The sequence below is a fragment of the Chenopodium quinoa genome, unplaced genomic scaffold (assembly GCF_001683475.1).
Source record: "Chenopodium quinoa cultivar QQ74 unplaced genomic scaffold, ASM168347v1, whole genome shotgun sequence".
In the NCBI taxonomy this organism is placed as follows: domain Eukaryota; kingdom Viridiplantae; phylum Streptophyta; class Magnoliopsida; order Caryophyllales; family Amaranthaceae; genus Chenopodium; species Chenopodium quinoa.
In genome coordinates, this window is record NW_018744874.1 from 1,305,001 (window position 1) to 1,372,456 (window position 67,456).

General features: G+C 39.6%; 4 protein-coding genes and 1 long non-coding RNA gene across 5 annotated transcripts; 2 read left to right on the forward strand and 3 right to left on the reverse strand.

Moving 5' to 3' along the window:
- Positions 1 to 1,354: 1,354 nt before the first annotated feature.
- Positions 1,355 to 2,292, reverse strand: LOC110704908. Its single transcript, XR_002508019.1, has 2 exons — positions 1,904 to 2,292; positions 1,355 to 1,547 (listed from the first exon to the last, which is right to left on the reverse strand). It is a non-coding gene; the product is annotated as an uncharacterized LOC110704908 (long non-coding RNA).
- A 1,318-nt stretch (positions 2,293 to 3,610) lies between these two features.
- On the reverse strand, positions 3,611 to 24,595 carry LOC110705057 (phosphatidylinositol 4-kinase alpha 1-like). The gene is given in 28 exon segments (XM_021882886.1): positions 3,611 to 4,093; positions 4,166 to 4,327; positions 4,777 to 4,985; positions 5,232 to 5,372; positions 5,996 to 6,191; positions 6,271 to 6,443; positions 7,415 to 7,462; positions 7,580 to 7,657; positions 8,788 to 9,054; positions 10,492 to 10,642; positions 10,764 to 10,900; positions 11,062 to 11,242; positions 11,906 to 12,038; positions 12,041 to 12,119; positions 12,432 to 12,791; positions 12,886 to 13,413; positions 14,688 to 14,870; positions 14,971 to 15,129; positions 15,881 to 16,098; positions 16,509 to 16,677; positions 18,311 to 18,617; positions 18,873 to 19,000; positions 19,081 to 19,239; positions 19,341 to 19,511; positions 22,045 to 22,206; positions 22,280 to 22,621; positions 23,283 to 23,982; positions 23,984 to 24,595. Coding segments are annotated over 28 exon segments (6,153 nt in total). The 5' UTR covers positions 24,265 to 24,595; the 3' UTR covers positions 3,611 to 3,762.
- A 30,041-nt stretch (positions 24,596 to 54,636) lies between these two features.
- On the reverse strand, positions 54,637 to 55,849 carry LOC110705058 (BURP domain-containing protein BNM2A-like). The gene is made up of 2 exons (XM_021882887.1): positions 55,688 to 55,849; positions 54,637 to 55,594 (listed from the first exon to the last, which is right to left on the reverse strand). The coding sequence occupies exons 1-2, from the start codon at positions 55,742 to 55,744 to the stop codon at positions 54,761 to 54,763; spliced, it is 891 nt and encodes a 296-aa protein (XP_021738579.1). The 5' UTR covers positions 55,745 to 55,849; the 3' UTR covers positions 54,637 to 54,760.
- A 1,782-nt stretch (positions 55,850 to 57,631) lies between these two features.
- Positions 57,632 to 59,609, forward strand: LOC110705059 (organ-specific protein S2-like). The gene is made up of 2 exons (XM_021882888.1): positions 57,632 to 57,804; positions 59,026 to 59,609. The coding sequence occupies exons 1-2, from the start codon at positions 57,754 to 57,756 to the stop codon at positions 59,338 to 59,340; spliced, it is 366 nt and encodes a 121-aa protein (XP_021738580.1). The 5' UTR covers positions 57,632 to 57,753; the 3' UTR covers positions 59,341 to 59,609.
- Positions 59,610 to 60,911: 1,302 nt separating this feature from the next.
- LOC110705060 (organ-specific protein S2-like) lies at positions 60,912 to 62,492 on the forward strand. The gene is made up of 2 exons (XM_021882889.1): positions 60,912 to 61,053; positions 61,979 to 62,492. Exons 1-2 carry the CDS (start codon positions 61,003 to 61,005, stop codon positions 62,312 to 62,314), a joined length of 387 nt encoding a protein of 128 aa, XP_021738581.1. The 5' UTR covers positions 60,912 to 61,002; the 3' UTR covers positions 62,315 to 62,492.
- The last annotated feature ends 4,964 nt before the right edge of the window (positions 62,493 to 67,456 follow it).

The window sequence follows — 67,456 nt, forward strand, 5'->3', positions numbered from 1 at the left end:
AAATATATAATTATACAGAGATATTAATGATTGAAAATGGCGGGAGTATTATATAATATTCCAAGTTTTGACCGTTTACTCGTTGATTTGTTTTGGCAAGGAAGACTGAAATGAAGGATGATGGGTGTAGCCAGCTGTGAAGTCTGACTGCATGAGCCAAGAAGATTCACTGATGCAATAATGATAATGTGGTTAAATATATAGAATAATGGTAGTTGATAGATGACAAAAATAGGAGCAATTTTAAAGTAAACAACTCCAATAATTGAGGATGAAATTGGCATCATGAATTGACTCCATTTGCACATATCATCATCGGAGCGATGCGTTTTGGTTTAGCCATGTAGTAGTCGGTGTGTGCACATTGCACATTTGCTGATTTGCACATGGGGCTTCCCCCTCAATTATTTATTTTTATATTTCATTTCCAATTTTATTTATTTATTATTCAAATCATTTATTTATTTTTGGTCTCATACTAGGTCATCATTACTCATAAAGTCATATTATTATTATTATTATTATTATTATTATTATTATTGCTATTATTATTATAAAATTTCAAAAAACCTACAAAGTCAATCAATTTACAAGAAATCGGTGGAGAGTTGAGATACAATTTATTATTATTATTATTATTATTATAAAATTAGAGAAAATTATTATTATTATTATTATTATTATTATTATTATTATTATTAAAAACAATTAGAATCAAAAGATTTTAATTTAAGAGCCTACTAGGTATCTTCCAACTTGGATAGATGCATAAAAAATTATGTAATAGCGTGAGTTGTTCAACTTAATAAAAGCATTTGATCGATAAAATCATTTGATTAATGTACACCACCAGTCCACCACTATAAATGCTAATGAGCACGTTCATAAACTAAGCTCGAAGAAGCCAAAATTTTAACTAGCCAAACTCGAACAAAATTTATAAAAGTTTGTGATAGCTCGAACTATCAACCTTAACTCGACTCAGATTGTTTGTTCAAGTGGAACTTATTGCTAACCACTGACGAAACATTAGAATACATTTAGGGCTGGCAAACAGGTCGGGTCGGGTCGGGTTCAGGTCGACCTGTTTACATAAACAGGTCAGGACCCCCCAACCTGAACCCGACCTGTTTACTTAAACAGGTCAGAAAATTCAACCCGAACCCGACCTGGTTTTAAGCGGGTTGACCTGAACCCGACCCGTCTTAACATGTTTTTTTATTTTAAAAAATATTGATTAACCTTGTTATTTTTTTTTAACCTGTAATCTTTTTAACTAATCTTGTAATTTTTAAAAATAAAAATATAATTATTTTTCAAAAATTAACCTGAAATATTGAACAACATAAAAAAATGTAAAATGCAAATTCAAAGCCACTTGCTGCATAGTTTATAGTACAATTATACAACACTAAAAAGTTCCAAGAGTTCCAAAATACATATAACAGAAATTCAATATTTGCCAATTAGTAACTTCATCATCTGATTCTTCATAACCAGCAAGTTCAACGGGTAAAGGAGGAAGAGGACAATCAAGTATCAACCATCTATTAATTAAGAATAAATTAGTTAATTAGATAAATAATTAGGCTAACTTTATCAAAATACTAAATGCCAAATGCAGACTTAGCACAAAATCACTTATCTCACTCATAAACTCATAAAAAAACAGTTGTAAAAACAAGTAATCTCACTCATATTCAGATGGTGAAAAAACCGCATGCACAAAACGCACTCATAACAAACGAGCTTAAATCAGAAAAAAGTAAATCGAAGAAATTAAATCGCAAACAAGTAAACACATAAAAACAAACTAATGTTGAGATGAAATTGAAGAACTAAGATAAAATGCATAAAAAAACAGAACAATTAAGTAAAGAGAATTAATTAGCAAGCAAATTACCTTTGACAATGTTGAGATGAAGATTCACAAGCTTTAATAAACAATTTTCATGGAAAAAAATATGAAAACAAGAGAGAAGAGAGATGAAAGAGAGAGAGAGGAGAGAGAATGAGTGAAAGAGGGGAATTGGGGAAGCGGCGCGAATAAAGAACAAAGCTTAGGGTTTTTCATTTTTGTGGTTAGATATTTGGGCTTAGCCCATATTTAAAAGTTAGGGTGAAAATAACTAAAATTAGGGCTGGTAAACAGGTTTAGGTGGGTTAGGTTCGGGTTGACCCGACCTGAAACCAACCCAATTAATTAAATGGGTTTAGGCGGGTTGGTTTCGGGTTGGGATTTCCAACCTGCACCCGACCCATTTAACTTCAGGCCGGGTTCAGGTTGACCCAATTACATAAACGGGTTGAAAATCTCTTTCAAAACCCATTTATTTCGGGTTGGGTTCGGGTCGGGTTGTCGGGTTGGGTCAGCTTCTGCCAGCCCTAAATACATTGCTTTCAACCAACATTGTTTTGCAGTTCTACCATTTTAGTAACTTGTCGCAATTGTTCACCAACATTGTTTAAGAATTTTCATTTTTCATATGGCATCTAATGTGTCCTTTTGTACACCATCTGACGTGTTTTCTTTTAGATATCTCTGGATATACCATGAAATTTACGGAATTCCTCTTCCAAATCATGGTTCACAAAACAAAACACAACAATTCCTTTCCAATTCAATTCAAACCAACAATAGTGGTGGGATCAAAAAGTTCCATATAAGAAGGGACACATGAAAATAATAACAAGGTTACCGTTACACCACATGTATATAGGAGATCGCATTCGCATGCGTTGGAGTAATTTTCAATTGAGATTACAAATTTTAACACCAAAATAATTCACGTAACGTTATTCACAAGTAGTACTACATTTTCAATCACTATCAACCAACACACTTCACTTCACTATCTCGATAATATGGACCCACCACTAATTAGGGAAAGATATGGCAGGCCAAAGTTGAAGATAATAAGGACATCCCAATTTATTTGGGCTTTTAAAAAAGTTATTATTTTGATGACAAAAAACTTAAAAAAAGTCTTGCCACGAGGGAAGAACAAGAGAAAATAGACAAGTTCATAAAGAAAAAGTGTGAAAATTATGTGTATTTTTGAGTAGTCATTTTCTAAAGCATGTTATGTGGTTATAGTTGTGTTATTTGAATATGAAGTTAAGGGTTTAATGATTTAGGTTTATTTTGTGGTGCAAATGATGAGGGCCTCATCTTTAGTTGTGACGTTGTGTTACTGTGGTAACAGTGATCCTTGATTTGGTTGAATGCGGATAAACACAAACCGACGACGTAGTGTGTGTGAGCCAGAGTTCGGGGCGATGGGGCTTGCCTTTGACACGACCGTTATCAAGCTCGTAAGCATAATTTAAAACAAAACCGCGGAGAAGACATGAGATGGTGTTGTGTCAATGTGGTTTTAGGGGCAATAACATGAAGTCATGAAGTGTATCATTGTAACAACTCTACTAATGAGACCGAAACACGTTCCCATACCAAGGACGTCAATAGCAAAGTTAGAGGATCATATATGAGCTCAAAAAAAAAAAAAAAAAAAAAAACGGTAAAGACAAAACTAACAAAATTGTAAAGGAGCCAAAATCACAGCTCTTGTGACAAATTATTTGAAGTGAAGAAAATAGGAAAGTCATGTTACACAAAATAATGTGCATTTTCATTGATATTTGCAAAATTATGCTATTCCTTTACATACAACCACATGAACCTCACACTAAAAACTTCTATATTTGCTAATTAAACAAATCCCTATTCTCACATTACAATACCTCGAAAAAAAATTGCAGCTATGCCACATTAGGTGACAATGCCTCAAATAAATAATATACACCTTTTACCTTTAATATACAGTGGGAGAAATACTTTTCTATACCCTGCTGCAAATATTGTATCAGATCATAGCCTGCAGTTGTCCACTTGTTATACGCATCGGTACATACACGGATCATGAAATTGGCTGCTTCACGTTCACTCATCTCAGGATGAAATCTCTTCCGTAGATTTCCAATGGGCTCACCCCTGCTGAAACAAGGTAATCCACTGTCCGCCATCATAGCTACAGTGCTTATAATCCCATCCATATGGCGACGAGCAGCTAGATAGCCCTTAACACACAATCTGTAACAAAAACAATACAAGGTCGGTAATGTTCAGATGATAAATTCAATTAGGAAAATTCTGTTTTCTTACCCCACAAAAGTATGCCAAGTTTCACTTCTCATAGTCCCAGAAGGATCAAGCAGTTGAGTCATCTCATGACTAAGCTTAAAATGAGCACTCTCGAAGCGCATGTTCCCTCCAGGAGACGTTTCAAGGATGAAACCAAAATCAATGTGAACAAGCCTTCCAGCACTGTAAAAGCAAAAACGGAATTTAGCATTAATATTGCTTCTTATGATACACAATAGGCATATATCCGAGCAAATCTAGTCATCACAATAGTAGCATGATTTTGTAGAATACTTGCAAGATAAAATTAAACTAATCTCAACAGCAATCAATATCATTTTCCATAATGAATATACCCTATTTGAAAGAGTATGAGACTTCGGACAAGTTCTTAGTTCTCAAAACATAATTTACTTCATAATATTTAAGATGTCCAAATATCTGAAAAGTAGAATACTTTTAACCAGCTCAAGCCAACAAGGCAATAAATTTAAGGGAATTACCTTAAATGTAACCAGAAGGCCTCAGTCAAACAATAAACAATAAACTTCAGAACAAAGGTGATATAGGAATATGTAAAGACATGTTGGACAGTAAAAACAACTACTATTAATCAAGCCCAGTGAACTCACCTGTCAAAAAGTAGGTTCCCGTTATGCCTATCTTTGGGTTGAAGTAGAAGACTGGCTACAGCATAACCAACACTGCTAACAAGGAAGTTCTCCCGAGCAGCCTCAAAGCTGGGAGATCCAACTGGCCCATAATCTTGCTGAAATATCTCATACAAGCCACCATCATTGATTTCACCCATCTGGCTTCTACTCCGCGTATTAGGCACAACCTGCAAGGATTGCGAATTGCAATTATAGTTTTAACAAGCAAATCGATATAATAACTCAAGAAAGTCCTAGCAAAGTATAAGACTATGTATTGAAAGAACATATCAATACCAGTCAAATCTATATAAATTAAAATAAAAGATACTTAAGCCAACATTGTAACAGCAATATTTTTGCATCAAAATAAATGCCACCTACTATATGGGAATCCATATAGTAATGTAAAGCACCAGTGCTGACAAGTTTACCTCTATTATTCCTCTCTCAGGACCAGTTGGGAGAACTCCATAGGGGAAAAGATAAAGATTCAGTCCAGCTGCCAGGAAAATGTCTTTAAGAAGAGCAATTACTTGTAAAGCAAGAACATCTTGCCGGCAATCATCCCCAACCTAAAACAAAATGCCCATTTTACAAATTTATCACAAAAGTCCAATCTACATACAGGCAGAACAAAATAGCTACAGCAATCATAATCAAGAATGACTGAATTGCAAATGTCTGGGCACATTAACAGTCTGACTTTACTTTTATACCAAACTACTGCCAAAAAAAAAAAAAAAATCAGTAGTATAGTAAATTTTGATGTTGTACAGCTAAAAATGTAAACTAGCAAATGAACATTTGAACTATTTTATTGGGAAACTTTATATTTACTAATTCAGATAATCAGACCAGCTGGAAACTGTAAGTTTTCTGCACGGTGCATCTAAATATATACCGTATTCAGCAACCATGATATTTCCACGATTCTTTGGAGAACACGAATGATTCTTACTTTTTTTGGCAGGCTCAACTTCTTGATGTATAATAACCAAAAGTTCTCAAATGCTTGCTCTTGTGACAAGCTCTTTTACCAATAATTACACAGCTCATTTCAAAAATCCACACGTTCCATCTTCTAATGACAGGAAGTACTCAAACTCATCTAGATGACTAATTAAGCCCGTATATAGGAAAGAAAAGGTAACAGGACCCAACCAATAGCCAAGATAACCACAAAATGGTAGCATACCTTAAAAATACAAGCTTGAGGCTTCACGTCATTTGGACTCCCTTCTCTATCTACCACATTAAATGTGATCATGATAGGTACCTTTGCTGCTGACTGCAAAGGTATACCACTGTCAACCTGAATGCCCCTAACAAGCTTGTTGGGAGCAGTAGGCAGGTAGAGGTCATCTCCCTGCATGTCAATTAATTCTAGTTCCCTGTTACAAGAATACAGAACAATTATCAAACAGACAATGATTATCAACACAAATTTATCAATGCCAATGCACTAAGTACCTTCGTATACCAGCTCGACGCTCCTCCTTTGGAAGTGAAAAGAGTTTACCAGATATAGATGTGACTTTATCAAAGAAATCGAATTCTCTCTTAAAAATATCTAGGGCTTTTGGGCTGAAACTATCAACAATTCTCTCCCTGACTTGTGGCAGTAGGGCCAGAAATGCACTATTCTGCCGAGACAACAAAACATGTGTCAGCTTGAACTTAGCAACCATCAGAAAATTAAACTCCAATTAATCAGATGTCTATGCTTTCAAATAAAAAATGAATGATTAAATGAAAGCTGTAAAATCAATGACGGGAACAGGATTTTCCATTTAAGAAGAAGAAATACATGTTCAAATGATAGAAACAAGCAAGACAAAGATTGTATCTAGTATCTACATGGTGAAACACAATGCATCAAAAAGGGAAATGACAAAGAGTTGAATACTTAAGCAATGAACACATTTTTCCACTCAATGAAGAAGCATCATAGCCAATAAAACTAAGTTATCAATATAAATACTTCCTCCGTTTCTTTTTAGAAACATCACTTTCTAAATAAGGAAGTTTCAATTTAAATGCATCACTTTCCCTATTAACTAATTAATTCTCTCAATCTCTCTCGTATCACCTGGCCCCATATATCTTTTTCTCTCTACCTCTATCTACTCCAAAAATTGACTAGGAGTCCGTAAAAACCAAAATGATGCAACTAATGTAACTAATGTAACCTCTCTACCTCTCTCTACACCTAATGTAACTAATGATTACAAATTAATACTGAACTTAACTGACTAAACCTTATATATAATGATTAACTTATTTTTTCTGATTCAAACTAATTTATACTGAATAATAAATAATTACTTTTTAAGGTGAACTAAACAAGGCCTAAACCTAAAAAGAAATTTGGGCATCAAGCAATCTAGAAAGCTATAGTCAAAGGGCTACACCCCTAACGCTTGATACTTGGTGGTTGGTACTGAGAAAGTAACAAGGTAAATGGAAGGAGGATCAGAAAAAGCCCTATCCAACGTTAGTATACAGTAAGAAACACACTAACACATACTACGTATATTGATATGAATCAAGGCCTATACATAAGATTATAGATCACAAAATGATGGAAAAAATAAGGTGAAGGAAGCAGGAAAACCTTCTGACTGTCAGCCTCTTTACCCCCTTCTGGTTCACATGTCTCACCCTACATTATTGCATACTTCAGTTAGTTAAAAGAACATCATAAACAAAATTAGTGTTCATAATAGGAGAGAATATGTACAAAGTTTATTGCAGGCACATATACCCCAACTTCCAGTACCTGTAAATGCCATATGAGGATGTGAGCAAAAATATCACTTCGTTGAGCAGCTCTGAGCAAGTATCCTTCAACTAACCTCTACAAGGCATAATTTTTTAATAGTTAATCAATAAATAAAGACACATATTAAGCAAATGAATAAAAGGTATAACCAAGCTATTTCACCACAGTTAGGAAACTTATGGCTGAAATACAGAATACAGAAGGTATAACAAAATCAAACCCAATAGAAAAACTTTGCCACACAATTATCCAAAGAGATGCAACACAAAAAGGAAACACAAAGAGTCTGGACAGATTATCATTCAAAGCCGTAATTTAATCAAAAGTTAAGCTATAAATTCTAGTTCAGAACATTTAAAAAAAAGAAAAAAAAGAAAAAAAAAAAAAAAAGAATCCAGTTTAAACTTTAGAGCAACTCCAATGGCAAGCTATATGGACAATTAGCTTGCCCATAAGGTTTTAAGCTAATTATCATTTTAGCTACTTTGATCTTTAATGGCTATCAGTTAGCTTAGTACTTAAATGAACCCCACCTCCTTAATTAAGTTTTTATATTTCATTTTCCAAAAAAAAAAAAGTTTTTTTTCCAAGCAGTTAACTTGGCAAAGGCTTGGCCAAGCTAATTGCATTATTTAGCTCCAATGGTCAAGCTAGTAGCTAGGGTTATTTAATATTGCAAGCAACTTCTACCTACAACCATTGAAATTGCTATTACGATTTATGCTCTACAATCAATAAAGCGAAGAAGGCATGTAGGTGGACACCAGTAATGCAATATTTACTGTTAGTTTCCTCTATCCAATCAATTAAAAATGACAATGAAAGTAGGTTAGCAGGAGAGTGTAGCACTACACAAAACTGAATGGAGAACAAGGATCTTTGAGGATAATCCTGAGTGATTAATTATAGATCTATGCAGCCGAATCCATCGTATTGGAAATAAGGCTATGATTTTGTTATTGTTGTTGTTGTAGCTCATTTAAAAATAGTCCATGAAGTGGTTTTGTGTAGATATGATTCATAGCGGACAACAGACGCTTTAATATGTCTTAAGACCAAACCCCACAGCAGCAAATAATCCAAGTCCCATAGAACTTACAGCTACGTTATAGTTGAGCACTAGATATAAAAAGGCCACATTTACTCAGGTAGTAATCAATTTTACATGGAGGGTATGACAGCACAAAGGTGAACAGGAAACTCACCCCCTCATCATAACGGAGAGCCTGCACTAGCTGAGGCATGAAAAATGTCACACATTGAGGAGGATAAGATTTTAAAACCCTCAGCACATAGGCCATCACACGTGGATGGCCCTTATATGCAGGGGTTAAGAAGTCAAGAGCTTTTGTTACTGAGCAAGCAGCCCAATGAGGCAATTGTTGCAGCAACATTGAATTGTCATCGACTGCCTTTGGGGTAACAAAGTATGAAAGTGCTTCAGGTATACATCGGAGCTCCAATATATGTGCCTGAAACAGAAAACACAATAATCAATAAATAACAAGCTCAAAAAGCTCATAAATAGAAACAAAGAGACAGAGGAAAAAAAAAAAAAAAAAAAAACCCTACTACTGCATGATTAAAGCAGGTATCCAAGAAAACAACTTTGGTTTTACAGTTAAATATAAAATAACAAAAAGATCATGATTCTGTTGATATAAATCATATAATGCATAGTTCACTTCAGCATAAATAATAAGAATACTTAATTATCTTTGGAAGTCAGTTGAAAGAAAAGTATGAGGGAAATGTGAGATAATCAGGATTGAAGAAAGTGGATAGAGAGAAAACAATAAACGGAATGAGCAACTTAATTAGTACTTCCTCCGTTTCATAAAAATTGCAACTCATTATCCAAAAAGCTCACATTTTTAGTCAAAATGTTGCAATTCTTTTTTTTTTTTTTTTGAAACAGAGGAAATGCTATTCAAAATTGGAAATAGTGCAAATAAATATGGGATGGAAAATTGAAAATGATACCAATCAGCATGTTCAAACATTTTTTTGATACAGCAAAAGAATTTAAACCACGGTCGTTGACTCAAAATCTCAAGACCATAGAGCCAATGGTTAAAATTTTAACATACAGTGCATATACATCACAGTTGCCTTAGCAATTCCATTGCGTGCCAAACGGGACCTCATTTACCTCATCTTATCAAAACAAAACCAAAAACATAGCCCACGGCGAGGATCCTGTGTTTGGCGAAATCTAGAACTCAGACTAACGTATAATCTCATTGAAGATATAGCATTGAAAATGGAAAGGCATAATGTGTGTGTGTGTGTGTTTGTAAAATAGAACTAGAAGCACAGATCTGCTGGAACTTAGATTGTAAAGCATATGTCTACAGGCCAATAAAGGCCAAACCAACTGATAGGACAGATGCCAAAGTCAAGCCTCATGAACCAAAAACTTTTACTTCCTCTTTTTTTTTTTTTTTTTTTTTTTTTTTTGATTGCACCAAATTCCTTTTTAGGAAGTTGCATATTAATTGCACCAATTCCTTATATGGAATGTTTTCTCACTTTTTGATTGCGTTCAAACACAAAATTCCTTACCTACCCTTTTTCACACGTGATAACAACCAATATTACCCCACCTTTTTTATCTCTCTCAATTATCTTTTTTCACATGGGCACTTTTGACATACTCCATCTTTACCCTTATTCTTAAATCCCATGCCCAACACAAATGGTGCAACTAAAGAAAAACGGAGGAAGTACATTACACAGAAACCACCAATACAGCTATAACACTTTCTAAAGCAATCAAGCAACCACCATTCAATATGCTTAGACCATGCTGTAACCCAAATATAGATGTCGCTCAACTAGCAAGACAAAGGCTCCAAATCTAGTTCAAATCCAGAGCAATAACCATGAGTAAATAAATAAGAACAAACCTGAACCAGCTGACTTATCTCAGCTTTCAAAGAGAGATTTGCAGGGAACCGTGACGCTAGTGACAAAGCAATTCGAGGATCCACTGAAAATGCAGTCCGGGCATACTCAACCCATTTTTCGGAGCTAATTTTAGGCCGGGTTGTGTAATCCCTAAAAAATGCATATGAAACCAACAGAAAACAATTTTAGAAAGCAATAACAGATCTTCAACTACCAAGGTAGTAAGCAACTTACAAACAAAACGGAACAACTTAAGAAAAGAAAAAAATACTTTGAATTAGTGGGTTGCGCCCAAACTTCAAGTCTGTCAGCTTCATGCTGGCACAACATCAGAAGTAAATGCTTCCGTTTTTCTCTCCCAACAACGTAGTTTTCCAGGCTACCCCAAACAGGATGAAAATGATCCCTCTGCAAGGAATAAAAAAAAAATTAATAAAATAATTAATAAAAAAAAAATTTAAAAATAAAAAAAGATTTCACATTACATGAGATACATAATGATGTACATTATGTAGCACAAATAAAAAGCTTTCAAGAGAAATCTATGCTAAGAACAGCAATCATACCACCTCACCCAAAGAGCCCCCATTTTCACGTGCCTGTCCTTTTGGATCTAATGGAACACTATCCATTCGTTCATTCAGAAGAAATTGGGCGAATGAGATAACAGATTGTGCCTCACTTTGAGCAAAATTTTTACTTTTCGTGTCGTACCATTCTGGCTCATAAGAAAACCATCCCAAACAAGCCCTGCACATTAATGTTCTCAAGTATAAGAATGATTTCTGTTGCAAATGAAGAAAGCTTATTGTAAGCAAATTGGAATCTCATATATAGAACTAATAGAAGCAATAAAGATGATACTCAATGACTACACCTGCAAATACCCTGACCTAAATTATTCCAATATAAGCACTCCAAACATTTGTACCAAACAACCATCAATATTAAGACATTTAAGAAAAAGCCCCCCAGCATATTTTTACCCTTTTTGTTATGCATTAAAGACTTGTTAACCGTAGAAACGAAATGATGATTAATGCCTAAATTACCCATCTGAAGTTTTGGGCACATCATGACATTTCATTTTCCCTTCAAGAATAATTCCACTAGGAATCTAATGACTTCGGGCATTATGAGTAGTAACTAAGGCATAGTTTCAAAAATATCAGGGATGTGCAAGAATCAGTAAAAACACATGACTAAATGTAGATCCTCTGGAAGATTCTAGACCTTAGAAACATTATAAAAGAAAACATTAATGTTGGGGCCAACAAGACAAAAGTATGAAGATTGCTTTGTGCAAAGAAACTACACCAGGTGTTTCTTTTCAAACAGCCAAATACATCAACTGGAATTTAGACAATTGTCCTTGGAAATACCATAAGAGAAAATTCACTGAAAGGAAATCACCTATATATCCGATCTTCCAGCAGCTGAAGGCCTGTTCTGAAGTTCTGCAAATTACCTTGTGATTGGCAAGAGCAATACTTTAGCCCAAGAAGCATTAGAGTGAAAAATGTACCCGTAGCAACAGGATGCTGGAAAACCTCCAGGGAAGTTTGGTAGTTCCTTGAAACATCCTACCAAAGAGAAGCATCTGTTCGACACTATTATGTCTAACTACCTATATGATTCATAAAGCATCAAAGAAAATTTGTGAGTATCCAACTTTATCAAACTGATATAGGCAGTACAGACCAAGCTGCAGAATCTTCTGCTTAATGACATTGCTAAGTAATACGCAGGAGAAAACACTAGGTTTTCAAAGGTCGGCCACAACAAAAAATAATACAGGTACCAATGTGTGCAACGATTGTTACACTGCAAGACACAAACAGTATACGCTTTGTGCAGGGAAAAGCTATAAAGCAGTTTTAAAATGCCCAAAAAAAAAAAAAGAAAAGAAAAAACTTCAAAGTCAAGCAAAAACTCCAACCTCAAATCGATCAATTAAAAATCCAAGCCATAGTCTATGAGCCATTATTTGTTCCACAGGATCTTTTTCAGGCGAAGCTTCTGGCTCTCCTGCAGAAAGGTGAGGTCGCAATCTAGCAGACGGCCCAGAACACTTGGCATCAGATGCAAAAAGGCCTCTTTTTGTATCAATTGTCCATAACCATGCATCCACAAGTTCTGCGAGGACTAAACAGCCTAACTGTGGCGCAGCTGAAACCAACCATGTCCACACAAAAACTGCAGTTTCCATAGCATCAGGGGTGCAAATGTAGGCTGGACACCAGCATAGAAGTCGTAATAGTTGCGAGAAGTACTCTGCACTTGTTTTTGAATCAGAAACCTAAAGAGATGACCCACAATATACGAAGAATGAGGACTACTTAAGCACATAAAGAATCAGTAACATCTCAAAATGATAAATGTATCAAGCATACCAAATTTGAGAGGAGCAAAGCAGTTGCTTGTGAACATGCTTCACGAAATGCTGTTTTGTCCACTGTTCCACCTTTCTCTGCAATGTTAACAAATTGTTGAAGCAGATGCACAAACTTTTGGAGCAGGATTTCATTGAAGGAATCATTCTCAGCTGATGGCTGAGAAGAAACACTGGATCGCAACCTTTGAAGTCCAAAACCTATACCAAATCCTGTTTGTGCACCAGATTGAAATCCACCAATGCTATTATATAGTCTTCTCATTCCAGCAATTTCTCCAGCAAATTTGGACTTCACAGCAGCACTGGTAACCCCAGTACTAAGCACCTCCAGGCTAATGGCTTCTGTCAAGATGAAATTTTCCCCAGAAGCTGCAGCTGCAGCAGACATCACTGCTGGAATATTTGCAGTTCTTGCACCAGTCCAACAGTTGTTTTTACCAGTGCCTATGCGTATCTCGGTTAATAAGGAAACAACATCCGTAGTAGGCTGTGCTCTCTCAGTTGAATTTGGTTTGCAAAGCTTTTCCTGTAAATTTATAAAAAAGATTTAACAAATGGTCATCTGGAATTAAGACCTTTCAGCAGATACAAAAGAATCAGCAAATATGTCTTATAGAGACTTGAATCCCTCTTGACCTACAGCAGAAAAATAACACAGCGCTAAAAGATACAACGGGCTTAGAGCATTCAGAAAAACTGAAAAAGAAGAATTAACCAATTCAATAATGCATATGTTTGCCTCATTGCCTGTGCAAAGATATACAAAAGGTTTAAGCTACAAGGACAAGAAAGAGCATAATTTTTAGATTAATTACGATATTATCTCTACAATGTCACCACAACAGTTCTTTTATATTGTAACAGAATTGTTGCAACTGTAAGGTCACCTACCCATACAAAGCCAAAGCCTCATGAGAAGGATAAAGGTATTGAAAACATATACTGTAGTCAATTGTACCCAAGGTTGAGTTTCAAATGGCAAGACAGTCCAACGATGTCTAACAACATAAAAACCTCCACAAATCCACAGTTTGCCTTTTTCTCTCTTAGGGCTGGCAAAATTTTTCCCTTAGTAAGGGTGGAGGATAGGTGGAAATTAGATGTCCAGGAAACCAGCAGAATTTCATAAGTTTATTAGCTGGGAAAAAAAATAAAATTAAAACAAAATGTTGCCCAATTTTGACAAAGTTAAAAGGGGCACTAATTTTAGAGGGAATTGTTTCATCTTTTAGTGATATGGACCAAACCAAATGTCTAGTCGGACTTTCTATATAATTACTCCTTTCTTTGTTGTAAAGTGATCCCTAATTCATACTCCCTCCGTCCCAAAAAATCAAGCTAAAACATGAATAGTGAAAAAAGTCCAATGCCCAGATATTCTTGGACCGGGGGGGGGGGGGGGGAGTACAAATTAAAACTTTTGCCCAAGTTAGCTCGAATTTCAACTTCACCCACAAGTAATTAGAAGAAGAAAAAAAAAACCTTAAACCCCACCCCCCCCCCCCCCCAAAAAAAAAAAAAAAAAAAAAACACATACACACACACACACATTTTTTTTCCAGGATTGGATTTCAGAGGTTGAAATAAGATTTCATAATTTCTGAGACTATCTTCTTTTCTTCCCTTTTATACATGACTGAAAAGCTAAGCAAAAGCACCAGTTTTCTGGAAAATACGAGGTATAAATCCCTAAAAAAGTAAAGGGAAATCACCAGATAATGACCCAAAGATTAGGCTGCTAACAGTGTTAAAACTTACTACATTAATTAAAATATTAGAAGAACAAAGAGGACATCCAACCTGAAGAAGACCCTGGGCAGTACATGGAGCATAGGAAAGTGATATAATAATCCATTCTCTTACTACCCTCTGAAACAATGATCGGATCGCAGCAGTACAGGCAGGATCATTGACTAGTGAAGAAGATGTGTCAATATTGACAGAGTACAGTAGCCAATCCATACATGATGAATTCCAAAGGATCTGCAAAAATTATTACTATCAAATTTCACCAAGGAAAAAAAAAATAAAAATCACCTCCATTATACAAGGTTAGTTGATGTATAAGAGTAAATAAAATTACCTGTGGAAACCTGTCTCTAAGTTGAACCAGCAGGTTAACAGATATATCCCTGACATGCTCTTCCCTCTGGGACATGGCTTTAATAAGAAAGGAAGCATGCACTGAGAGAGTTGAGTCTCTAATATCAGCTTTATCACCAAAATCAGATATTCGTTCCTCCTGAAATATAAGATTTAGACTTGAATGTTTAAGCAGGAAAAGTATCCTTGATTCCCTCTTTCTAAATTTATACTCCACTGTCCATTCTTTATCCAAATAATAATAAATTGACTAAGAAGAATAGATATATAAAGTAACTGTCCAAAACATATGGGATTATTTACAAAAATACAAGATGCAATGGACCCAAGTGGCCCAAGCCCACTCTAGCACCTACTATCCGAAACTATGCAAGAAGAATCAAGAGGCAGCTGAACAACAACAACCAAGAAGAGCAACAACAGCCGAGGCAAGACATGTGAAGCAGCCACAAGAAGAAACAAAGACAATCTGAATTTCTTATGTTTAATCTTTTATTAGTAAAAGACAAACAGTAATGAAAAGGAGTAGATTTACTTTTTGGTAGTCAACTCTCTTTGTAGTAAGCTGTAGTATTTAGGGAAGAAGGAGAAGAGGAGAAGGTATGCATTTTGATGAATTAGACTTTTGTATGAGCTTGGTACCTAAAGTTACTCTTAAAGACTAATAGCCTCAAGCTATTACTTATCTTGTAACCTTTGACTCAAATCTCAATCAAACTTACAACCTTCCTTTAATCTTATTGTTCAAAATTCTTGCAAACACTAAGTCAGAAAACCAGTCCATAACACAAGAACAACAACAACAGAGAGATGTTGACAGTGGAATAACAAAGAGAATCAATAAGAAAATGGAAAACGAAATATTGTAGAGAATCATTAAAGAAGATTACCAGCCATGATACAGCTGTTTCAAATGCCTTGTGGACAGTAGCGGTCAAACACTGAAAAACAGCAGGTGCAAGATTTGGTGTTTTCAAATATTCAAACACACAACTGAAGGCGCTTCTAGAAGCCGTTAACTCAGAATCACCGTTAAGAATACCTCCATTGCTGCTGAAGCGTATGATCTCTAAGAATGCCACAGCGAGCAAATACGTAGCTTTCACTCCTGAAAGCAATTTAATAGTTAAAAAAAAAAAAAATCTTCATCAAGACCTCAGATTGTCACATTTTCACAGAAGAAGACTCATGGCAAAAGATACAGGGAAATGAGAGCTACCAAGCAACATAAGTAGAGTAGTAGACAGACCACTTATTATATTAGCAAGGTCTAATCTATAGAAAAAGTTTTAGAGCCAAAAAGTTCCGTAATAAGTGATCACAAAATAAGAATGTTTGGCATTTCCATGAACCATCACTCCATCATTGCCTCCGTTACTATAATAAAAAGGGAGGGGAGGTACTCAGACTTCTGAAGGAGAAATGATTCAATGTGATTACAGGAAACTATATGATCTTTATGTTTGAAAATTGTCAATTTGTCATTCACTAAATAGATATGAAATAATATTACTGAACCTGAAATTGTACTCATTGCTCCAGCATCAACTCGTCCCCCTAATGCAGCAGAAAGAGCATTTCTTTGGGTCGCAGCAGCCTTTTCATTACCACTTCCATGACGGCTACCAGGATTGTGAAGAGCATTAAGTTCAAATTCATCTTCGAGCCACTTGACAGAACTTACAACCTGAATTAAAGACATAAAACATAAGCATTTAGTTTTATTTAGCTCATGTTGAAAAAAAAATTAATAATTTCTAGATGAATATGTAATTTCCACCCGACAACGCAACCTTGTCTATACTAAAAAAAAAAGTATACATCAGCAACAAAGAGAGAGCATAACATAAAAAAGACAGGCATTCTCATATCACCAAACACATTAACAAATTGACCCACTTGCTTTTGCATCTCCACAGTAGAGCAACTGTTAAAAGCCTCAGCCACCTAAGCTATAAAGACACTTAATAGATAATACTACGTAACTAATTCTGCTCCACTCTAAGGCTTCACTTCTAACTACAGACACTACAGATTGCCATTGAAACATTCTACAATGGTATCTTCTTCACCTTGGACCCTTTAAAATGGAACCTGCAGCAACTCCAAAATACAAAGAAAGACTTAGGACTCTCCACATGCATCTTAATACTGTATATTACTCCACCTCACAGTGAAAGAAGACGTACAGAATTCAAAACTTTCAAAACATTTATTTTTGAAAATTCAATAGTTGGACAGTTCAAGAAGCATTTTTTCAGATGTCCAAAAAAAAAAGATGTCCACCACAAACTTCTTAGAATGCTTTGGTTCCTGCAGTGGGGGAAAGGGGGTGCAAAGAACCTCAATAGATTTCCCTTTGTTTAAATGATATTTAGCTTGGGTAGTATGGATGTGAGGAAGATCAAGTTCTCCTTTTCATCAACAAAATCCTATGAAAGCAGATGAAGAAGAAAAAGGCAACTCCCTAGTCCCCAGTCCCCCATCCCATCCTTTCCTGAATTATTTTCGCTATTCCAATAAAAATAAATAATATTAAAAAAAAAAAAAAAAAAAAAAAAAAAAAAAAAAAAAGACTCCTTCCATTTGTCCTCCTACTAAAATATTCAACCAAACATATTATACTAATTAAACATTTGGACCGAACATAAAGCAAGACATCATGACCTTATCTCATCATCTAAACCAAAGGGTGATGAATAAAAATAAGAAGTCAATGGAAAAGAACAGAAACCAAGCCACAACTCAAGACAAATGATTATCTTACAAAAAAAACCTACAACTCCAAGGTCCATAAAAAAAAAAAAAAAAAAAAAAAAAAACCACAAAACAAAAGGCAAATATATATTCGGAACTGGAGAAATTTGTCGGCTCATCATGAAACCATTTTCTAGCAATTTGTGTTAGCTAGGGGTAGGTTGCATGAATATGGACCTCCTCAAACCCAGCCTATGGGAAACCCAGAACTGGTGATAATTATTGCACATCAGCACAAAGGAGGTGATCCTCATAACAGCAAACTAAAAATAACAAACGTTTTTCAAAACCCGATATAACAAAGAATGCAATTGTCAAACAAAACATGCACCAAATCAAAAGTCAAACACTCCACACTAAGACTCATCCTTCAGAATCCATAACAATTAGCAACTAATTGGATACAAATAGGTATCTTCCCTTGCAAAAGGTGTAAATTTAAAAGTCTACCAAAATACACCAAAAGACATACACAACACACAAAGCCCCATTACAACGAAGGGAAATATTTATTAAAAAATAAAGCATATACGCACAAACTCCTAATTTGTAAATCAACTTACAAGCGGCGGAGTAGCTTGAGCAATTTGCTGAATAGCTGATGCCCATTGACTATTCCACAAGTACGGTCCATCGACAGCTTGAAGTTGTATAGTACTCATGCTTCCAACACCACTCAGTCCAGTAGAGACAGACTTTGAAGGAACCTGATTTCTTTGAATGGGAGGTGCTAGTCCAAACAGAGCAATGTAGAACCACAAGTTGCGAAACAATTTCAAAAGTGAAGGCTCAATAATGGCAATTGGGTCAAAATCCAAACATATTTCTGCAACAGCAGGCATTAGAGGTCCCAGAAAGTCGGCTCCACTCCTGGAAACAGTTACGATTGCAGCCCTTTAAAAACATATATTTATACACACACACATAGTCCCAGCCAAATGCAATGTCTACTATCATTTAACACATTCTGTTCTCAACTTTCACTTTCAAGCCTTCATTCAACTTGTTCTAGTCCACCATTAAGAACCAAAAATTAATTTTAGGGGATAGGGTTTATCAAAAGGATTTAAAGATACTATACTCAATCCAGGTTTTAAATTAGTAAAAAAAAATATATTAAATTACCTTCCACCTTTAGATTCTGCAGCCAAACCTACATCTGAGCATAATGAGAGCAGACGGTGGCGATAGTCAGACCGCAATTTAATTTCTGTAAGACCTTGTGCAATTAATAGAAACGCTGCAGGAAGAGTCTAATAGAAAACCAGTGAGCAAGCCAAAACCTAAATAATTCACCAGACAAACTTTAGAAGTATCACATCTATAAAAATACCTCAACACGCTCTGTCATAGCCTCCTGTGCCATTGTTTTGCTATCTGCAGATCCTACATTAGACAATTTACCCAGATAGCTTCTTGTCATCAAAACAACAGTTTCTCGGTAGGACTTCTCAAAGCCTAAGCTGGCTAATCGAGCAGCAGCATCAAGAAGCTGCAGCAATAACAAATCATAAGCAATTAATATTGATGATTAGAAATATATCCATGCAATTTAACAAAAGGTTAACTGAGACAAAAAATTAGTTGACGTACACGGAGCCGCAATAAGCCAGGAGTTGAAGCTTCACCCTCCTCCAAGCTTTCAACAAGTAAAGGCAATATCATGTCAACTATTTCTGGCTTTTTGACATAAACATTTAAGTCAGCCAGCAATCGGATAACATTCAGCTGAATTGTTGGAACAGCAGCATTTTCTTTCGTGCCCTGAATACAAGTCAAACTATATAAGCAAGAATGGATACAAGGATAAAGGAGTTACAGTACAAAGAGCATTGTAAATTAAACCATAAAAAGTAGCTGCATAAAAACAACAAAGCACCATGAATTTAAACAAATAAAAATTGAGAGATTCTAACAGCCCTTCAAAAACATATACAAGTAGTCTTATACTCTTTCCACACAGGAAGATACACAAGTCATGGTGACTTTATAGCACAAACGACCATCATCATTGGTCAGTATTACTTTCAGAATATTCATGATACCCTGGTAAGAGGTAAAAAAAACAAGTTCGTCAAAGATAAGACACAGCCTCTATCTACTGAGAAAACAATAATGTTGGTCCCACTCCCCTTCATCACCACCCCTCAGCAGCCATAAGATATACTACCGCCATTTCTAATAGTTCTTAATCCCTCCATTTCATAATTAGAAGCCTATTTCTAACATTTATTACTCGCATAATAAAGAGAAATAGGCTTCTAATTATGAAACAGAGGGCGTAACATTTACTATTTGCACAAAAATTATGGTAATTAGAGAAAGAGTGTTGATGTAGTGAGTGACTGTAAGAAAAAGGTGGATGATGTAAGAAGTGTAAATAAATGGGTAGGTGTAAGAAAAAGGTGGATAAAATATTGTAAAGAAAGAGGGGTAGCATAGTAAAGGGAATTTGCCAAAAAAAGGACTAAAGTGAAAGGGTTAAGAAAAAAAAGAAAACAGAAAGTGTTGATAACTTTCGAAGATGGAGAAATTTAATCTTAAGATCGTTTGTTGACCCCAAAAATTTGCTATATCACCTATATGGAATTAACAGGCAACTGAGTAGCAACATTTATAAAGGGAAGTGACCAAATGAGTAGCATTGCTTAGACATCTACCGTAGAGTATTAATTTGCCGTCTGTAACATATAAGCCTTCTTGTTGGTAGGTGTAAAGAAAATTATTATTCTATTGAGGAAGGAATCAGTTGCCAAGAAGAGGAAAAGGGAGCTACAAGATAAAAAGTTTATAATAATCATTAAACATTCTTGATGCATTTCTCTTGAAACAAAGAAACATTAACCTTTCAGGTAATGGTGTCAAAGTCTGCCAACATGGATCCTTCACTTGAAATCTAGCACATATAACTAGCCAAAACCCTAAAAACGTTTCTACAGGAAGCAAACCTCTATTCAAGCTACATACAAATCATAACAACCACCCACTACTAATTACTAAAAGAAAAGATGTAGGTTAATCCCTCTTTTCCTCTTTCTGATTCACTATTCAGTCCTACACAGGCAATCTTGGACAAAGTGATCTTTTTCCTCACTTCGACAAGCCATCATAGCACAGCCCTTAATAAGACAATACACATATACTTGAGGGGAGACCTTAGATAGCATAACCACAGATCACCAATCGTTTCCTTAAGTCCGACTGTAACAAGCTGGAACATATCTTTGTTATCTTACACGCCCGTTGTACTCCCAATCACAAGGGATTAATAAATCAGTGATCATATTTTAATCCTCTTAGACATCATTTTGGTTGAATGCCCAAGAGAGCAAAAGACATGGTGGATATTCTTTTGTCAAAATAGAATGTTTGACCTTCTTACAACAAACATAAACCTCAAATGAAAGTTTTATAAGGCAACATACATGTAACAAGAGCATTCTATTCTTAATCACTGTAACAGTATTCCAATACTAGGTCTTCTATTCTATTATATATAAGCGGAAGTAAAGATGGCTCTGGCCATGCCGGGTTTTACCCCCAGACCCACGTGCTTTGGGGTTAGTTAGGTCCGGTCCATGGCTTGGCACACAAGTTTCGTGCGTACCGGGCCAAAGTTTTCAAAAGGTTGGCCCGTGCACAGCCTAGGCCCTCATGTCGGATCGAGCCAGGCTTACGTGCCTAAGCAAAATTGCATTGATTTTAGCTTGCTTTGTTGTGTCGGGCACGACCATGTCGTGCCTTGTCGTGCTTCTCCCAAATAAAGGCGGCCCACAGCCCACATGCACAGTTACGTGCCATGTCGGCCTACATCGTGCTCGTGCTGTGTCGTGCTTTTTTCGTACCGGGCCTCGGGCCGGCCTGGCAGTGCCATCTTTAAGTGGAAGTAAAATAGGAAAAATGAAGGTCCCCTTTAAAATTAAGAAAAGGGATGTGAAATCATTTCTGTTACCTCTTTCTTAGTTTAAAGGGGGTATAGAATAGCATAAACAAACATCCAAGAAGTATAATGTCTGTTCAATTTCAAAGTCAAAATTCATTAAAAAGCTGCAACATTTATGTTGCTGCATTAGAAACTGGTTATCTTAACATTAACCAGCATAGTCATAAAAGCAAAAACAAAATGATGGCACAAACATTAAAAAAACAGCTAGTAAAAGATCCTAAATAAATAGCCTGAATGGCAGTACCGCAGTACATTTCACATGCATCTGCATTTGGATGCAAGAAAACAACTTAGGTCATGCAAGAGAATAACTATTCCCTTGTCACCTAAAGCATATGCAGTACGACTAACCTCTTCATCATAGTCATTTCTCCCACGGATACTGGTAGCTAGGCCCAAGATGAAAGTGTCAACAGGAGCTCGGTCCTTACTCCAGCCAAATTCAACAATCTCACAGCATGTTCTGAGGACACTCTCGAACATAGCTCCCTGACTACTGCCCCAGGTGTCTGCCTGTCCAGAATATAAACATCACTACAAACTACAGTGAAAAAGATTTAAATTTAGCTGATGAAATTTGAGTTACCTGTGCACAAGCAGTAAGCACCAAAGGTTTAAGACGAATCAACAAAACTCGCAACAGTTGTCCACCACGAGCTGTTGCTATCTGAGCAACTCCAGAGAGCAAATAGCTGAAATGATCTTCACAAAGTCTGAGCTTCCTCCAAACAGAAAGTAGACAGGCTTCTGCACCATCTATCATCAATGCAAGGGTCTCAAGCAACAACCTCTTTGTCGATTTCACATCACAATCAAGCGAAGTGAGACATTTAATTTTCAATCTAGCTGCAGCTCGATAAGTAGATAATTTGGCATTTATTCGAGCTTTCAGAGTTTGACCATTTTCTGTCCAATCCCTCTTCCTTAACTGCCAATAAAGTAAAACCAATTCAGATTAACCATTCCATACCACAAAATTACACCAAACAGCAAGAGTAACCCAACACTTCCAATGAGTACCCCACTTAGGACTGGTAAGGATGGTTCGTAACCTTTCACTTGGCCAGTTAACACAAAAGTACTTATTTTAAGACACCAAAAAATGCCAAATTAGATACTACAATAAGAATTGCAAGATGTAAGATTGTTATGGTATTCCTTGCAACAGCTTAAAAAGATTTGTACATCAACTCAAGATTTGTAGTAATTCAGGCTTACATAAAAACTATGGAGAAGGGGGGGAGGGGGGGGGGATTGAGGGTGTCAACGAAAAAGGTCTCATTTCATAATAAGTGTTTACATTTGCTGAGCCGTCCTTGAGGTTCATCTGGAAAGGTTCATATTAATGCAACAAAACATTCTATTCAATCACTTTTACTTTGTTCATGAGATTGAAAACCTTTCATTGCCCTCGAAATGAGGTAACATATCATAAAAACTCGTTTACCAACTTATACTAGCAAGATGAACACTTCCAGTAGAAATAACTTCAATATAATCTCTACTGATCACTCATTACTAACAAGAAACATACAATACCTTTGAGCTCTAGCATCTAGCAACAAAGCATCAATTCAGAAATATTATACCTTTAAAAAGGCGGAGGATGACTGAAGCTGCCTCTTAGCCACTAACCGCACTTGCTCTAAAAGCCTATGATCAACCTCAACTTTATTATCCAAGATAAACCCAACCAATTTAAACAAAATCTCCTGCTTCTCTAAACTCTCTACAGACTCTTCCTCAAAATTGGCCACCTGCCTTCGAACAAGACCTTCGCCATCCATATTTGAAACAATGCTGCTCACCCCATTCATCTCAGACACACGAGACGAAGCCGTGCTCACAGCATCATCAACCACAACCCGTGAACCACCACCAGACGACATGGAGAGCTGTCCATGATCATTCATAGGACTCGGACTATCATGAGGGTGAAAATAATTCAAGCTCGCCGGAGAACTCTGAAACGACGACGTTCCTGATGCAACATTAACATCCCTAGGAGAGCTAGGATAAACAACAGCAGGCACATGTTCTATCAATAAATTGATCAATTTCTCAGCATCCGACCGCGAAACAGGCGGACAATTCTCCGACAATGACATTAAAAACGCCTTACAAATCTTCGAATCATCGGAATTACTACCATCATTGTTATAAGCATTGTTAAAAGCAGAAATTACAATCTCTCCTAAGAATCCGGCAACATCATCAGCAAACTCCTCCGACAATTGAGCGGCATTAACAATGTAACGAAAGAAATCAGAGTAAAACGAAGAAATTGACATTACCAAATGACTGAGGCCAAAAAGACAGCCGAAATGACGACGAAATTGATCGAAGAAACTCAACAACAACATCTCGAGGACGATTATCGGGAAGATTAGGGCACTGCGAGAGAAACCTAGCGACGGCAAGAACAGCATTGAGCTGAGATCGAGAAATTCTCGGCGATCCAGACGACGGAGACTCATATGAAGGACAACGACCACAAATCCAACCAAGTTTCTCCTTAAATTGCTCCGGATTCTTCGCAATCAAGTCGAAAAGCTCTGTTAAAGCTTCCATTGATGATTCAACGAAGAATAACCTAGAAATTGGTGCAAAATTGGGGGAAAATTGTTAGGGTTGATAGCAAAGATCAAAGGAATTGGATCGCATGAATGAAATTGGGGGCAAAAGTGGAGGAATGAGCTAGGGTTTAGGGAGAAAATATTGATGAGAGAATTGAAGAAGGTGAGGTCATTTTCATGGCGTTAAGGTATGGCAGTTTTCTGCCATTGTTTTATGGTCCTTTGGTTTTTGGGAGGAGGGAAAAATGGAGGAGAGAGAAAGAAGGAAGGAGGGAGAAAGTGTTGTTAAAATGAAAGCACGATATGATATGAGTTAACGACTTGGATTACTTCCCTAATTTGTTATGACACGTTGTAAGAAAGTGGGATAATTATAAGAGTATAGAATACAAATCGAGATTAAATCTCGTCTACATCATATTATTTAGGTTGGTATAAGTTCTTTTATAAAGTATTTTTCTAAAAGTTTAGTAATGGATCGAGAACATAGTATAAGTATAAGGAGTATAAATGGGAATTAAAGGAAGGTAATTGGAGGTAAAAAAAATGGATAGATTAACATATATAGTATAAGAAATTGATCTCTGCGAAAAATTTGAAAAGAAAACTCGTCATTTTTACACCCCTTCCCCTTTCTTTCTCACCCCTTTCCCCTCCCTTGCCCTTCTTTTCCTTCACAATTATCTATCCAAACACATTGTTGATGTTTTTATGAACAAGAATTAATTATAAGTGTTTCGGGTGAAAACAATGGGACCTTGCCGAAGGTCCGCTGAAATGGAGAAGGCTGGATTCGGTCCAAGTTATGTTGGGCCCAAGGTTTCCTGCACAGTAAACACACGTAAACTAGCCTCGGGGGTGTTGCCGAGGAAGGCCCCTCCGATGCTAAAGTCAGTACAATGTGTAAGAAGAGGACACTATGCAAGAGAGTTTGTTGCTTGAGGCTTTTATGGAATATATCAGAATATATGAATGAACATATGAATCTATGAATGAATCAGAATCCCTCCATGAATGAATCAATATGATGGCTTTTATACCTCATCATACATGGAGAGGTTGGGCCTTAGCCCAATTGGCTTGCTTTGTGGGCTGACCTTTGACTTTAGCACAATTGGAGAGTTGAACCTTGACCTTGGGCTTTTAATTGGATCATTTAGTGCTTAGGCCCAATTGGACTAAATTGGACCCAAACAACTTGCCCCCCAGACCCGATTTGGAAGGATGACGGGTCGGGTTTGATTTAATTCAGAAAAGGAGGGAAGTAAATGATTTAATTAATCCAAAATTTTGAATTTAAACCGTAATTAATGAGATAACAACGGTTAAGGCAGTTGATTGTGGAAGTTGGACGGATAATGGGCAGTTTAATCACAAGATCATGTGTTTAACGGTTACTTAGTGGAGTATTTAAGAGAAATTAAAACGCAGACTCCTCGTATCCCATACCTGGAGATATAAACAGAGGCGCGTCATCTCTCCTCACTTATTCACCAACACAAACCCAGAATTCTCGAGAGAGAAACCAAGAACCCGCATCAAAACTTCGCAAATTCCCCGAGCATTAAGCTTAGAAACTGAGACTTGCCACTACGAACTCGTAAATCGGCAACTTTCGCTTCAGATTAAGGTAAATTCCTTTGATTTCAGTTTATTTTTCTTCGAATTCGAACTCCTTCCCCTTTTCTTTTGACTTTTTTCTTCGAAATAATCAATGGCAAGAGGAGTTAGAGGTAGAGCCCGTGCTCCAAGAAGAGCAAGGCCGATTCCCGATCCTAGGAACAGGATTGGGACCTGGAATGGACAAAGGCCAGAGTCTGACCCTGCTGAAGGGATTAGGGCGACTCCCCTTTCCTCGGCTCCTCCTCAGAGAACGGAGGAGCCGAGCGCTTCTGGACAGGATGATGAAGTTCCCGCTGTCCTTTGGGATATCCTCCCCGGGTTTTCAGAATGGGAGAATGCCGAAGTTGCTTCGGCCATGATAAAGAACCGCCCCTACCCATGGTGGGTGGAGAATGCCGATCAATATCGATTTGCCGAGCAAATTGAGTTGCATTACGGCATTTTTGAAGCTGATGGGTATTGGTGCCGAATGCCCTCGGCATCCGATAGAATCCATCGTCCACCCCCGGGGTATGTGGGGGTGTACACAAGACAGCTTCAGTACGGGCTGAGGTTCCCTTTGGACGTATTCGTCCGAGACTTGCTGATCCATTACAACATCTCTCTATGTCAGTTAACTCCCACCAGCATCCGAAGGGTGATGACATACTTATGTGTCTGCAAGTTCTTCAAGTATGTGCCGAACCTGCACTACTTCAAAAAGCTCCATCGGCTAGTGCCAAATATTCAAAGTGGGCACGGAAGCCATGGTTCTGGGTGGTACCGGATTGAGTCCCGGCCCCAATACCTAACCATGTGGCCAAACGACTCTTCAGACAAGGACTGGAGAGGTCAATGGATTTGGGTTAGGGCACCCACAGATCCGGGCCACCCTTGCGTCTTCAGCGCTCCCCGGTACCTCGCTGAGCCTGATCCCGAAATGGGAAGTCTAGGTCCCCCCGCAGATAACGGGGTGGATACGAACCTTGATCAGCAACATATCTTCGGCAAGCTGCCGAATCGGGGGGGCAGTGGCCGAATGCAGCATATCCCGGAGACTTGGCTCCCCGATACGCATTACGTTTTCCAAGAGAACATGCTAGCAGCTGTTGGCCTCAGCCGAAAGTTTAAGGATGGTAAGCTTCTTCGGCTGGGGCCGAGGCTTTTTAACTATCTCTTTTTCTTCTCTCGCTTCGCTTTTTCATGCTGTGCCAACCTATCTGAACTAACCTTTCCCCTTTCCTTTTTCAGAGCGGGACGAGACCAACGTTGGCATTAACTACGCTCGTCTTGGTGTCAACCGAGAACGAGTTGTAACTGAACGGGCCCCGTCTATCACTGAGCCGAGGCATAGGGAAGTTCATCTAGACTCTTCCCACTTCCAAATTGAGGCTGTTGCTCTGTATCAGAGGCAGAAGCCTTGGTGGAAGAAGAGAGACCCCTGGTTTCAGCTGCTGGACGAAGAAGCTGAAGCTGCCCGTACAGCCGAAGAGGTTGCACGGGTTCTCGAAGCTTGCGAAGGAGGAGAAGGGTCCTCCAGAGCTGCTGAAGCAGAAGCTGCAGCTAGAGCAGCTGAAGAAGACGAGGCTTTGCTGAAGACCTCGGTGAGTTTTCAGACAACTTTGTCTTTATTTTTTCTTTCTTTTTTTTTTACTCACATTCTTCCTCCCCCCTGTCTGTTACAGTCTGAAGAGAGTAACAGACATAGAGAAGGGAAAGCTCCTGTTCGTCCCGAAGACCAGATACAAAGAGAGTCTTCAGACTCAGATATGGACGAGCAGCCCCTTCTGAAAAGGCGCCGAAGGATGGCCATCATCGGCCCTCATGACTTTCAGCGGAGGCCGATGACCATCGGCGTTGCAATAAGGGAACCCGAGGAAGGCAATGGATCGCCGAGGGTACCCCGGCCACCACCCCAATCACCTCAAAAGACCCCTCCGCCACCTCCTGAGATGGAGGTGGATCAGAGAACTCCCGAATCTAAGGGAGCGGTCCAAGAAGAAATTAAGGCGAGTGCTGCTGAGCACGAAAACAAGGATGCCGTGATGTCCAGTGCTGAGGGCTTCACGGCGGACATCGCAAGAGAGGTTGAGGCTTTCGTCCTCACCCCTGAAGAAGAGGAGGTCATAGTAATTGACTCCTCTGAGAAGGATGATGCTGAGCCATCCAAAGCTAATCAAGCTCCATCGTCATCCTTCCCTTCCTTCCAGACTCTGCAATCTGGAGAAATGGGTTTCTCGGCCCCCCGAATTCCAATCCCAGACCACATCTGGGACCTCATATGGGGTCAGAACCGAGAAGGAGCTGCAGCCTACTTCGGCGATTTTGCTGGCATGTCCGAAGTAGATAGGGCAAGGATCTGGTCGCTGAAGGCCACTGCTGGGATGGGCGAATCCAGCAGATCAGTTCCTGACCCAGCCAGGTCTAACCAACTGCTGATGATGCAGGTAATTTTCCTTGCCTTCATTTCCTCTGAAATTCAGCTCTATTTTTTTTTTATTTATTATTATATTTTTTTTTTTTGTCTTCCTGTTTTCAGTTCGTACACAATCAGACTCTCACTGTTGAGCTGATAGATACCCTACAAGATAGGGTAGACGCTGCTGTGCACGACAAGAAGGTAGCTGAAGAGGAATTAAAGCTTGCTAAGCTGAAGCAAACAGCAGCTGAAGAGAAGCAGCAGAAGGGTGAGGAGTATGAGAAAAGAGCTGCTGAAGCCCTCAAAACCTTCTGCGACGCTATGGAGAAGGAAGTTTTTCCCCCACTGATGGAAGGGGAAAAATTCCTCCAGGAGCATATGGGAGTGGACGTCTCCAAATTCAAGGCTGCTGTTGAGAGCCGTATTCAGGAAGGAGCTGCTGCACAAGATGAAGTTCAGCAACGTCTAGAAGCTCTTGAAGCCAGCCGAATGGCTGCTGAAGAGCTGCTCCAGGCCAAAGATGTCCAACTCTCAGAGGCTGCTGCTGCTGCCGAAGCTCAGAGAGCTAAACTCCATGAGGCTGAGGATCAACTGATGACCCAAAAAGTTGAAGTGGCCCAAGCTCAGACAAAGGCTTCCCAAGTTCAGCAGGAGCTGAATGAGCTGAAAGGTTCCTCCTCCAAGCTCGATGATGAGCTGAAGAAATCCAAGGAAGACTTGGAGGAGACCCAGAAGAAGCTGGCTGATGCTGAGGCTCTACTCAAAGTCCGTGTCTATACCCAAGAGGAATATGAGATGGGTTTCAGAAACGGGTTCAGAGTATGCCGAAGAGTCTGCCTTCATGCTGAACCAAAGCTGGACTGGTCTAAATGTGCTGAATGGGTCCAGAATCCCGAAGACCCTCATATGAAGTATGCAACTCCAGTCGAAGCTGAAATTCTTAAGGCTGAGGAAGTCGAAGAGGAAGCTGAGAGAATGGAGTTGGAAGCTGAACAGAGGGAAAGGGAGGCTCGGCAGAGTGCAAAGCCCGCTTCTTCTGCTGCTGGGGCTGAGGCCACCATGGGGCTCAACGCTGATCAGTCTGATCCTCAGGCTGAAGCATAGGAACTCGGGCAGTCGTCTTCAGAATCTTGCGGTTCATCATGTGCTTAACTTTAGACTTGCCGCTTTCTGAATTTTTTGCCTTGTTTTTTGCTTCAGCTTGCCTTGTCGTACAGCAGTTTATTTTTTTTTGCTTATGTACGTATTTCGGCAGCTGTTATTTTCCGCTGGTGGGCGGCTGCCGATACAGTTTAATTGAACTTGTAGCTCAATTTCTGAGCATGAATTATTAATCTGATGCTCTTTTCTTCAGTTGCTTTGTTTTTGAATGCTTTACTGTTTCTGTTTCTTCAATTCTGCCGTACATACTTGCACTGAGAGTGCTTCTTGCCCCCCAGAAATTGAAGTATGACTTCAGCTGAATAAGCAATTTCTTCACTTCTTCAAAATGGGTATCCGAAACACAGGGCCAACTGAAGGCAATGCTTCTGGGATACAAGTCTTACTGAAGATTGACTTCATCTGAAAGTTGGATATCCGAAACACAGGGCCAACTGAAGGCAATGCTTTAGATATTAGCTTTCTGGGATACAAGGCTCAGTTAAGGCAATATCCCAGAATTGTCCATGGACTCATGTCTTTGGAGAACAAGTCTTACTGAAGTTTGACTTCAGCTGAAAGAGCAGTGTTCTTTAAAAAGACGCACATCCGAAACACAGGGCCAACTGAAGGCAATGTTTCGAATAATGGCTTTCTGGGATACAAGGCTCAGTTAAGGCAATATCCCAGAATTGTCCATGGACTAATGTCTTTGGAGAACAAGTCTTACTGAAGTTTGACTTCAGCTGAAAGACCAGTGTTCTTTGAAAAGACGAGTTTTGTCAGCCATCTGAAACCCAGTTACCCGAAGGCGAAGGTTTCAGACGAGGCTGATTTAAAAATTTTCAACTGTTGCTGTTATCCTTGATTTTCTGTCTATCTTTGAAAAATGGATGCCCGAAACACAGGGCCAACTTAAGGCAATGTTTCGGATAATGGCTCTCTAGGATACAAGGCTCAGTTAAGGCAATATCCCAGAATTGTCCATGGACTCATGTCTTTGGAGAACAAGTCTTACTGAAGTTTGACCTCAGCTGAAAGACCAGTGTTCTTTAAAAAGACGAGTTTTGTCAGCAATCTGAAACCCAGTTACCCGAAGGCGAAGGTTTCAGACGAGGCTGAATAAAAAACCCTTAAAGAGTAGATAGAACAAAGAAAATTTTGAAAGGATAAAAAGTTGTAAACATTTATATAAATGGCGGCTCCAAGGCCTTTCATTAGTTCAAAATGTACTTACAAAGATTGTTCTGCCCCGAAGGGTTCACACATGGTATTTTTTCAGTACATCAGCGTTCCAGTGATTTTTCAACTCAGTTCCATCCAACTGCCGAAGTCGGTATGTCCCTGGCTGAAGCTCATCATAAATTTCATAAGGTCCTTCCCATGCAGCTGAGAGTTTCCCATGGATTCGGCCTTTCTGAACTGCAGCAGCATTCCGAAGGACAAGGTCTCCAATTTTGAGAGGCCTTGCATGGACCCTTCGGTTATAAAATTTGCTGATTCTCTGCTTATAGGCGGCCATTCTATCTCGGGCTGAGTCTCTTACTTCGTCGAGGAAATCGAGGGATTCCCTCATCAGTCGCTCATTCTCAGCCGAGAAGTGGTGCACTCGAAGGCTCTCAGAGCCAATTTCCACTGGAAGGACGGCTTCGGCACCATACACCAGTTCAAAAGGTGAGCGGCCCGTCGCCTCTTTTTCAGTTGTCCGAAGGGACCAAAGGGTTCCAGGGAGCTCCTCTAGCCATTTGGACTTTTGATCTTCCACCCTCTTCTTGAGGGCATTTAAGATCTGTTTATTTGCAGCTTCGGCTTGTCCGTTACTTTGCGGGTGACATACCGCTGAATATGCCAGTCTGATGCCGAACTGATCTGTATACCGCTTCAGCGGTAAGTTATCAAATTGCCTCCCATGATCGAAGACAAATACTCTCGGGATGCCAAAGCGAGTGATGATATTCTGCCAGATAAATTTTCTGACAGTTTGCTCTGTAATGTTCGAGGCTACTTCGGCCTCGATCCATTTACTGAAGTAGTCGACACCAACTATCAGCCATTTTTTCTGGTACACAGCCTCTGGAAATGGTCCCAGTATATCCAGTCCCCATTGGGCAAACGGGAGTGGATTAAGGATCGGCTGAAGATCCCTTGCTGGCTGATGGATAACTGGAGCGTATTTTTGACATTTTTCGCATTTCCGAACCAGCTCCTTAGCATCTGCGATCATGGTGGGCCAGTAATATCCAGCCCTCAATGCCTTGTGGGCTAAGGTTCTTCCCCCAATGTGGTTCCCACAGATGCCGAGGTGAATCTCCCGTAGGATATAATCTGCATCTGTTGGTCCCACGCATTTCAGCAATGGGGCTGAGGACTTTTTTAGAAGTTCCCCCCTGAAGACAATGAACCTAGAGCTGGTTCTCTTCATCTTGGAGGCCAAAGCTTTATCCTCAGGAGTTTCTCCCCGAAGCTTGAAAGCTAGGATGAGGTCCATCCAACTAGGCTCTGGGTCAGCGCAGCACACTTCAGGTGCTTCGTCGACACTTCTCTCTCGACGCACTTCTACATATACAGATCTGTTCAGCTCGGTAAAAGATGAACTAGCAAGTTTGGAGAGTGCATCGGCTTGAGTATTCTGACCCCTTGGGATCAGCTGAACCTCAAAAGTTTTCAGCTCTGCAATGACTGATTTGATCTTGGCAAGATAAGCTATCATGGAGGGCTCTTTGGCCTCGTAGCTGCCACTGATCTGATATGCAACTAGCTGAGAGTCTGTTTTCAGGCAGACATGCTCGGCTTCCAGAGAGATGCATAATTCTAAGCCAATGATTGCTGCCTCATATTCAGCTTCGTTGTTCGAAGCCTTGAAAGAAAATTTTAGTGCATACTCGAAGGATTTGCCTTCGGGAGAGATTATCACTACCCCTGCCCCCGAACCATTTACGGTGGAGGATCCATCCGTAAACACGGTCCAGATTTTCTTTTTATCGTCCAGCGTCTCTTGGTACGAGCATTTGGCCAAGAAGTCTGCTAGAGCTTGAGCCTTGATGGCAGCTCTCGGTTGGTAGCTGATGCTGAATTCGGTGAGCTCAAAAGCCCACTTGGCCAGCCTACCAGATTTTTCCACTTTGCCGAGAACTTTTTCCAGCGGTTGATCAGTTAAGACCACTATCTGATGGCAATCAAAATAGGGCCTCAGCTTCCGAGCAGCCACTACTACCGCGAAAGCAACTTTCTCGAGTAGAGGATAGCGAGTCTCGGCATCCGTCAGTGTATGACTGACGAAATAGATCGGTTGCTGACTCTTACTCTCTTCCTTCAGCAATACTGCGCTGATGGTGGCTGGGCTAACGACCACATATAGGTATAAAGTTTCTCCTTCAGCTGGGCTAGCCAGCGTTGGGAGTTGAGCCAGATGCTCCCGAAGCTGTTTAAAGGCGTCTTTTTGCTCTTCCTCCCAAACGAGCTCTTTTGTTTTCGGGAGTTTCAGGGCTTTGAAGAAAGGTAACCCCTTATCCGAAGCTCTGGAAATGAACCTCGAGAGGGCTGCCATTCTTCCGGTGAGCCGCTGAACATCCCGCTTCGTTTTCGGCTCAGGAAGGTCGAGCGCCGCTTTGACTTTAGAGGGATTGGCATCAATCCCCCTTTTGCTGACCATGAACCCAAGGAATTTCCCTGACTTCACGCCGAAGACACACTTCTTCGGATTCAGCTTCATTTGATGCTTTCTCAAGGTGGCAAAAGTTTCAGCCAGGTCCTTTACATGGTCCTCTAGTTTTTTGCTTTTGACGATCGAATCGTCAACATAGACTTCCATGTTTCGGCCCTTTTGATCGGCGAAAACTTGATCCACCAGCCTTTGATAGGTTGCCCCCGCATTTTTCAATCCGAAGGGCATCATTTTGTAATTGTACACCCCAGCGTTCGTGACGAATGCTGTCTTGGCTCGATCGTCGGGGTGCATAAAGATCTGATGATACCCCGAGAATGCGTCCATGAAACTAAGCAAGGCATGGCCACTTGTCGAATCGACTAGCTGATCGATCCTCGGCAAGGGATAGAAATCCTTTGGACAAGCCTTATTTAGGTCCGTGAAGTCAACGCACATCCTCCAGGTACCATTGGGCTTCTGAACCATCACCACATTTGCCAGCCATTCTGGATATTGGCAAGGTTCGATGAATCCTGCCTCCAATAATTTTTTGACCTCGGCTGCGATGTCTCGGTTCTTATTGGCGGAGTAATTCCGCTTCTTTTGCTTAACTGGTCGACACGTCGGGTCAACATTAAGCTTATGGGAGATGAGGTCTGAACTTATCCCGGGCATATCAGCTGTCGAGAAAGCAAACACATCTCTGTTGTCCCGAAGGAGCTGAATAAGTTCACAACGGGTGTTCGGATCAAGGTCCATCCCAATTGCTACACATTTCTCACCGTCTCCTTCGGCCAACTCAACTGTTTCAGTCTGTTGGTCCATGTCCATTGCCGATGGACTGGACTCTTCAGAATCTGGCCTGCTGCCAATGTCAGGAGGTGTCCCAGTCTTTTTGTTCTTCGGCTGGCTTTCTGAGTCTTGCGGCTCAGCTGAAGAGCTTGCCTTTTCCCTTTCGGGCCCTTTTTCTCTGGGCACAGATCCTTGGGCCAAAGCACTTAGGCCTTTTGGCTTTTTTGTGCTTGGCTCTCTTTCTTTCTCCTCCTCTTCCTTGTCGTCATCTCGGCGACTTCTGGATGGCTTGAGGTAGTTGCACCTTCGGGCGTCCTTTTGGTTGCCCTTTATCCTTTCGGGGAAGTCGGCGTCTGAGACGTAAATCATCAGCTGATGATAAGTTGAGACGACCCCTTGGATCTCGTGAATTATGGGTCTCCCCAAAATCACGTTGTACACTGATGGAGCGTCGATGACCAAAAATTCAATCATGACGTTCCGGACTGCCTCATCGCAACCGATGGTGACAGGAAGTGTCACCTTCCCATCTGGATAAGTTGAAGCCCCATTGAACCCGGATACCGGATAGGGTACCGGCGTAAGGTGCTTGGGCTTCAGCTTAATTTGATTGTAGGCCTTTCGGAACAGAATGTTTGCTCCACTGCCACCGTCAACAAGGACCTTACTGACGTCGTGGTTGGCCACCGTGGCGATGATCACCAACGGATCCTCGTGAGGGAACGTAATCCCCCGGCAGTCGGCGGCTGTGAACGTCATGTTCGGCACCGGCGACTGGGGAGATTGAATGTCAGCGTTGTTCACCTGGTGAGTCAAAGCTCTAAGGTGGCGCTTGTGCTCCCTCCGAGAGTATATTCCTCCCGAGATAACATTGATCGGAGGGAATTTCCCCTCCGGCTTTTTACTGTTTTTCCGGGGAAAGTCGAGGTCCTGCCGAGGGTCCTTTGCTGACCTCTCGGATTCTTTTTTCTCGCGGTGATCCGCGATGTATTTTTTCAAGTATCCCTTCCGGACCATGTCCTCTATCTGGTCCTTCAGTTGGATACACTCCTCAGTGTTGTGGCCCGAAGACTCGTGGAACTCACACCACTGATTTTTATTTTTTCGCTGATACCACTCTGGGAGTGGTCTCGGCTTTCGGTAACTCTGCTCCTCCTTCGTCACACTGTAAATTTTGGCGCGTGGAAGAGAGAGCGGAGTGTAGGACTCGTATCTGCCTGTGTATGAGGCAAATCTTTCCTTCTTTGGGTCGTTGGCCAAAGATTGCTCCGGGGCCTTTGACTTTCCCTTTGCCTTATGGCCTTGGCCTTCAGACAAGGGTATTTGCCTCTGTTTCCCTCCCCCGAATTGAGGTTGGGTTTTCGCTTTGTTCCATTCTTCGGCTCGGATGAACTTATCCGAAGCACTAAGAGCTTCCTCCAAGGTCTGCGGGGTATGCATGACCATGAAGTCTAGGAACTTTCCTGGCTGAAGGCCATTCTGCATTGCGAAAACGGCTAGCCCCTGGTCCAGCTGGGAGACGCTTGATGACTCGTTACTGAAACGGGTCAGGTAGTCTCGGAGGCTTTCGGTTTCCCCCTGTTGCAGACTCATGAGCTCTGCGGTAGTCTTCTCTCGGCGGTTTGCCGTGGAAAACTTGCTCCTGAACTTGGAGGACAGATCATCCCACCCTGTTACGGAGCCTTGCCTTACTCCCTTGGAGATCCACGCTTGCGCGACCCCCTTGAGAGTGGTTGGGAAATATTTGCACCAAGTCGCCTCGGATCGGGGGCAAAGATGCATATGAGTCTCATACGAGGCCACGTGATCCTTCGGATCCGTGGTCCCGTCATATGTGATGTGCGACGGTATTTTAACCGTGGGTACGCGCTCTTCCAGTATCCATTGCTCGAATGGTGAACTAGCGGGTAGCATAACGGCCTTGCCCTTGTTCCTGGCCGAAGGGACCGCGCTCCGCCCTCTTAGAGAGGTAGGAGTGGTTTTCGTCCCTGGCTGGGAAGTCTGGGCCTCGGCTGCAGGGAACGAGAGGCGACTGCGCACGCTCGGTTCCTTGCCGCCGAGTCGGTCAAAGACGCTTCTGCGAACAGTCTCAGGTTCTCGGTGAGTAGATTCTGGCCGAGAAGCTGAGCTGCTGCTCTTATGCGCTTCTGGTCTTGAGGATGAGGATCCTTTAAAAAATTGAGGGTTCTTTTTCCTCTGTTTTTTATTTTTCCAAGTATCCTCCTCCCACTCTTCCAGTTCCCGGAAGGAAGGAAGCTTCCCACCATCATGGTCTAACTTCCTCCGCTGATGCCGGGTATGCGGAGGAGTTCGATCACGAGGTGGTGGCATATTTTGTGCCCTCATCGCCTCCATGAGTACTGCCAGCGCTCTTGCCACCTCTTCCGAGTTGGGCCCCGTCAAAGGGGTCCTCGGCCGAGTGCGGGAATGAGGGCGCGCAGCCGATGGTTGGCTTTGGGACACTGAGTATGTCCTGTGATCGGACTCACCCCTGCTAGACCGAGAGTGACCCGGCCTATAATGAGAGTCATGAATTACGGGAGATAGGGAATCCTCCTTGTATGATCCTCCCCCCGAGCCGGCACCCTTGGGAGAGTTCCGGTCTGGCGAGGGCGATGGTGTAGGGGTTTTAGGCTTTTCGCCCGCTCCTTGACGGAGGCTTTTGCTCTTGCGGTTCTTAGCCATTGCTGCTAAGATAATTGCAAGATGATCTTGGTTAGGAATTTGGCTTAAAGATTTTTGAAAGTCTTCCCCATAGACGGCGCCAAATTGTTTCGGGTGAAAACAATGGGACCTTGCCGAAGGTCCGCTGAAATGGAGAAGGCTGGATTCGGTCCAAGTTATGTTGGGCCCAAGGTTTCCTGCACAGTAAACACACGTAAACTAGCCTCGGGGGTGTTGCCGAGGAAGGCCCCTCCGATGCTAAAGTCAGTACAATGTGTAAGAAGAGGACACTATGCAAGAGAGTTTGTTGCTTGAGGCTTTTATGGAATATATCAGAATATATGAATGAACATATGAATCTATGAATGAATCAGAATCCCTCCATGAATGAATCAATATGATGGCTTTTATACCTCATCATACATGGAGAGGTTGGGCCTTAGCCCAATTGGCTTGCTTTGTGGGCTGACCTTTGACTTTAGCACAATTGGAGAGTTGAACCTTGACCTTGGGCTTTTAATTGGATCATTTAGTGCTTAGGCCCAATTGGACTAAATTGGACCCAAACAATAAGTAACATAATTAAGGTGAAGAAACAAAGTCTTAGTAGCAATAATAGAATATCACGTTACAAAATCAAGTTTTTACTAGCTTTGAGTTTATTTGATTCCTCTAGATTAATCGAACTCGAAAGTAATGTGTGCTTATCAAAATAAAATTTTCATTAAAGGACATGTATTAGTTCGTGAGACCAATTATTGATCAAGCTAAGTCTAATATAAATGTGCATTTGGTAATTAACCTTGTAGCAAAAGTAAGTTGGGTTGTTAAAAATATAATACAATAAAGTCATAACCTTAATTAAATGAAAAAAAATGTTTGTTAAATCGTATGAACAATTATTTTATGAGTTTATTACTCAAAATTGAGAATGATATGTATTAAGTTGACAAACACTTTTTCCTCCAAAAATATTTAACAAGAGTTTTTATTTATCTTGGGGTGGCAACTCCCACCAGCCACCCAAACTATAGCTCCACCACATTTATGAGTGTTTTAAAACCTTTTAATGGAGTTGTGGGATCAATTTTTAATTGAAGTTTTAACAATTCTAAAAACAGACATATATAGCACATGTTCGTTTACTTTATTTTTGCTGATTTTGTAAGGTAAAGTGAAAAAGAGTTGTAGTTTGGATGAAATGGGCCAGGTGCAATTAGCATACTTTAAATTAGGGTTAGTTAATTGGATTAGTAGAGTGAGATAAAAAAATACTACCTCCGTTTTTTATTAGTTGGCACGTTTTGACTTTATCAAAATTCACACAGTTTCGTTACGGCTTCAATATATCAACTTTTTATAATTTTTAATTATCGATAATTAAAGATATTAACGATTGAAGTCGTGCATTTACAAACGTGACTAAAGAAACGTGTCAACTAAAAAGAAACAGAAGAAGTTTGTAATTAGGGTTGAAGGCAGTGGCAGAGCCACCAACAAGTGATATGTGTATTTTGTACTTTGGCCCCTATAAGAAACTAATGAATAGCAAATATTCCAATGCTAGCTCAAACCTTACTAATTTTGGGCGTTAATAATTGTCAGCAACTTTAGGAAGAAAACGATTAGCAGGAAAAATCATATATAGAATTTGCAACATAGGAAACTTTAGAGATTGATTGAGAGACGTGACCTAACTAGTTAAATATTTGTTAAATAAATTAATAAAACAATAGGTGGATTTGATATATTCACTCATTATCGATATACATGTATGATATATCCATAAAAATATATCATGTGCTCAACTTTGATTATAGTAGAAGTTGTATGACTATATATTAATAATGATCATACAATCATACGGATTATTAGCTTACAAAAAACTACAAGGACTTATTACCACAATATATAATACTGTACAAGTCCATACTAAATATAAGTACATTGCAAATCAATAATTCAATACAAAAACTAGAACCAATTCAAACAACCATTATTTTATTTATTTATTTATTTTTGGACAGAAAAACTACCATTATTAAAAACAAACCTAAAACAAGAACTAATCAAAGCATCCGTAAAAAGAGAATGAGGGATAGCTCGAGTGGTTAGAGGAGCTTCCCTCCCGATTCCAAGAGATCTTGGGATCGATTCTCATCCCCGCCCTTGTGGCTCTCCAAACACACAAAAAAAAAAACATCTGTAAAAAAAACAAAAGCAAATTCATAATTTTCATCAAACGAAAAACTGATCTGATGAAGCATAGCATTGCATACCCATTCATAAAATGTTTTGAACATCGAACTGACCATTCGGTTCAAGTTGATCGCACAATGCAACATATGCATAACACAATACCCGATTTTTCGCCCCGGTTCGATGAATACCAAGATGCTTGCAAAAATATTTCAATTGCTCCAAAGAACAACACCCTATTGTTTGACTTAGGAACAAAAACAACCAATTGATAGATCTCTTTTTCTCGGCTAAAACAGGCTTGCAACTTTCTTTTGCTCCACAATGTTGGCAGGTCGGGTAATTTTTCCAATGGTTAGTCCATTGGACGGGTGCACGGTCGTGCCACTCGTCTTGTTTTTCTATTACAATATTGGAAACCTCTAGAAACTTTTCATTGAGGTCATATTCTACTTCAAAACTTGCATTACATTTTTTGCATTGGACTTCGCCTGGGATGGTTTTGATTTCGTTTTCTAACAAATATTGTAATGTATGAACTGTGACTCGACGGTCTCTTGCCCAACGGTACGGGGGTTCAATTATCTCGCTCTTGACAACCCTTTGTTTTTCAGGTCGGCGTTGTTGAGGGTTAGAGTTACGACGAGCACGTTGTGTTCTCCTAAGAGGAGGAAGAGAAGGTTCTCCAACACCCTCGGGTTCAATAGACTGGTCCCGGATATTATGGTTGGATTGATCACTAGACTCCTCCGGAATAACAAGACCGGATTGATTAGATTCATTGTCCTCGTGATTAGAGGTCGGAGTAATGTTGGATGAATTGAGAGAGAGTGAAAGATCGAGGTTATAATTCCTTTCGCGGTCTACATTGTGTAGAGGATGAGGAGGACATACATGTTGGTGTTTTGAAGGATGATCAAGAACAACTTGATCTTCTGTGCTCTTCCTTTTTCTTTCGGTATTTTGGTTATTTCCTTTCATGAATGTTTGTAACAAATACAAGTAGTATTTTTTGTGAAGGTAATACTTTTTTTTTTTTTACAGATTGTGAAGAAAGACAGGAATGAATTCAATTAATGAATCCTAAAGGTAATTATAAGATACTCCGTATTATACTCTGTGAACCATCAAGACTCTTCGAAATTTGAGTTTTTTTTATAGGGATTGTAAGTTGTAACCATATGAATATATGATATATATGAATCTTTTTAATAATTATCTTGTGAGAATAAATAAATAAATAAATAGAAAATATAATCATGTACTCCGTACTAATTATTATCTTTATCACGGTTTTGTTTTAATGTTTATACAATTAAGCAACTTTTTAGCATTTTTGAAGATTTTTTTTAAGTCAAAATGTACGAGTGTTAATAAAAAAATTTAACAAGCAAGTGCTACTAAATTTAAAGAAAAAAAAAAATGAACGCTCTACTTAATAAATAAAGTTTCCTATTTCCGTCAAGAGGAGTGTTACAAGTATTAGTTTTCCACTTTTCCCCCTTGTGATTAAGCAAATCAAAAATGATATAATTGATATCTTAATCTATTTGTATGTTTCATTTATATACTGTTTCGGATGAAAACAATCGAATCTCGGAAGATCCTTTTATCTTGAGGGAACTTGGTCTCGGTCCGGACGACGCAGGAGCCGAGGGTTTCCTGCACAACAAATACACGTAAACTAGCCTCGGGGGGACGCCGAGGAAGGCCCCTCCGATGCTTAAGTCAGTATATTAGAGAGAGAAAGCTGTGCAAGAGTTTAGTTGCTTGAGGCTTTATTGTCTTTTTATCTTTCTCAGAATTGGCCAAATTGTTGGCTTTTATACCTTGGCTAATGAAGGAGGCGGATTGGGCCCGGAAATCAGTTGGGCTGGGCCAAGCTGATTGGGCCGTTGACTGACCTTGACATGGCTTTGAGGATGTTGATTTTTGACTTTAGCATATTTGGAGAGTTGAACCTTTGCCTTGGGCTTTTAATTGGATCATTCAGTGACCAGGCCCAATTGGACTAAATTGGACCCAAACAACTTGCCCCCCAGACCCGATTTGGAAGGATGACGGGTCGGGTTTGATTTAACCAGAAAAGGAGGGAAGTGAATGATTTGCTGATCCAAAAATGTGAATTTAAACCGTAATTAACCCATGATTAATGAGATAACAACAGTTAATGTGGATGATTGCGGAAGTTGGACGGGTAGTGGGCGATTTAACTGCAAGGTTGTGTGTTTAACGGTTACTTAGTGGGGTGCTTGAGAGAAATTGAAACGCAGACTCCTTGAATTCCCATTTCTGGAGATATAAATAGAGGCGCGTCTTCTCTCCCCACTCACTCATCAACACAAACCCAGAATTCTCAAGAACGCTCAAGAGCCCGCATCAAAACTTCGCAAATTCCCCGAGCATTAAGCTTAGAAGCTGAGACTTGTCACTACCAATTCGTAAATCGGCGGCTTTTGCTTCAGATCAAGGTAAATTCCTTTGATTTTATTTCATCTTTCTTCGACTTTGCACTCTTTCCCCTTTTTCGACTTTTTCCTTCGAAATTCGTCAATGGTGAGGGGAGTTAGAGGTGGAGCCCGTGCTCCAAGGAGAGCAAGGCTAATCCCCGATCCCAGGGACAGGATTGGGACCTGGAATGGACGAAGGACAGAGTCTGACCCTGCTGAAGGGGTTAGGGCGACTCCCATTTCTTCGGCTCCTCCTCAGAGGGCTGAGGGGGTGAGAGCTTCAGGACGGGATGATGAAGTTCCCGCTGTCCTTTGGGATATCCTCCCAGGGTTTTCAGAGTGGGAGGATGCCGAAGTAGCTTCGGCCATGATAAAGAACCGTCCCTACTCATGGTGGGTAGAGAACGCCGATCAATATCGATTTGCTGAGCAAATTGAGTTGCACTACGGCATTTTTGAAGCTGATGGATATTGGTGCCGAATGCCCTCAGCATCCGATAGAATCCATCGTCCACCCCCGGGGTATGTGGGGGTGTACACGAGACAGCTTCAGTATGGGCTGAGGTTCCCTTTGGACGTATTCGTCCGAGACTTGCTGATCCATTACAACATTTCCCTGTGCCAGCTGACCCCCACCAGCATCCGAAGGGTAATGACGTACTTATGGGTCTGCAAATTCTTCAGATACGTGCCGAACCTGCACTGCTTCAGAAAGCTCCATCGGCTAGTGCCAAATATTCAGAGTGGGCACGGAAGCCATGGTTCTGGGTGGTATCGGATTGAGTCTCGGCCCCCGTTCCTAACCATGTGGCCGAACGACTCTTCAGACAAGGACTGGAGAGGTCAATGGATTTGGGTTAGGGCGCCCACGGAGCCGAGCCATCCTTATGTTTTCAGCGCTCCCCGGTATCTTGCCGAGCCGGATCCTGATATGGGAAGTTTAGGTCCTCCCGAAGATAGTGGGCCAGACCCGAACCTTAATCAGCAGAACATCTTCGGCAAGCTGCCGAACCGGGGAGGCAGCGGCCGAATGCAGCATATCCCGGAGACTTGGCTCCCCGATACGCACTATGTTTTCCAAGAGAATATGCTGGCAGCTGTCGGCCTCAGCCGAAAGTTTAGGGATGGTAATCTTCTTCGGCTGGGGCCGAGGCCTTTTAATTATCTCTTTTCTTCTTTCATTTTGCTTTCTTGTGATGTGCCGAACTAACTGAATTGACTTCTCCCCTTTTCTTTTTCAGAACGGGACGAGACCAACGTCGGCATTGATTACGCTCGCCTTGGCGTCAGCCGAGAACGAGTCGTAACTGATCGGGCTCCCCCTATCACTGAACCAAGGCGCCGAGAGGTTCACCTAGACTCTTCCCACTTCCAAATTGAGGCTGTTGCTCTGTATCAGAGGCAGAAGCCTTGGTGGAAGAAGAGGGATCCCTTGTTTCAGCTGCTGGAAGAAGAAGCTGAAGCTGCCCGCACAGCCGAAGAGGTTGCACGGGTACTTGAGGCTTGTGAAGGAGGAGAAGGGTCCTCCAGAGCTGCTGAAGCCGAAGCTGCAGCTAGAGCAGCTGAAGAAGACGAGGCTTTGCTGAAGACCTCGGTGAGTTTTTAGACAACTTTTTTCTTTTCTTTTCTTCTTTTTTTTTTTTTTTACTCACACTCTTCTTCCCCCCTGTCTGTTACAGTCTGAAGAGAGTAACAGACACAGAGAAGGCAAAGCTCCTGTTCGTCCCGAAGATCAAATACAAGAGTCTTCAGATTCAGATATGGACGAGCAGCCCCTTCTGAAAAGGCGCCGAAGGATGGCCATCATCGGCCCTCATGATTTTCAGCAGAGGCCGATGACCATCGGCGTCGCAATAAGGGAACCTGAGGAAGGCAATGGATCGCCGAGGGTTCCCCAGCCAACACCCCAATCTCCTCAAAAGACCCCTCCACCACCTCCTGAGATGGAGGTGGATCAGAGAACTCCCGGACCTAAGGGAGGGGTCCAAGAAGAAATCAAGGAGAGTGCTGCTGAGCACGAAAATAAAGATGCCGTGATGTCAAGTGCTGAAGGCTTCACGGCAGATATCGCAAGAGAGGTTGAGGCTTTCGTCCTCACCCCTGAAGAAGAGGAGGTCATAGTACTTGACTCCTCTGAGAAGGACGATGCTGAGACAACCAAAGCTAATCAAGCTCCATCGTCGTCCTTCCCTTCTTTCCAGACTCTGCATTCTGGAGAAATGGGTTTCTCGGCCCCCCGAATTCCAATCCCAGATCACATCTGGGACCTCATATGGGGTCAAAACCGAGAAGGAGCTGAAGCCTACTTCGGCAGTTTTGCTGGCATGTCCGAAGTAGACAGGGCAAGGATCTGGTCGCTGAAGGCCACTGCTGGGATGGGCGAATCCAGTAGATCAGTTCCTGACCCAGCCAGGTCTAACCAACTGCTGATGATGCAGGTAATTTTCCTTGCCTTGATTTCTTTCTGAACTCAACCTTTCAGCTATTATTTTTTACTTTTTTAACTTGTGCCCCTGTTTTCAGTTCGTGCACAATCAGACTCTCACTGTAGAGCTGATAGATTCCCTACAAGATAGGGTGGACGCTGCCGAGCACGATCAAAGGGTAGCCGAGGAAGAGCTAAAGCTTGCTAAGCTGAAGCAGGCAGCAGCTGAAGAGAAGCAGCAGGAGGTTGAGGAGTACGGTAAAAAAGCTGCCGAAGCTCTGAAAACCTTCTGTGATGCTATGGAGATGGAGGTTTTTCCCCCACTGATGGAAGGGGAAAAATTCCTCCAAGAGCACCTGGGGGTGGACATCTCCAAGTTCAAGGCTGCTATCGAGAGCCGAATCCAAGGAGCTGCTGCACAGGATGAGGTGCAGCATCAGCTAGAATCTCTTGAAGCCAGCAGAATGGCTGCTGAAGAGATGCTCCAAGCTAGGGATGTCCAACTCTCAAGGGCTGCTGCTGCTGCTGAAGCTCAAAGAGCTAAGCTACAAGAGGCTGAGGATCAGCTCACTGCCAAGAAGGAAGAAATGGTCCAAGTTCAGGCCGAGGCTTCCCGGGTTCAGCAAGAGTTTACCGAGCTGAAAGGCTCCTCCTCCAAGCTCGTCGATGAGCTGAAGAGATCCGAGGAAGACTTGGAGGAGACGAAGAAGAAGTTGGCCGATGCTGAGGCTCTACTCAAAGTCCGTATCTATACCCAAGAAGAGTATGAAATGGGTTTTAGAAACGGGTTCAGAGTGTGCCGAAGGGTCTGCCTTCATGCTGAGCCGAAGCTGGACTGGTCCAAATGTGCTGAATGGGTCCAAGATCCCGAAGACCCTCACATGAAGTATGCCACTCCAATCGAAGCTGAAATCCTTAAGGCTGAGGAAGCCGAGGAAGAAGCTGAGAGGATGGAGTTGGAGGCTGAGCAGAGGGAAAGGGAGGCTCGGCAGAGTGCAAAGCCTGCTTCTTCTGCTGCTGGAGCTGAGACCACCATTGGGCCCAATGAAGCTGATCAGTCTGATCCTCAGGCTGAAGCATAGGAACTCGGGCAGTCGTCTTCAGAATCTTGCGGTTCATCATGTGCTCAACTTTAGACTCGCCGCTTTCTGAGTTTTTTGCCTTGTTTTTTGCTTCAGCTTGCCTTGTCGTACAGCAGTTTTACTTTTTGCTTATGTACGTATTTCGGCAGCTGTTATTTTCCGCTTGTGGGCGGCTGCCGACTATTTTTGTAATTCAACACTTTTATTTCAAAGAAGTTCACTTTCTCAGCTTTCTTGTGTATTTTTTTTTTTCTTCGCTTTACCAGTCTTCGCACTTTATTGCTTTCTTTGAATGATCTTTCAAATATTTGCTAAGTGCAGAACTTCGGCTAGCGAGAATCATTTCTGCTGAGACTTCTTTTTGCCGTTTGTACTCGGATGTTTTCAACTTGTGAAAAAACTGACATAAGTATCAAACTTCGGCTGAGCTGAAGGGTATTAGATCAGTTGTGCCATTTCTCTATTTCCCTCTGCCCCCCCAGAAATCTGAAGATGAGGTCTTCTGAATTCTGGAATGGCTGATAATCTTTCTCGGCTAAGCCGAGGATCTTTGAACACTTTGCTTTATTTTCTACATCTGTTTTTAAAGTACTGATTTCCCACCTGAGAGTTTTCACTCTAGAGATGGTACTCTTGTGACACTTTCTTCAATTCATCCAAGGGAACAACTATCCGAAACACCATGCCGGGGCAGCAGTTTATCTGAAGTACGAGGCATCATCATGCAATACTTCAGAGTTGCAACTACCACCCGGAACTGATTCATCCGAAGTACAAGGCATCACTATGCAATACTTCGGGGCTTTATCAGTTCCTATTTTTTAGGCTATGTTTCGGATAAGTCTATGGCCTTTTTGCCCAAAGGAACAGATTCTCCGAAGTACAAGGCATCACTATGCAATACTTCGGGCTTGTATCCTTTTTTGGCAGGTTTTACGGCTTGCCGAGGTACAAGGCATCATTATGCAATACCCCGGACAGCGCCGAATGAAACCTTGAATTTTTGAAAAACCGTAGAAAGCATAAAGACTTAAAGAATACACGCAATCTGAATGAATACTGGCTCGATGGCCTTTTTACAAACAAAATCAGTGTACTTACATGGATTGTACTATCCGAAGGATTTACACATAGTATTTTTTGAGCACATCGGCATTCCAATGGTTTTTCAGCTCGGTGCCATCCATTTGTTTGAGTCTGAAGGTACCGGGCTGAAGCTCTTGATAAATTTCATAAGGTCCCTCCCAAGATGCTGAGAGTTTGCCATGAATGCGACTTTTTTGAACAGCTGCAGCATTCCTCAGAACTAAATCCCCAACTCTGAGAGGTCGTTGATAGACTCTTCGGTTGTAGGACTTGCTCATTCTGAGCTTGTGTGCAGCCATCCTTTCTCGGGCTAGATCTCTAATCTCGTCAAGGAAGTCGAGGGACTCTTTCATGAGCTGCTCATTTTCCTCGGCTGAGAAGAGATTCACTCGTAGGCTTTCTGAGCCCACTTCCACTGGAAGCACTGCTTCGGATCCATACACCAGCTGAAAAGGTGAATGCCCCGTTGCCTCCTTCTCGGTTGTCCGGAGTGACCAGAGGGTTCCCGGAAGTTCCTCTACCCACTTGGACTTTTGATCCTCTACTCTTTTTCTGAGAGCGTTAAGGATCTGTTTATTTGCGGCTTCGGCTTGGCCATTACTCTGAGGGTGGCAAACCGCGGAGTAAGCCAATTTTATCCCGAACTGATCGGTGTATCGGCGCAAGGGCAGGTTGTCAAACTGTCTGCCGTGGTCGAACACAAAAACTTTTGGGATGCCGAACCGAGTTATTATGTTCTGCCAGATGAACTGTCTGACAGTTTGCTCAGATATGCTTGAAGCAGCTTCCGCTTCGATCCATTTGCTGAAATAGTCGATTCCGACTATCAGCCACTTTCTTTTGTATGGGGCCTCGGGAAAGGGTCCCAGAATATCCAACCCCCATTGTGCAAATGGAAGAGGATTAAGAATTGGCTGGAGATCTAGGCATGGCCGATGGATTACCGGTGCAAATTTTTGGCATTTCTCGCATTTTCTGACCATGTTCTTTGCATCCGAGATCATTGTAGGCCAAAAATACCCTGCCCTGAGAGCTTTGTGGGCTAAGGTTCTCCCTCCTATGTGGTTTCCGCAGATGCCGAGGTGAATCTCTCGGAGAATATAGTCGGCATCCGTTGGACCCACGCATTTCAACAATGGAGCGGAGAAGGATTTTCTGAGGAGTTGGCCGCCGAAGACGAGGAATCGTGAACTGATCCGCTTTATTTTGGAGGCCGAATTCCTATCCTCGGGGAGCTCGTCCCTGAGTTTATAAGCCAGGATGTCATCCATCCAGCTCGGCTCGAGTGCAGCGCAGCAGATTGATATTGCTTCGGCTACACTCTTTTCTCGGCGCACCTCCACATAGACAGAACGGCTTAACTCAGTCAGAGTTGAGCTTGCAAGTTTGGAGAGTGCGTCCGCTTGAGCATTTTGACCCCTTGGGATCAGCTCTACTTCGAAAGATCTCAGCTTCGCAATTGTCGATTTGATCCTTGTGAGGTAAGCTGCCATTGAAGGCTCTTTAGCCTCATACTCCCCCCGGATCTGATTGGCGACCAGCTGAGAATCTGTCTTGAGGTAGACATGCTCGGCTTCCAACGATATGCACAGGTCTAAGCCAGCAATGGCTGCTTCATATTCGGCCTCGTTGTTAGAGGCTTTGAATGAAAATTTTAGTGCATACTCGAAGGTTTTGCCTTCGGGAGAGGTAATGACGACCCCTGCCCCCGAACCGTTCACGGTGGAGGACCCATCCGTGAAGACGGTCCAGATTTTCCTCCTTGCATCCAGAGTCTCCTGATAGGAGCACTCGGCCAAGAAGTCTGCCAAGGCTTGCGCCTTGATGGCTGTTCTCGGCTGATAACCGATACTGAACTCGGTGAGCTCGAAAGCCCACTTTGCTAGTCTACCGGATTTTTCAACCTTGCCGAGGACTTTCTCTAACGGCTGATCAGTTAGAACCGCTATTTGATGAGAATCAAAATAGGGTCGCAACTTCCGAGCAGCCACCACCACTGCATAAGCCACTTTTTCTAACAATGGGTAGCGCGTCTCGGCATCCGTCAGGGTGTGGCTGACGAAATAGATCGGCTGTTGAACTTTTTCTTCTTCCCTTAGCAGCACCGCGCTTACCGTGGCTGGACTGACCGCCACGTATAAGTATAGGATGTCTCCTACGACTGGCCTTGCCAGTGTTGGGAGTTGAGCCAGGTGTTCACGGAGCTGCTGAAAGGCTGACTTTTGTTCGTCTCCCCATTCAATGCCTTTTGAATTTTGGAGCTTCAGCGCCTTGAAGAAAGGGAGCCCTTTGTCTGAGGCTCGTGAGATGAACCTGGACAAGGCAGCCATTCTCCCGGCTAGACGCTGAATATCCCTTTTTGTCTTCGGCTCGGGGAGGTCTAAAGCAGCTTGTACTTTGGCGGGGTTTGCATCAATCCCCCTCTTGCTGACCATGAAGCCGAGGAACTTGCCTGACTTCACGCCGAAGACACATTTCTTCGGATTCAGCTTCATTTTGTATTTTCTGAGGGTGGCGAAGGTTTCGGCTAGGTCCGTGACATGATCTTTTTCTTTTATGCTTTTGACGATTGAGTCGTCAACATAAACCTCCATGTTTCGGCCTTTTTGCTCGGCGAAAACCTGATCAACCAACCTCTGATATGTTGCCCCCGCATTTTTCAATCCGAAGGGCATCATTCTGTAATTGTACAACCCGGAACTTGTTATGAACGCTGTTTTAGCTCGGTCCTCGGGGTGCATGAAGATCTGATGGTATCCCGAGAATGCGTCCATGAAACTGAGCAGAGCATGCCCGCTTGTCGAGTCGACCAGTTGGTCGATCCTCGGCAGCGGATAGGAGTCCTTGGGACATGCCCTATTCAGGTCCGTGAAGTCAACGCACATCCTCCAGTTACCATTTGCCTTCTGAACCATTACAACATTGGCCAGCCACTCCGGATACTGACAGGGTTCAATGAACCCAGCATCTAGGAGCTTATCGACCTCAGCTGCGATGTTCTGGTTCTTTTCGGCGGAGTAGTTCCGCTTTTTCTGCTTAATGGGTCGACTGGAGGGGTCGACATTAAGCCTATGGGAGACGAAGTCCGGATCAATCCCGGGCATTTCTGCGGCTGAGAAAGCGAACACGTCTCCACTGGCCCGTAGGAGTTGGACGAGTGCCGCACGGGTGTTTGGCTCCAGTGACGACCCGATGCTAACACATCTGTTCGGATCTCCTACGGTCAGTTCTATTGACTCGGTCAGGTCATCCGTTTCCATGCTCTTAGAGTTGGATTCCTCGAATTCCGGCCTGCTATCAATATTAGCAGACTTTCCTGACCGCGGCTGGCCATCAGAGTCGTTCGGCTCTGAGGCGGAGTCAGCCTCTTGGCCCCCATCAGATTTCTCGTTGTCTGGGGCTTCATTAGCCGAAACGTCTGAGCCTCTCGGCTTTTTGGCGTTTCGGTCCCGGTGCTTTTCCTCCCCATCGCCACGGTCGCCTCGGCGAGACGTGGATGGCTTGAGGTGATTGCATCGGCGGGCTTCTTTTTGACTGCCCTTTATTTTCTCGGAGCGTCCCTCGTCTGAAACGTATATCATGATTTGATGATACGTGGAGACGACTCCTTGAATGCCGTGAATGAGGGGTCTCCCCATGATCACGTTGTATGCAGATGGAGCATCTACGACCAAAAATTCGGCCATGATATTCCTAGCTGCTCGGCCTTCGCCGATGGTGACAGGAAGTGTAATCTTCCCGTCAGGATACGATGAAGAGCCGTTGAATCCAGACACCGGGTAGGGTGCGGGGTCCAGGTGCTCGGCTCCCATCCTCAGCTGGTCGAACGCTCCTCGGAAGAGGATGTTCGCCCCGCTACCGCCGTCGACGAGGGTCCGCCAGACGTTGCGGTTGGCGATGCCCAGAATGATTACTAGTGGGTCATCGTGGGGGTATACCACCCCCTCACAGTCTTCGGCTGTGAACAGGATGTTCGGCGCCGGTGACAGGGACTGCCGAAGCTCAGCCTGATGAATCTGATGGGTTAGACCCCTCAGTTGGCGTTTGGCTGTGCCTCGCGAGATTCCCCCGGAAATAACTAGGATGTCGAGGGACTCCTTGCCCTGAGGTCCCTTATCCTTCTTCCGAGCGAAGTTGAGGTCCTGCCGAGAATCTTTTTCAGCTTTTTTCTCCTCGCGCCTGTCCGCGAGGTATTGGCTCAGGTACCCCTTGCGGACCAGATCCTCAATCTGGTCCTTCAGCTGGACGCAGTCCTCGGTGCGATGTCCGGGTGAGTCATGGAACTCGCACCACTGGTCCTTTCCCCTCGTCTGATGCCAGGGAGGCAACGGACGAGGTTTTTTGAATCTCCCCTCGTCCTTCGTCGTGCTGAAAATCTTAGCACGGGGAAGGGAGAGTGGAGTGTATGAATCGTACCTTCCCGTGTAGGGAAAGTGTCTTTCCTTCTTCGGCTCGGCAGCAGAGGACGGTTCTGAGGCCTTAGCCTTCCCTTTCCTCTGCGCCGAGACTTCGGGCTGCTGCCCTTTCGGCTTCTCAATTCTCGGACGAGACTGAGACCTGGATCTGTTCCACTCCTCGGCTCGGATGAACCTATCCGATGCTTCCAAGGCTTCCTCCAGGGTCTGCGGGGGATGCATGACCATGAAGTCCAGGAACTTTCCAGCTTGGAGGCCGTTCCGTAGCGCGAACACGGCCAGGCCTTGATCCAGACTTGTGATTCCGGATGACTCGTTGCTGAAGCGAGTCAGATAGTCGCGGAGGCTCTCGTCCTCCGCCTGCTGCAGACTCATTAGCTCTGCAGTGGTCTTCTCTCGGCGGTTGGCCGTAGAGAATTTGCTCTTGAACTTGTTGGAGAGGTCGTTCCAACCGGTTATGGAGCCTTCCTTGAGCCCTTTGGTGATCCAGGATTGGGCAACACCTTTGAGGGTCGTAGGAAAGTATTTACACCAGGTAGCCTCAGACCTCGGGTTCAGATACATGTGCCCCTCGTAAGAGGCAATGTGATCCTTAGGATCTGAGGTACCATCGTAAGTAATATGTGCCGGGATTTTGACCGTTGGCACATGCTCTTCCAGAATCCACTTCTGGAAGGGCGAGTTCGATGGAACCATGACCGCCTTCCCCTTGTACCCGGCCTCAGGGACCTCGCTCCCTCCTCTCTCAGAGGTGGAAGTGGTTTTCGTCCCCGGCTGAGACAAGGTTGGGTGGGGTCCGGTATCCTCTGGGAAGGTGAGGCGGCTATGCACACTCACCTCCCTCGAACCCAAGCGTTCGTGAACGCTTTGGCGGGCGAATTCCGGGTCCTTGGAGGGCCCCATGGAATTCTGAGCTTCAGAGTGGTCAGAGGGTTGAGGGTTCCTCCTCCTCTCCTTACTGGAGTTTCGGGTGTCCCCTCGCCACCTCTGGCCGAGCTGTCTATGTGGTGGAACTTGTCCACCATCATCCTGACCGATCCTCCTTTTCAGGTTTCTCGGCTGGTGATCATCAGGCATCTGGATTGGAGCCCCTTGAGCTTTAAGGAACTCCATGCAGATGGCCACTGCTCTGGCCACTTCCTCGGTGGAGGGTCCGGAGGGAGGAGTCTCCCTCGGATGTGACCTGGATTGCACGCTATGGCGCGGCGGGGAGTTCCTCGCACCTGAGCCACTCGGTCTCGGGGATGGCCCCGGCTGCCGAGTGTGGTGCGAGGTGTTCTCCTCCTGGAGGCTAGGACCTCTTGAGGCTTCCCTTTCCGGAGAAATGGGGGCCTCCGATTCGGAAGAGGCTTGCTCCGGGGAGGGATAAACCGGCTGGCGTTCCCTCACCGTAATCCGGCCTCCTCCCTTCTTAGCCTTCTTGGAACTCTTTCCACTCTTAGTCATGGCGACTGCCGGAGTGTTTGATGACTGACGCGAAATTTAGTAGCGTTCCCCACAGACGGCGCCAAATTGTTTCGGATGAAAACAATCGAATCTCGGAAGATCCTTTTATCTTGAGGGAACTTGGTCTCGGTCCGGACGACGCAGGAGCCGAGGGTTTCCTGCACAACAAATACACGTAAACTAGCCTCGGGGGGGACGCCGAGGAAGGCCCCTCCGATGCTTAAGTCAGTATATTAGAGAGAGAAAGCTGTGCAAGAGTTTAGTTGCTTGAGGCTTTATTGTCTTTTTATCTTTCTCAGAATTGGCCAAATTGTTGGCTTTTATACCTTGGCTAATGAAGGAGGCGGATTGGGCCCGGAAATCAGTTGGGCTGGGCCAAGCTGATTGGGCCGTTGACTGACCTTGACATGGCTTTGAGGATGTTGATTTTTGACTTTAGCATATTTGGAGAGTTGAACCTTTGCCTTGGGCTTTTAATTGGATCATTCAGTGACCAGGCCCAATTGGACTAAATTGGACCCAAACATATACAATTACGGAGTAATATTTAATTTAAACAATTATTTTCAAGTTATTTAAGATAATTTTAAGTCAAAATAATGTATTGCTGCATAAAAGTGCTATAATATTATTGTATAATTAATTAAATAAAATTGAACATCCATAAAAACTGATAAGACTTTTATCAATATGCGGATTATCAATATAAGTCAAAATCATTGTTTTTAAAAAAAAAGTCAAAATCACTGATTAATATTGGTAATCAAACAAAAACAAAACAGTAAAATTTATACAGAGTACGAGTATAATTTTAATCAATTTGTTGTAGACTTGTAGTAAATAAAGCATGTAAGTTTATTATTCCGATTCTCTCTCTTTAAGACTCATTCAAATTAAAATTAATGAAGTTCAATTCTCTCTCTTTAAGACTCCTTCAAAATTAAAAGTTAATGAAGGTCAATTCTCTCTCGTTAAGACTTCTTCAAAATTCGAAATTAATGAAATTACTCAATTTCCTAAATTCATGCTAATACATTAGAGTCAAGCCAATAGTCAAATATGTAATGATAAGGTTAGGTTTTAGTCTTTATCTATTTACTACTATTTTAACTTGTTAGAATTTTAATTATTCGTGATATTGTGACACATATGAATACATGATAACTGTGCCTGCTTTGATACTTGTATAAATTACGAGTATAAAGCAGTATTTAAGGCCTGTTCTCATTAGCTGAACTGAGCTGAACTGAATTGAATTGAACTGAACTGAAATAAATATTTTATAAGAGAAAATTAGGAGTTGAACTGAACTGAGCTGACCTGAACTGAAGTGAACTGAATTTTAACGTAAGAGAACAGGACCTTACATTTATTTTTATGGGTTATTGTGCTATTTGACAAAAATTAAATATTAAGGTAAATGATTTTTTGGAAAAAAAAATTCTTGAACCTAATTAAATAGTAAATGACATTTCAATTTGTATGTTATGTCTTAGGTGTCTTCTAGGAAAAAAAAAATGTTATGTCTTATGGAGTACTTTTTTTTTGTGTGGAGCATAAGAGTATTTGGAGCAAAAATCAAATATTAAGTTATAATTAATAATCTTTATATATATATATATATATATATATATATATAAAACAATCTTTTAATTTCAAAAAAAAAAAGTTATAATCAATAAATTTCTAACCTATTCAAAATGTATTAGGTTATTTACCTAAATGATCTCTTGAATTAATGAATGAATTGAATAGTATGTACTCGGTATATATTAATTTTTGCACAAAGTTTTTAAATTTCAATTGTAATCCAATTGTTGCGTGCTCAATTTATTGGGTGTCATTAGAATTAGGATCTTGCTAACGAACGCCCCCGGGGCGTGGGATAAGCATTTAAAATCTTACCTAAAGTGACATTTTTTTTTTTTGAAGAGTACCTAAAGTGACATTAATTTGGGAAAGCATGACAAAATCACGCGTCGATCGGTAATTTTAGTTTGATCTTTTTGCTTTTAACTAGCTTATCCAATGCCCCGGGACGTTCGTTAGCATTTGCCTTAGAATTAATGTAACCATAATTCACTTGACAGAGCTTTGCAATTCTGGAGGAAATTTTTTCTCTTTTTCTTTCTTTTAATTATGTATCTTGGTCTCATGTTAAAAGGGATGGCAATACGCGCGGTTGCCCATCACCTAGCCAAGTTAATTCCGTTTGAAGGCGAAAATGTTTGGGTCAATCATTTTCCTTGTGAGATTGCCTCATATGTTTTGATTGACACTTTAGTATTAATATAATTTGGCTCCGATGTTTTCTAAAAAAAAAAAAAATTGTTTATTGGAATTGGGAATAAGATTTGGTTTATAAGTCTTATAACTAGGAGCAAAGTTATTGAGGCAAGTGAATACACAACACAAGAAGGTAGTTAAGTATTTTAAATCTTTTAACCTTTTTTACATAGGAGTTTAGGACCAATTAAAATAAATAAATCTTGAGCCGTGGAGGCACGGCCCGACCAACCCTAGGTGGCTTCACCCCTACTCCGCACGACAACACGGTTCGGCCGCGATGTGAGGCTGCCAGCCACCAGGCAGTGGCGCGGCAGGCCGGCAGTAATTGGATCATCGGTGTCAATATGATGCAGGGGCCTTCAGATTATATAGCTCCTCTACCCAACATCACAACTCACAATATCACACTCCCAAGTCCCAAGTCCCACAAAGCCATAAAATGATAAATTAAATGAACATTAACAGGCAATAACAGCAGTGTATATCACAACTTTAATTTAATTATTACTGATAGATCGAGAATATAAAAAGAAATTAAATAATTTCTTTCTAATTTTCTATGTATAGGAAGTGTGTTTTTTTTTTTTAATTTTTTTTTTTTTTTTAGTGTTTAGAGAGCCACAGCCCACAGGGGCTGGGTGAGAATCGATCCCATGATCTCCTACAATCGGAAGGAAAGCTCTAACCAAATGAGCTTTTTAAATCAATAACAAAACATTCAATTCATCAACTGATATTACACAGATTTCTATACTAATCAATTGGAAACGTACTATAAATTCCCCAACAATTATTATTACTCCGTTAACAGAATAGCATACAAGCTAATCAAATTTTTACATACTTGAAACACTTCCTCTTAAGCCCTCAAAATTAGATATTATTGGCACCCAAACAAGATTATCAGCAGGAAAGAAATGGCAAATTGGCGATGAACCAGGCTTGATTCCTAGAACTCGAAACGAGAAGTGGTTAGGACTCCATTGAGAGGTATCCATATGACAAACAGCAACAGCTTGTACAATACTATCACTTCCCTTTTCTTCACCTTTTAATGAAACTTGAAACACTTTGCTTTCGCTTTCTTGGTGGTGGCAATAGTACACAACGTATGGGAAAGGCATGGTGTGACAAGCAACTGTTTTCGGAGCTTGTATTTCTATAGGTTCATCTACTATGGTATAATTTTGTAAAATACTACCAGATTTCGCAAAGTTTTGGGTGGTCAAGGCCTTAAATTTTGTTGTTGGTCCGAAAATCTTATGCACAAAATCGAGCATAGACTCTAAGGAAGTTGCACAAAATTTAGTCTCTCCTAGGATAGGTTTTACTATGATGCATTGTCTTAGAGTATCTTCCATGGCTTTAGCTTGAGACGAAGCTTGAGAAAAGCCGAAAAGTTTAAGAAGATAAGGGAGTTTAGATGGTGAGAAAGGTATTAACTTGGCTTCTTCCCTAGGAAGAAAATGAGGAGAACTCGAAGAAGGGTTTCGGCCTCTAAAGAAGATAGGTATTATATTTCCTAGTTTAAGGTCTTTAGGGGTGAAAAATACTTGCACTGAATGATCCATGTGTGGTGTTGTTGAATGGCCTTGATGATGATGATGTTCATGGCTTCCTTCATCGTTTGGATTGCTTGCAACGTTTTCTCCAATTGCGGCATAACAAATCTGCCAAAGAAATTAAAATCAAGTCAATTCATAGTATAGGTTAAGTTGAAGACAAATTATATGTAGTAGAGGGTAATTAAGAAGATGATTAACCATTAGTAGAAGAAAATGTAGAGCCAAACTCCACCGAGTAAATTGAGAATAATGCATCTTAGCTTGAAAAATGTGTTGGTGTGAATGTGTGATGACTGATGAGAGCAGTATAAGGCTAAATTATTACAGTAGTTTGGATGTAATGCAATAATGCATGATGAAGCTAGTATAATACATTACGTACATATTATTTAATTTGAATGACATTAGACAATATTACTGGACCCCACATGTGGCCACATCAATCTTTCAAAAAATATTTCCGTTTCATAATAGGTGCAAAATTTCGACCTTTTATTTGCACTATTTAGAGTCAATAATTTTGCGGGCAAACTTGCAATTGTGGCTTTACCCGAAGAATTCATCAACATATATGGTTTATAATTGTATTTTGCCCTTTGTCAAGATCACGGAAAGATTTCCTCCAAAAGTTAAAGAGCCTTTTAACCAAGTGCTCTAGGTATGTGGTTAAAAGGCTCTTTAACTTTTGGAGGAAATCTTTTAACCAAGTGCTCTAGGTATGTGTTTTCAAAAAAAAAAAAAAAAAAAAAAAAAAAAAAAAAAAAAGTGCTCTAGGTATGTAATCTCTTAATAACATTAATTAATGAACATAATTCAATATAATCGGAGGTCACTAAGCTAGTCACAAGTATGGTCAGGCGTTTTGAAAACCTTAATAACCTAGATAGCTAGACTAGACACAGGCACATAGCATAAAAATTTTAATTTGGAGTGGTAATTTACATAGATCCTTTACCTAGACATAAAATTGAATTTCATTATAGAAGAATAAATCTTGTTTGATTTACATTGTTATCTTAATGCCTAAAGGTAGAGGTAAATATTGATAACTCTCGGATAGAGTATTAGAACGGAAAGATCGATCCATTTGATAATGAACTATTGGTTCTAAGCCATCTATGGCGATTAATCAACAATTCACGCACAATGCTTTTCTTGTGTATTCTTGATAAACCAACATTACACCATTATGACAAATTATAAGAGGTTTAATTAAATAGACATGAGATTTTCTAATATTGATGTCACGCAATAAGACACAAGGTTGCTCATCTATAAGATTATTATTTCTATAACAAATGCTGTATAATGAGAACCTATTCAAAATTAATTAAATTCAATTGATGAATCCTATAAATTTCCCTTAATTAGGTTCATCATCATTATGCCTCTATTTACTCCATTTTTTTATAGGATTTTTCTTTAAAATTTGACCGGCCAGGAAAGTTGTTGATAGACTGCGTATATTACTTTAACATTTGCTTATTAGCATATATGCACACGTTAAACAAACCAATCGAATATACAATATATATACATAAACCATTAAAGAGGATCCAAAGAATCTACTATTAAAAGTGGTAGTAGGTTACATATGATCTAGACAATCAACATTTTAGGTAACTTATTTACAGAATTGCATATGTGAAAGATTTGTCATTAGCTGGAGCGGAGTATTATTATTGATCTTTTGTTTTTTCTTGAAAGGAGTGAATTTGATTTATAAAGATTGGTCACCCCATGCATAAATAATATAGAGTTATGTAATTGCCATTTTGTTTTTGTATAAGAAAACTTCAAAACTCTGTGCATCATTCATTGGCTATTCGAATAAAAAGAATTTAATTTTTATTAAAAGTAAGTGCAAAAAGCATAGGTCCATGGAAATCAGGTACTCCACTTGCATTGATAATTTCACTCCGTATATTTTATGGTCCTACCAAAAATTAATCATGAGATAATTATGTATTATAAAATTACTAATTATACAATTCTTGTACTTTATATTAATATTGATCGATTTTGGCATGAATCATGTGAATTCTCCTAATATTTGTTGTTATTACATTATGTAATTAATTTCCATTAATTTATGTTTGTCATTTGATCGCCCTAACGTTGTTTAAATAGGGGGAAAGGGAATAACACTTTTATTCCACACAGCAAACCATCAACATTCAACAGTATCTCATCCTAAGATTAGTTTCTGTCAAAAAAATAAAAATAAAAAGAAAATAAATTTAAAAGATCAGAGATTTGCAAATATGGAATCTTACATCAAAATCCTCTTCATTGCTCTTCTTTCTCTTAACTTGGTAATATGCTATATTGCCTTTCATTATTGCATAATAATTACTCCATCTTGTTAAAATCATCATACTATTTCTTATGAATCTGTGCATGTACGAGTAATTAAATACAAAAATATGTTTTATGCATGTATTTATATAATTAAGCTAATCTATGTAGTAGCATAGTATGATAAAAGAGAGTGCTTAAAAAAATAAAATTGTGGAGCACATAGTCATGATCACATATTATCGTGAGAAATTCCAAGTTTCTCAATTAACTTAAGAAACAATTAGCGGTTTTACCTTTAGCTTAAACCGCTACATAAATAGCGCATTACCCTAAACCGTTACTTGAAATGGTTATTTAGGGGTGAAACCTTTTACTATAATATTACACTTATAACTCTTTGAAAAACAAACTTTTTTTCTCATATTGAGTAACTAGGGCGACCTCTGCTACTATATTAATAAAATTTTAAAGGAAATGGTTTATAATTTTAAAACTTTTGGTGTACAACCTATTACACATTGAATATTCTCATTGATAATATATTACAATTTAGGGAGTGATTTTTTTTTAATTCTTTAATTACAAGCTTAGTTTAGTACTTACAGAGTGATGCATGGTTTAATTTGAATTCCATCTACCTTATTTTAACTTAGTGTGAAAAATCAAAGGGTGTTTTTAAGATGTACCCTACACTTTTTCATGCATGTACATGTAATTTATATATTTACCTATGTGAAGTGCTTCATTCATTTTTTACTAAAGGGTTTGTATTCAATTGTATCATTCCTTAACATTGTCGTCGTCTATACCATTTTCTATAAAGTCCATAAGCTTTTATCTGTGAAAATGATGTACAACAAATGGCCGAATGTCATTGCTATACAATAATCTTTGTTTATTCTAATAACAACCTTAATTTTTTTACTATTAGGCCATGTTTTGCTCACCTTATTTCCACTTATTTCAAGGTTAATAAGTTCAGATAAGTGTTAATAAGTTTAGATAAATTCATATAAGATAAGTTCAGGAAAAATAAATTCCGATAAGTTGTGATAAGAGTTAACCAGGGCTACCCAAGTTTAATTTATAACTAAATTAGAACTGGTTAATAAGTTTAGATAAGTAAAAATCGAATTACCCTTTAAATTGTCCATTATATTATTCAAATTACTCTAGTTTCACTCAAACATACGGAGTACGAGTATTATTATTAATGTCAATTTATAAATGTACAGCTCGCGAGCCCAAGTGATGGGAGGAAAGACCCGAAAACATATTGGGGAGACATGATGAAGGATCAACCGATGCCTGAAGCTCTAGAAGATTTCATAAATCAAAGTTCTTATGAAAAGAGAGAAACAATCAAAGAATTCATCAAAGACTTTGATCCAATTCCTAATATTTCAGTTTACCATGATGATAGTGTGAATTCCAAAGAATTGAAATCAAAGAAGGCAGATTGCAAGGAAGAACATCATGATAAACTAGCATCAAAGAAATTTGACGACGAATTTGAACCAATCCCTAATATTTCTGCTTACAATGACTAATTAGACAAAAGAAAAAAGAAATGCATTGGATTATATATATGTATTATTTCAGGTTTGTAACACTTGCTTGTGTATTTTCCTTATGTTTGTGTGCCATCCTAAAAGAGGTCTCGTTATGTACGTGACCTGAAGGTTTTACTCGGTTTATAATAATTTGCGCAATTCAGATTTTATTTTCACATTTTCTTTTTGTGAGAATACTCGTGTAATAGTTATATGAGTGCAGTTTTCTGATGTATCGTTAATAAAATCTTTTAATATATGTGTCCTGAGATCATCTGTTCATCTCTATATATGAACTATATAACGAGGGAGAACTATATATGAAGATTAAAGAAAAAGTTATCATTTTGTATGAATAGTTTTATGAGTCTATGACCAAAGAGAACCTTTATTTTTTTTTTTTAACAGGTTAAGAGAACTTTAATCACCCAAAATTATCCACAAACTCTAATGTAATACGGAGTAATGAACTTTAAAAACTTTATTTAATAAATGAACTCCAATGTATGATCGCACAAACTTTAATGTAATCCTTAACGTTTGAAGAAATTATCAGTTGGGTGTGGCCCAAATTTTAGCCTATTATCCTGTGGAACATCTGTTCATGTTCAACAAAGTATAATCTTTCGGATACATGTAGCATGAATACTTTAGCCTATTATCCGGTGGAACATCTGTTCATGTTCAACAAAGTATAATCTTTCGGATACATGTAGCATGAATACAATAATAATGGAGGAATTTTTAGAATCTTCTGGTCATTTCTTCCATATTCCATCTACAACTATAAATATAAGTCAGGCATTCTTAAATCAAAGACATTATTAACAATTTGGTCCTCTCCACTCAACGAACTTATCTAGTTTGTTAAACTTGATTAGACATGGTTATCCCGGATTTTCATGACGTTGTATATAGAAAATGAATAAATTCAAATAAGCATTAACATCTCCAAGTAAGATAAGGTTCGAAAAATTAATTAAATCCATACCATAGGTAAAAAAATAAGGATTATTCACCTTTAATTTACAAGTTAAAAATAAGTTAATTTAAGGTGAGATGGTATAAATTGAGATAAAATCATAATATAAGTTCAAATAACTGATACGTATGAAAAGATTTTATTTGTTAATTATCACTGGTTTATTATTGACATTTTGTTTTTGTCACTGAATTTGATTTTAAAAGATTGCTCACAGGTCACGCATAAATGATGTAGCACAAATGCACAGTACACCTTATTATTGTCTTTTTAGTAAAGGAGAAGATGGTGTGCATTATTTATTGGCTATTGTATAAAAAAAAAATTAATAATAATAATTTTTCTAATAACATTGGTAAAATAGCAGCAAGTATATTTGGAAAATAGGTAATCCACTTGATAATTTTTATATTCATGGTCTGCCACTAAAAATATTTACCAAATAAGATTTTTATTTTGTTTATTATTATATAACAAATTTTCATACATTATTTTATTAATATATCCTGGCATGAATAATGTGAATTCTACTATTATATGTTCTTACATCAAATAATTGATTTATTGATTGTCGTTTGCTTGCCCTAAAATTCTATAAATAGGGTACACAACAATTCAATAATACTTCGTATATATCATACTAAAAGATTACTACTAGTAGTGATTTGCAGATAGATATGGAATCTTACATCAGAATCCTCTACATTGCTCTTCTCTCGCTTATCTTGGTAAGCACTACACAACTATTATTATTATTTTTTTCTTAATAGACCTAACAATTAAATTAAGAAGGCTTGAAATATAGAATATACGATCTCCAGTACATAGAATCGACTAATTAATAAAGTATGGAATGTAGTGTATATAGTTAAAATAATTTTTTTCCCTAGTTTTATGTTATCTTTTGCTTTCTCATAATCACATTGTTAATGCATAGTATAACATTACGAGTTTTAGTAACACTACACTTAATTATACTTCCTCCATTTCATATCATATTACACATTTTATTTAGGCATATTTGTCAATGCATACTTTTTTAATCCAAATATTCTTCATCATATATTAGCGGTTAATATATTTTTGATATTTGAACAATACATAAAAGAGAATGCTAATAATAACCAAATACTAGGTAGACTCGAATTTTATTTTATTTTATTTTATTTTATTATATTATTATTATTTTTTTATTTTATTTTTTGCTAAGACTATGTTTTACAAGTTATTGTTATACTCTATGTGCTTCGTGTTAATATGGGAGAATATTTTAAATTATTTTCAATTTATAAGAAAGAAAATGTCAAATTGGGTCTTATTGTAAGATGCACCCTAATTAAGCTTATTCATGCACTTTTTATATTGCTACATAAACACGTACTTGTTTATTAGTGTGTACGAGGTTATTCAAGTTAATTGCCTTTAAATTTGTTCCTTCAAATTATTTTGATCTAGTCCTAATTAAAATGTACTTAGTACGAAGGGTTTGTTCTTATTTACCGAGCTCAGCTGAACTGAACTAAACTAAATTGAACTGAATTGTTTATAAGAGAAAGAAATTAAAAACGGAGTAAACTGAAATGAAATGAAGTAGTGAATTGAAGAGAACATGCCCAAAGTATGTATTAATAATGTCAATTTACAAATGTACAGCTCACGAGCTCGAGTGAAGGGAGAAAAGACCCGCAAACATATTGGGGAGACATGATGAAGGGGCAGCCGATGCCTGAAGCTCTCAAGGACTTTATAAATCAGAAGTCTTACGAAGGTCATGAAAAGAAAGACACGATAATTACAGGTTTTATCAAAGACTTCGATCCAATTCCTAATATCTCAGCTTACCATGATGATAATGCGATGAAGTCAAAGGAAATGAAATCACAAAAGGCAGATTGCAACGACTTAGTGCACCATGATAAACTAGCGTCCAAGAAGTTATTCGATGATGAATTTGAACCAATCCCAAATGTTTCTGCTTACAATGAATAATTAGAATAATATATTTAATGCATTGTTATGCATTGATGATGGATTAATTATATGTCATGTATTTCAGGTTTGTAACACTTGCTTATTATGTATTTTTCTATATGTTTGTACTGTTTCCCATCCTAAAAGAGATCTCGATCTCTTACCTAATTAAAGTTTTATTTGATAATGCGCGTAATTTTGATTTATTTTTCTCATTTTCCTTTTTGAGAGTACATTCTCTACTTCTCTAGGATCTTTTACTAAAATGACTACTTTTACAAAATTATTTACCAAATGGGCTACTTATTAATATTAATTCCAAAATTAACTAACTTATTAACTTAGAAGGAAATTATTTATTTCTTATTTTCCTTTGAACTAGTTTGGTTTACTTTATGGGATTTTTTTAAAGAAATTTTTTTTTTTTGGGGGGGAGGGGGATTCTAATGCCATAGTTTAAGATATCCAATGATGAGAGGGTAGCTAGGTTGTTTTTCGTAGGGTGTGCTTTTATTTTCTGTTTTGTTTGTTTTCTTATCTTTGTTTTAATTTCTGTAAGTGTGTTTTTCTTTTGTTAGGGGTTCTCCCCTGTTTTAAACAAAAAAAAAGATATCCCATTAATTTGAAAAATAATATTCAACAAAATATATTTGCAACAATTCTCTGGAGACTCTACTTAAATTAGGCAAAAAAAACAAAACAAAAAAAAAAAAAACATGTTTCAAAAAAAAAAAAACTGAGAACATATTCATTGTCTACCATTATATATCACATAACTATGTGTAAATTTGATTTAATATACACATTAAACTCAAAAATATTCTAATTAGATGACATTAACAGATAGTATACAATTAATAGGCATGAAAAAGATGAACAATACTTTAAAACCCTTATCGTTGTATAAATTTGCGGTAGTGTTGATAGAACAATACTATTTGAAATTTAAATGATACGATCTGTCAATTTAGACGAAAAAAATTAGTATATTTGTACTCTGTATATCGTTAAATTTTACAACTTACAAAAAAATCCTAAAACAAAATTAAAATAAAACCAAAAAACAAAATTAAAAAAAAAAAAAAACAATAAAGTGAACCCTGAACAAAGGTGGTTCAAAGGAACAAGAAATAGCTAATTTACTTCCAAGTCAATAATTTAGCTAGTTTTGGAATTAAAATTCATAATTAGCCGTTTTGGTAAATACTTTTGTCAAATTAGCCGTTTTGGTAAAAGATCCACTTCTCTATATGTATAACGTAATAGAGAATAGAATCAATCTTAAACTTAAATTATAAGTTAAACTGTTTAGTTGAGTTGATTTATAAAACTATTATCTTTACAAGGGCGTTTGATTATTGATATAGCTAGGTTTTGGATCAAGAATGAAATTAGGGTGGTAAGGGGTTAGAATTTGATTCTTAATACTTTTTGTTTGGTTTTTGTTCAAAAAATGATTTTTGTTTCTTTTTATTTGTTACCTAGAGGTGTGGTATGAGACAAACTCACCTTCCCTTACCCTTTGGGTTTCTAAACCCCATACCTTGTGAGTTTGCGATACACATTTGAAATTAAAACAAACTTAAAGTGAATTTAAATCATTTTAAAATCGTATCTCATACCTAAATTTTGTGAACCAAACACACCCTCACGTGGTATCGAGAGGACAATTCATTTTACTTGGCTTGAAGATGGAGCACCACAGATGGGCTATCAAAGATGTCGATAAGGTAAGATGGGCCACCACTACACCTGTTCAATGGGTTAGGGGCCCATTTAAAGCCCTAGTCCAGCCCTTTTATAAAAGGGTTTTACCCATCCAACATTTAAATAGGGTGGGCTTTTAAAGGGCTATTAAATAATGGGTTTTTAAAGGTTTGGGTCTAAGTTAAAAAGGGCTGAAATTGGGTAACACTTGAGAGGCTTTTTGTATCCTAATTTTTCTGTTTGTTTCTAAAACTTCCTAACGTCAATTTTAAAATTCCCTATTTCCCCCAAATTATGAACCCTAAAAAAATTCCCAGATTATAATTTTTAAAAATTCCCATATTATAGCTAATAATTTCCTTCTTCTTGCTCGCCGCTCTTAATCTTCAACTACCAAGGTATGTTTTCGTGTATTAATTTCTAAATTCGTTTGTTTTTATGTCAATTTATGTATTCTTGCTCGCCGCTCTCAATAATGTACGAATCTATTGATTTTGTGCTTGGATTTTAAATTATATAATATTTTTTGAAGTTTGAATGCTAATTGATCATCATCTACTCGATTTAGTACTTTATTAGGTTGATTATGGTTTAATCTGTTGATTTACTGCAGTTAGGGGTAACTTTAAATCAGATTCAAGTCTAGTGTTGATTGAATTATGTGATAAATTGTTCTTTTGTCTAAATCTATTTGTTCCAAATTTTATTTGTGTTTTAAATAACCTAGCACAAAATGTATGCATTGAACTGCAGAATGCGTTTGTAAGGCTATCATTATCTTTTAAGACATTAGTTTTTTCTGACTCGAAAGCAGGGAAATTACTATTTTCTCATCAAATTAAACGAATTCCAACTTGATTTAGCCAGACCATTCATTGATTAATCGAATAACATCAAACTTTTACCTACTTTTGCAGTTTTTTTTAACCATGGAAAGTGAAGCAACTACAACATCAATGCCGGTAGCTGATGAGGTTGATGAATCTAATACCGCCCGTAAGCGTAAAAGGAGTAGGAAATCTAAATTTTGGCGAGAAATGACGGAAGGAAAGAACTCAAAAGGTGAGCGAATCGCTATTTGTAAGTATTGTAAAATGGAGTTAATTGCCCACAATAATAGTGGCACATCTCATTTAATACGTCATTTGCTTGATGTGTGTAAAAAACGAACTAGTGGACTTCCACTTGGGGAGGCGATTGAGGATGATGAAGAATTTGTTTTTGATATGAGTGAATTAAGGAAAGAGATTTTATTATATGTTGTTGAAGGTTCTCATTCTTTTTCGACCGTAGAAGAAAAAGGTTTTAGTCGGATGATGTTAAAGGCTAATTCTAAATTTAAACCATTTAGTCGAGCAACTTTAACTAGAGACCTTTTTTCTTTGTATGCCTCTTATAGAGAGAAATTAAAAAAAAAATTGAGGAGTGCACCCGGATGAATATGTTTGACAACTGATAATTGGAAATCATCACATACTTGGCAACATTACATTTGCATAACCACCCATTTTAATGATCATGATTGGAAACTTCATAAAAGGATTATTAAGTTCACATCATTGTCACCCCCCTTTGATGGACAAAGCATCTCCGAAGAGATTTTTATGTTTCTTAATCAATTGCGATTAGATGACAAAGTGCTTAGCTTAACGGTTGACAATGCAAGTTACAATGATGTTATGGTTAAGCACATGAAAAATCGTCTTGGATCAAGGGGTATGTTGGTTAGTGGTTGTTGTTTTTTTTCATATAAAAAGTTGTGCTCATATCATCAATCTTATTGTCCAATCCGGTCTATCTTGTATTGAGAACATATTAGATAAAATTAGAAACTTGGTAAAATTTGTTACAAGATCATCTTCTAGAAGCAAGGACTTTTATGATACTGCTCAAAAGCATTTTCATTTAGAGGCTAAGAGGAAACTTCGTATGGACATGCAAGTTCGTTGGAACTCGATCTACATATATGATGCTTGATAATGTGCTTCACTATAAAGATGTGTTTATTCATTTGGGGTCATTACATGCATCTTTCCAAGAGTAATGTGCCTTTGGAGGATGAATGGGAAAATTTGAGTGTTGTTCACAAGTTTTTAAAACTCTTTTATGATGTTACATGTATGTTCTCGGCCAATAAGTCTCCAACTTCTAACATGTATTTTAAGGGAGCATGTATGGTGCATCGTCGTTTACTTGAGACATCTAAAGGTCCACATGAATTTTTAGCTTGTGCGAGTATAACATATATCTAGCTTGTGCGGCAATTCTTGATCCAAGGTTTAAGTTAAAGTTTGTGGAATATTGTTTTGACAAGATATATGGTTCGGATGAGGCTATGTGTAAAGTTGAAAAAGTGTTGAACACTTTAAGATCTTTGTATAATGAGTATAAGTCAACATTTTCAAATTCCCCAATTGTTGCTCCCTCTACTACAAGTAGTAGGATTCAAGATGAAAACTTCTTTGATGGTTATCAAAGTTATAGTTTAAGAATTACAAGGACTCAAACAAAAAAGTCCCAACTTGAGTCATATTTGGAGGAATCGGAGCTTGATTTGAACATGGAGCTAGATATTCTAGAGTATTGGCAACAAAATGTCGTGAGATTTCCGGAGCTTGCAATATTGGCACGAGATCTTCTAACGATTCCGGTTAGTACGGTGGCTTCCGAGTCGTCTTTTAGTGTAGGGGGGAAAACTATATCTTCTAATCGTAGCTCATTGAAACCCTCAACGGTTCAAGCCCTAGTTTGTGTTCAAGATTGGCGCCGTGATGAATATAACATCCCTTCAAATTTGGATCGTGATTCTAGCTCGGATGATGATGAGGCCGTTGATGATGGATATGATGATGATGAGGTTGATGATAGTTTCCTATACTAGGTAATTGTTTTTATTTTGCTTTTGGTAATTCCTATACTAGGTAATTGTTTTTATTTTTTTACTTTTGATTTTCTGGCAGCTATTATTAACTTCTGGTTCTTCTTTAAGTTGCATGGCATTAGCTATTTGCACTTCATTTACGACATATTCTGCCTCTGGTTATCATATATACATAATCTTGTTTTCTTCTCACATATTTGTTATTCTTATAAGTTACATGGCATTAGCTCTTTGGACCTCGTAGCTCTGACATTGTCAAAACATCAAGTATGCATATTAGATTTGGTCCCTGATAAGACTCCTGTATGGTGCTGTATAGTTGTTTTTATTTTACTGCTTCTATTTTGAACTTATTGCTGAGATGTACAATTTATATTTTACTGTTTCAGTTTCTGCTTTATATGGAAGAACATGATACTGCTACTGCTTCTATTTTACTGCTTCTGTTTCTGCTTTATATGGCAGAACATGATCTGAAATTTATTTTCAGATGCTATGTTGCCTAAAGTCTTATATTATTGTTGCAGGCTACTTTAACAACCATGAGGCGACTGTTTCGGCACAAGATGCTT

Coding starts and splice junctions, on each gene's coding strand:
- LOC110705059 (XM_021882888.1), top strand. CDS start 57,754: ATGGAATCTTACATCAAAATCCTCTTCATTGCTCTTCTTTCTCTTAAC. Junction 57,805..59,025: donor CTCTTCTTTCTCTTAACTTG/GTAATATGCTAT, acceptor ATAAATGTACAG/CTCGCGAGCCCAAGTGATGG.
- LOC110705058 (XM_021882887.1), bottom strand. CDS start 55,744: ATGCATTATTCTCAATTTACTCGGTGGAGTTTGGCTCTACATTTTCTT. Junction 55,595..55,687: donor TACATTTTCTTCTACTAATG/GTTAATCATCTT, acceptor TTTCTTTGGCAG/ATTTGTTATGCCGCAATTGG.
- LOC110705060 (XM_021882889.1), top strand. CDS start 61,003: ATGGAATCTTACATCAGAATCCTCTACATTGCTCTTCTCTCGCTTATC. Junction 61,054..61,978: donor CTCTTCTCTCGCTTATCTTG/GTAAGCACTACA, acceptor ACAAATGTACAG/CTCACGAGCTCGAGTGAAGG.